The sequence below is a fragment of the Hemicordylus capensis genome, chromosome 8 (genome assembly GCF_027244095.1).
Source record: "Hemicordylus capensis ecotype Gifberg chromosome 8, rHemCap1.1.pri, whole genome shotgun sequence".
NCBI classification, from domain to species: domain Eukaryota; kingdom Metazoa; phylum Chordata; class Lepidosauria; order Squamata; family Cordylidae; genus Hemicordylus; species Hemicordylus capensis.
The window spans coordinates 17495366-17566477 of record NC_069664.1 but is presented as its reverse complement, the minus strand read 5'-3'; the positions used below and the strand labels follow the sequence as shown (position 1 = coordinate 17566477).

At 46.2% G+C, this 71112-nt stretch overlaps 3 protein-coding genes and 1 long non-coding RNA gene across 4 annotated transcripts in view; 1 reads left to right on the top strand and 3 right to left on the bottom strand.

The window, feature by feature from the left end:
• NUDCD3 (NudC domain containing 3) overlaps positions 1–33254 on the bottom strand; it is a 48405-nt gene extending 15151 nt beyond the window's left edge. Inside the window, exons 1-3 of the mRNA XM_053269936.1 lie at positions 32869–33254; positions 28419–28735; positions 6077–6209 (exon numbers count right to left, since the gene is read on the bottom strand). Coding sequence (XP_053125911.1) covers positions 6077–6209; positions 28419–28735; positions 32869–33066 — 648 coding nt within the window. The 5' untranslated portion in view covers positions 33067–33254. The remainder of the gene's footprint in view (positions 1–6076; positions 6210–28418; positions 28736–32868) is intronic.
• A 3957-nt stretch (positions 33255–37211) lies between these two features.
• LOC128333986 (melanin-concentrating hormone receptor 1-like) lies at positions 37212–49996 on the bottom strand. The gene is made up of 4 exons (XM_053270146.1): positions 49674–49996; positions 47853–48701; positions 40204–40746; positions 37212–37984 (listed from the first exon to the last, which is right to left on the bottom strand). Exons 2-4 carry the CDS (start codon positions 48386–48388, stop codon positions 37768–37770), a joined length of 1296 nt encoding a protein of 431 aa, XP_053126121.1. The 5' UTR covers positions 48389–48701; positions 49674–49996; the 3' UTR covers positions 37212–37767.
• Positions 49997–56105: 6109 nt separating this feature from the next.
• PGAM2 (phosphoglycerate mutase 2) lies at positions 56106–69720 on the bottom strand. The gene is made up of 4 exons (XM_053270147.1): positions 69586–69720; positions 66160–66664; positions 62560–62740; positions 56106–56316 (listed from the first exon to the last, which is right to left on the bottom strand). Exons 1-4 carry the CDS (start codon positions 69630–69632, stop codon positions 56147–56149), a joined length of 903 nt encoding a protein of 300 aa, XP_053126122.1. The 5' UTR covers positions 69633–69720; the 3' UTR covers positions 56106–56146.
• LOC128333988 (uncharacterized) lies at positions 57947–64663 on the top strand. The gene is made up of 4 exons (XR_008311146.1): positions 57947–58044; positions 58938–59027; positions 59837–60023; positions 64532–64663. It is a non-coding gene; the product is annotated as an uncharacterized LOC128333988 (long non-coding RNA).
• Positions 69721–71112: the final 1392 nt, after the last annotated feature.

Below are 71112 nucleotides of genomic sequence, written 5' to 3'. Positions count from 1 at the left end.
GTTTTTTTAAAAGGCTGATTTCCAGATCCAGAGGCTTGTGTAACAGCCATAATCAAGCCAAGGGATTAAGACAAAGGCATTTTCCTGAAGGTTTTGGCAGGTTGAAGGGGCTCCTTTATATGCCTTAGAGACATTATTTTATGTTTGACAACACACTCTCAAATCCGAGTATAATATTCTCTTTACCACGAAACAAACAATTGGTCCCAACGTTCTCTGATCAGTGCTACAAACCACAGAACTGTCATTCCAGTGGGCTGAATATCGATATTTGTGGAATGGGTCAGGCTGTATGGAGTATGCTTCATTTCACTGGGGGCAGATACAAACCTGCATGCCTGGACACCCATTTCTCGCATGTAAAGTCAAGCCCAGGTTTAGTTGAGCGGAAAATGAAAGCAAACAGCAGGGATCTCTTCTTTAATACAGCTCATTCTGGAAGAGGTGGTTGTTTTTTTAACTGCAAGCAACTCCTTCTGCAGGAAAGACAGCATCCTAGCACACAACAGCAGAGCCATATGACAGATCCAGTCATGTATACAGTACAGGTAAACCTGCTGCTTTCAAAGGAGACAGAGATGCATCTACAATGAAGCAGGCATTTAGTATCTGGCCAATGTCCCAATGAAGTGCCAATACTATGTGAGACATGCTGGTGAGTTCCTGACTAATGCAAAACCAGCACTCATGGGGGGGTGGGGACGACTGAATTTTGATGACCTCCCTTCCCTCAGAAAAGGGCTTTCAACAGAGATGAGATTAATTTCTAATTGCTTGCAAGAGCTCGGTTTGGCTTTGCAGTCTTCAGTCGAATCATTCTTGTATCATCCATTACTTCGGTGACTTTTAGGGGCTCATACTTTCAGCTTAGGAAGTAAACAGAAGGGGAAACCACTTTAAGGAAATGTGCCATAGCTGCATTTGGTATGCCAAATAACAAAAAATGAAACCTTTCTGAGAGGAAGCTGCCTACACTCCGGGTCAAGAACGGGTGAGTACCTTTATGAAAGGACAGGTGGCCAAGCAGGGAATGGAAAACAAGGCCACAAAAACCAGAACATACATTAAACATGCAACTGAAAGATGTGCAATACAACTGACACGAGTATGAAGAACAAAAAGAGAAGCTGCTTCTCAGTTTATTCTAGGGCTGCAATACATATTCAGTTACCTAACAGATTAATCACGTAACAGATTTTTAAAACTGTTAATGCAAATATACAAAGGTTATTTACAAGGATAATCTTAGAATGAAGAATGCCTCTTCTTTCTCTCATGCAAAGGAATGCCTCTCCTAAGAGGATACCTGCTATCACATCTGCACATCCAAAAATAATGCTTACTTCAGAATGACTGTTTGGTTCAAATCAGTGGGTTGTTTTTTGTTTGCATATTTAATCAATTAAAACTAACATGATTAATTTAGTCTGCTTACGTGACGTAGGTTTCCAAAGAAATTCCACAAAGTTCTGGGAGAATGGACAGGAACACTATATAGAAATTGTACATAAATGGGCTGTAGACATGATGTTCATCACTTCATTGCATTATATGTACCCTATTTTGTTTTTATTGTGTGCTGTCATGGGCAAAGTTATTTTTAGGAAGACAGTTGATAAAGTTTAACCAAAAAAAGGGTTGGGGGGGGTTGCAGTCTAGTGGCTATGGCAAATGGACAATGAAGCCCCACTCCAACTAGGGGCATTATGAGGTTTCCAGTGGCCTGGGAACAAGCCACGGAGTACATTGGCCATGCCCCTTCCTCTAACATCATCATGCTGACACAGACGGCATGGCTGGTATGCCTCCATCATTTCCAGCCACAATGGGATGATGGAAGCTCTAGCCCAATGATGTCTAGGGATCCAAGGTCTGCGCTATCTCAATTCTGTAGACCCGGTTTTCATCATCAAAGGACAGTTTCTTGGTTTATTTATGAATGCTCATATAGCAAAGGTGGGCATGCAAAGAATATGAACAGACACACTGGTGAAATTCTACGAGGGCTCATAACTCTTTCATATGCTACTGAGATAACGAATAAAGACTTGGATAAAGAGTCAAAGGGCTCCAACAATTTAACTTGCAGAGAGGAAAAACACATGACCTTGATACACACTGAGTTCACAACCTAGAAAAGCACTTCTCAACTGAATAATTAACTGCTGAGCCATCACAGAGGGTAAAGCAGAACACAGTTACAGCCCCTTCAAGCCCCCTCATAAATTAACGCCATTCATGACGCATGACTGGGTGGAAGCAAATGCTGCTGCATTTCCACACACACACAAATGTTTTAAATTCTGGTTATGTAGAAATTGCAGCTACCGCCAACAATATCACAAGGTGCACTTCAGGTGTGCATGAGACAGCGTCTTTAAAACCAGGCCTTGAGGTCAGAGGCCAGAGCTTCAAACGAGAGTTACTATGGGTCTTGCAGGACTCAAAATTAAGGCCCAAACTCAGCTTCATGATTTGATTTTCAGCCTCTTTTTCTACATTTGGGCCATCAAAAAAACCCTGGATATTAAGACAATTACAAGGAAACCCCCATTGCCTTTTGCTGTTCTAAAGCACTTTCTATAAGCCTAAACCAGGCCTTGACAAATTTTCTTTGGATCTAGGAGCCAGCCCAAAAGTTTACGAGCCAGACAATGGTCACTTGACAAAGTTATCAGAGTCAGTGATTGACATTGTGGAGGGGGATATGGTCTTCTCTTTATCCTCTTTACAATAAACATACTTGAACAGCAACAGGGCTGCCTGGGACAAATAAAGATTTTATCAAATGCCTCTACATATGCTCGTCTAGGTCCCACAGCCTTCCTGATGCCTGCAATTTGTCAAATCCTGGCTTAAACCAGGTCTCTGAAAGCATTAAACCAAAAGACGAATAATGGGTGAAATGAGATCACCAATGTCAATTAAGCCAGTTTAAACACTGGTAGCAAATATTAGTGAAGAGAATAGCACGTGCTAGTTCTGTTTTCAGATTGCAAAGATTTGCTTTTCTTCCGTGAAACTGGGTTGTTGTCTGGCAGATAGATTCAGGGGGAAAGTACAATGACACAGAACACCACCACACCAAGTGACTTATGTCAGGCATCAAACTGCGGCTTTTGGGGACAGTAGGCATACCTGCTGCTCATTCTGAGTTGTTCATTAAAAAAGCACTGAGGGTGAAATATAAGCACAAACTACCCGCTCCCCCCAGTTTTTAGAAACTGAACTCCAACTTTGTCCTTTCCTGGTTCCTTCTGGGCTTTAAAGAAGTTAAATGAAGTCCATTCTTCATGCAATGGAAGTTTCTTTCACAAGGTGAGGCCTTGGATGGCTTTAAAAGGAAACTGGACATCTTCATGGAGGAATGGTCATGCACCATGATACTTTAATGACGCCTCTATGGTAGTATAGAGGTAGTATATCACCGAGTATCAGTGGCAGGGGCTGCAACCACTCTGGCAGCTTTCAGAAAAACCCTTAAGACACATTCGTTCAGCCAGGCTTTAGGTTAAAATGTTTTAACTCGTTTCAAAATGTTGTGTATCGTTTGTCTGTTTTAATTGTTGTGGGTTTTGAATTCTTACCTATGCGTACATTATCCTGAGACACATGTTTTGGTGACACATCAAATTATAAAAACATACATACATTCCACCTGTGGCATAGGGAGCCAGCCCAGCAGCAGCAAAAAGCTGTTCCCTTAATATCTTCCTTGTGTGCTTTCTAGAAGGATCCAGTTGGCCACTATGGAAAACTGGATGTTGAAGTAGATCAGTCTAATACAGCAGAGGATAAGGCGTGTCGCCTGATCCAGTGGATTCAGCACAGCCTGACAATTTGGAAGTTGTGGTGGGGGTAGAGGAGTGCAGGTTGTTTTCTAGAAGGTCCCATGCAAGGGTACTATCACAGGAAAACACCACTGGCACGCTCCACCTCCTGGTCCACAGCATGGCATCAGAGTGCCACAGAATAGCCAAAACATTTCTGATCTTTCAATGCCTGCTCAGAATTTACCTCCTTCCAAAACTACAAAATACTAGGAAACATACAGAATAGCAGCAAGTTCATTTTTTGTTGCACCTCTTAAGGTATGCAACAATATTCTACTATGAATATTTATATACCACTCTTCAACCAAAGTTCCCAAAGGGGTTTTACATAGAAAAATAAATAATACACAATTAAGATGGCCCCCTGTCCCCAAAGGGTCCCCAATCTAAAAAGAAACACAAGATAGCCACTGGAGGGATGCTGTGCTGGGGATGGATAGGGCCAGTTGCTCTTCCCCGGCTAAATTGAAGAGAATCGCCACTTTAAAAAGGTGTCTCTTTGCTCAAGACATTTCGTTTAGCAGGCAAGGTACCAAGACGTTTCCTGTTTTTAAAGGAGTGGGTATTGTGCTCCCTCTGCTGGCTCCAGTGTGACTCTTAACTGTGCTAACAACTCCCACCGCTGCTCCTGCACTATCGCTACTACTTAGGGTTCCTAACAGAGCTATTCTGACAGGACACAGAACTGTGAGTTGAAGCTAATGTACAAAGCTAGGAGTATGTAGTTCAGCTGCCCTGAATACAGTGGTGGGGAAGTAAAACAAGCCATTCCCCAGATGGAAAACACATATACAGAATCACTGCATCCCCGCTTCTTTAACAGCTCCTCCGATAGCAGAAAATAAAAATAAGCCTCCATTCTAACCACTTCTGTCAGCATGCCCATGCTGCGTAGGTCTCTGCAGACTCCCCCTCACTAGTAGGACTACAGTAGAGAACTGCCTACCACAGATAGGCAATTCTTTTTAAAAAGCATCATTCTTCTGTCCAGAAAAAGAAATATTTCAAGTAAACGGAGAGAACGGAGAAAAAGGAAGGTGGGTGGAGAGCTACAACCACCTGAAAAATTTAAACATGGAGGAGAAATTCACAACTCTATTAGGAAAAGAATGTTTCCTGCAAAGCAACTATCAGCCTAAGTACAAGAAACTCTGGTTTTCCCATAGCGGGATGATCACATAAGCGTTGTTGACACCCCCAGAGCAGCAGCTCGGGGCAAAGGTAACACCAGCAGGAAATCAGACAGGAAAGCAGGCTTGACTCATGGATTTACCCAACTCAAGCTTCTCTCTCTTTGTGACTCACAGACAGAGTAAAGCCACACTGAGTGAAATGGATACCCATTCCTGCTACATGCTGTAGTAGCAGACACTATTCTGGCTTAAATCCATCTCGCCCATACACAGCCTTTGCTTGCAAAAGGAGTTTCTCCAGCAGGCAACAATTAAAATGCTTCACACTCCACAAGGCAGAGTCCCAGGGCACTTAGCAGAAAATAAATCCTGGTAAATAACATCTCCCAGGAAAATCTGGTTCCAAATCAGTGAGGCAGCTTACACAATAAAGGGTTCAGAGTTTTTAAATCTCAGAACCATAATGGTGAGATTATAATTTCCGCAAAAGGAACATTTTATTTGTTTGTTTGTTTGTTTGTTACATTTTAATATCCCGCTCTTCCTCCAAGGAGCTCAGAGCGGTGTACTACATACTTCGGTTTCTCTTCACAACAACCCTGTGAAGTAGGTTAGGCTGAGAGAGAAGTGACTGGCCCAGAGTCACCCAGCTAGTTTCATGGCTGAATGGGGATTTGAACTCGGGTTTCCCTGGTCCTATTCCGATGCTCTAGCCATTACACCATGCCGATTATGATGGGCCACTCACAAGCCACTGTGTTTTTGTATGGAACAGACCTCCACCCAAAAGAGGAGATGATCCTGGTAGTGCTTGCACAGACCCTAAAAAGCATTACGCTTGCAAAATATCCAAAGAGCCCCTGGTGGTGCAGTGGTAAAACTGCCGCCCTGTAACCAGAAGGTTACAAGTTCGATCCTGACCAGGGGCTCAAGGTTGACTCAGCCTTCCATCCTTCCGAGGTCGGTAAAATGAGTACCCAGAATGTTGGGGGCAATATGCTAAATCATTGTAAACCGCTTAGAGAGCTCCGGCTATAAAGCGGTATATAAATGCAAGTGCTATTGCTATTGCTATTATAATCCATGACAAACAACTCAGGTGCTCATTACCTGCCTGCCTTTCCGAATGTCTTTGGGCACGGGCACTTTAATCTCCAGGTCACTGTAGTCTTGGGACCAGGTGTAGTTCTCTCGCACAGCTCCATTGTAACTGTCAGGATTTGCCTGGAACTGCTCTTGTTTCCTGAGGGAAGAGAAGAGGAGACCAAGTATCAAATGGAGGAATGTGAGAAGAGCAGGAAACAAACAGGAAAAGCTGCATGATGAAGCCAGAGACTTCACCCACTTGAAGCATCTGTGGGCCACTTCACCCCCATTTAGAATCACCTTCAGCAGACATCTCTCTCCCCTGTTGAGTAACAGATGCTGGCATGAAACCGCTTAAGTCCACCCACTCCCATATACCTCCAATGAGTTGGAGATATATAAAATATCTGACAGAGTTTCTATTGCAGTATTCCATAAGGCTGACAGATCTACCAGACGAAACCGAGGGATGCCAGTTGCTACGACATGACTGCATGCCATTAATCTGTGAAGCCCAGGCAGGCCTTTTTAAATACAGAAGCCGTCGCCCTTTCTTTGACTGAAGCAACAAGAGACACTGCTCTGCCAGTGCCTGAAAAGGACCACGGTTGCAGGTCTGGAGGCTGAGTCTCATCATGGCCCCTCAATCACATCGAGCCCCCACTCCATCCTGTGTCGTTTTTGGCAGCCTCCAGACCAGTTTAAAAAAAACAGACAAAGCAAAGTGTAGCTGTGGTCAGTCTCAGTAATGTGGGAAACAACCAGAGATGCAAGCTTAATCGGGGATAGGACAAGACCTCATGAAATGGGTGAAGAGAGGCGAACGGTCTGCTCTAGGTATTTTCTAATGGCATCTGGATTTACTTCTACTATTTAAATTTGCTGAACTGGGTGACATATGACCACAGCGACTAAAGACGGGAATGGAATGGCACGCACTTGGTGCTGCCCTTTCGAAGTCACTAGAAATTAGACTCATTCGCCTTGGCCTGCTGCCCTCAGTGGCAAGATACAGAAGCAGTTTTCCACAAGCCCCCCACCCTCCCAGGCAGGCAAGGTGGTTTGCCAGCAAGAGCTCTATGTAAGGGAGCACAAAATTCAGATGGACACAGACAGCAGAAGAACAGCAAAAAAGGGAAGAAGAGTGGAATGTCCCTCTTGGGCTGCTTCAGACCCCTGCTACAACGTCCAGTCTCAAAGAAGACCGAATATAAATCCCACCCGCATCCTTGCAGGACGCTTGCAACAGAACAGTTTGCAAGAGCACCAGCACAGTGTGTTGAGAAGAAAGACTCTTCAGGAGCAAAGAGAAAAAGCTAGCAAATCCCTCACCAACCAGTAGGGTTCTGTTCTGGCAAAACCTTGCCGTTGGCAAATTCGCAGTTATTATTAGTATTATTACATTTATATCCTGCTATTCCTCCAAGGAGCCCGGAGCGGTGTACTACGTACTTCGGTTTCTCTTCACAACAACCCTGTGAAGTAGGTTAGGCTGAGAGAGAAGTGACTGGCCCAGAGTCACCCAGCTAGTTTCATGGCTGAATGGGGATTTGAACTCGGGTCTCCCCGGTCCTAGTCTAGCACTCTAACCACTACACCACGCTTGCAGTTGGCAAGGCATTAAAGTCTATGGGAAACAGGGGGTTGGGGGAACCGCAGCAACAGCAACAGCAAAAAGCCCTAAAAATAAAAGGGGGTGGGACACCAAAAAAATGCTTTAAAAAAAAAATCACAAAAAATCCTATAATATCACCAAGAGTCACCAAGAAGAATGAGCAGATGGAACCTCTGGAAATTGTATGAACCCCATAAAATCATTCAAAGGCATTATAAATTGGCAAGGGACAGCAAGGAGAGGACAGCAGGTCTTGTGGTAGCAAGCATGACTTGTCCCCATAGCTAAGCAGGGTCTGCCCTGGTTGCATATGAATGGGAGACTTAATGTGTGAGCACTGCAAGATATTCCCCTTAGGGGATGAAGCCGCTCTGGGAAGAGCAGAAGGTTTCAAGTTCCCTCCCTGGCAGCCTCTCCAAGAGAGAGCTGAGAGAGATTCCTGCCTGCAACCTTGGAGAAGCCGCTGCCAGTCTGTGAAGACAATACTGAGCTAGATAGACCAATGGTCTGACTCAGTATATGGCAGTTTCCTATGTTCCTAAGGATCACCAAGCAGAATGAGCAGATTGAACCTCTGAACCCAGACCCAACTGCTGAAGCCCACCCACCCCATCACTAAAAACCCTTGCCAACTGCCGGTACTCTGGTCACGGTTGGCAAGACCTGTCGCAGTTTCCGACTCTCATACACTCAAAACCACAGTGGCAAAACCGTGGTTGGCAAGGGATGACTGTAGCCACACCATTTCTCATACACAAGTGTTCCAGTTAACCAGAGCAACCCAGAGAGGAAGCCACTTTTTAAGAGGAAATTAGCCCAGTTAACTCAGAACTGTGGATGTTCTTTTGAGGCCACTTGTGCAGAAGATGGGTTTCAGGTGTTAATGTTAAAAGGCAAAACATAAGAACTCCCAGAAGTCACTGGAGAGAAGAGGTTTAATGAGTAGAGCTGAGAATCTAGTGCTAAGACTCCACAATCCAAATGCGATCAGCAGCACAGAGATCGTTCGCTTTGCCTGGTGTGGACATCACACATCATCCAGAGAGGCTGTTAGAATGCTGGGAAGGGGTCAGATGCATGAGTGTACCTGGGAAATGTAACTGGGGTTGGTGGCCTTAGAAGCCAAATAGGGATTGTTAAGTTAAGAGGTTCTGGGCAACCAAGGTAGCACTGCAAGCAGACCTTCAGGATGCCCATGTGTGGATAAGATAAAAATGTCTAGAGGACAGTTTTCAATTGGTTAAGCATGGAGGACATTTTGAGGCACAGGGTACTAACCAAAGAAACAAACTCCATGCAAGTATGATGGAATCAGATGACTGGCTGCAGAAATTCTTTAACTGGCTTCTGGAGGAAAGCCCACAGTACCAGGGAACATCCAGAATGGAAGTCAGTCAGTATTCTAAATGATCTCTTCTCAAAATGAAGATGGATAATCATCATCAACAAGCACAGATAAATAAAATCCCATCAAAAAGACTAATCCATGTTAATGGGAAAACAGGGCCAAGCTGGCAGGTATGAGAGTTAATAGAGTTATATACTCTTTGGACAATTCTCTCTCATGTCAGTATAACTAGAGACCATTCACGTGAGTTTGGGGCAGTATAGAAATTTGTTAAATAAAATACATACATACATCCAACCGATGGGAAATGGTTTCAGGGGCAGACAGAACACCTTCACTTCATATATAAGCTAACTAATGGAATTTATTGTAAGATGTGGTGACAGCCACTATAAAGTAAAAAGTTGTGCTGTCAAGTCAGTGTCGACCCCTGGCGACCACAGAGCCCTGTGGTTGTCGTTGGTAGAATACAGGAGGGCTTTACCATTGCCATCTCCCATGCAGTATGAGATGATGACTTTCAGCATCTTCCTATATCGCTGCTGCCCGATGTAGGTGTTTCCCATAGTCTGGGAAACATACCAGCAGGGATTCGAATCAGCAACCCCTTGCTCCCTAGGCAAGTTACTTCCCTACTGCACCATTAGGTGGCTGACAGCCACCATAGCTGACTTTTAAAAAGCAAATAGACGAAGTCATCGAGAATAGGTCTAGTCATTACAGTTAAAGGAATCTAAAGGTTCAGAAACAGCACCCCTCTGATAGCTATTCCGTATTATCCCCAGGGTCTGGCTATCACCTGTTCATGAGTTCCCCAGAGATCCATTATTGGAGACAGAATGCTGGACTACATAGACTATGGTCTGGACCAGCAGGGCAATTATTTTGTACTTTGGAAGTCAACCACACTCTTAAAGATATTGAGAAGTATTTCAATATCTTGAAATACCTTGAAAGCCTTGCAGTATTTACATGCCTACTTAAAATAATCCAGAATGCTTCACTCGGCAGCTATCAACATTATTGGAAAGGGAAGAAACGTTTACAAATAAATAGACCTTGGTGATGCAGAGCAAGAAAAGATATTATGCATCAGATTCTGAACTGAACATAATAGTTACTTACCATAAACCTTTTTAAAAAAACAAACTTCCTTTAGCAGTTATGGATTGGGACAAATATTTACTGTCTTGACCTAGATAGGCTTTCAACACAGATGATGACACAAGTTCTCAGGCAGGATGTTTAGAGCCTTCACGCTTGATCCAACAGCCATGTTTCACATTTAAACATTTTAACCGAATGATCCTAACAAATGTGGGACATATTTCAGGATTACATAAGGAAAAGTGTCACTATTCACTTTGAAAATTCTTGTTAATACAAAGTTTCTATTCAAGTTTCTAATAATTCAGAATTACAGCCTGCATTAGATGGACCATTTAGCAAGTTTTAATCAACACCAGGACGCAGTATTTATACTTAAAAAAAAATTAGGACACATCTCATTTTGCAGAATTAGAGGTGTTTTGATGTCTGAGAGACAAATTGAACAGATTAATTCTGCTAATGAGGTTGCCAACTGTGGGGATTTCATATATCATAGGATGAGAGGCTCTGTCACGTACAAGATGGCTCTCTGCTCCACCCCCACCCAACTCAGATTATCAAAGAGTCTGGTGCAGCAAGCCACAAGTATCCAAATGCCAGAAAATCACCTTAATGGAGATTTTAAATATATCATCATTTTGGCTGCTTGGCTGTTCCGAGTCGTGGTGTAACTCATTTTCCTAAGTATTTTTATACAGAGTTGTGAGTGATATAGTGTGTCTTAAAGTATCAGTTTCATGATTCTTCCTCAGCCCATATATCCTGCAGGGAACTGTGCAAAGTATCCACAACAGCGACAGTGGAAGCAAACTGAGAGTGTGAGAAACTCTGAGCATCTGCTCAGCTACTTGACCTTCTTGCCTGTGTGCATCTTTGTTCATTGCACTGGCACAACATTAGTCGGGATGTCAGCCATCGTCTTTTCCATTCTAATCTTCCAAAGCAGGGTAGTATCCCTCAGCAGCCAAACCGGATATAGAATTCATACATTCAAAATGGGAGTCAATCATTGCTCTATACTTCTCCTACCATTGGGTCAGATTCAGTCATGATAGAACTAACTGCCCCGCGCCAAAACAAAAAACAGAAAAGTGCAGCTTTCTTCTATCAGCTTATCACATAACATTAGGACCAGATAAGAAGAGAACCAGCCATGCTAATGATTTACCATAAGGGCTTACACAAAGAAGAAATCTTTGAGTAGATATAGTTTATTGCATAGATGTGGCACAGATCTTTATCATGTAGCACAGGACAAAGAATTGTCTTGTTAACCAACTGTGGAAAACATACCGCAGTTTGTTCTGAAAACTGCATCCGCTATTCCCTCCCCCTAATCCTAGCCAGTTTGCCCAGATCTCTTTAATCACGATCATCCAGCCTCTTCATCTATCTACTACGATTATGTAGCTCTGCAAATATTGAAGGACCGCAGCTTTATCCTGCTACTGTGCAGTCAAAATGGAGTTATATATTTATGAATGACTCAGACAGACAAGAAAGGCTGTTTATGTAGGTTTCCACAGCCTGTCAAAATATGTCCCAAACTCACTCAAAGAAAAACTCAAACGCATTTCTAAAACTGAAGTATAAGGGATACTTCCAGCAACAGTCCGTAGGGGAATTAAAAGATAAAGGGTGTTTTAAGGCATCCAGACCAAAGCATCTAATTTCCAATACCAAGGCATGTGCTTTGACAGCTGTGCAAGGGGTTACAAGCAAGCTGTCAGAAGACAAGAGGCGGACTGCCCATTCACCTGCCAAGGAGCCCTGCTCCCTGTTTGCCACATTATGCGGTGAGGATCGGAACAAATCAAGTACTGCAGGCTGATCAAGGCATCAGTTTGAGCAAGTAATTTGGGAACATTTGAGAGGCTAATGATTCTTTCAGCAGCAAGGGGAGGAGGGGCTTTCCTTTTCCACCAGAAAGGGACACAGGTGTGGGGTGGTAAAGGTCTGGATTGCAAGGAGATGGATCCTCTTCCTTCTCCTCTCCTCTCCTCAGATGCTTTCATCAGCCAAGATGGAAGAATCTGGGCCGCAGTGGGGGGGGATGCACCCTTGGAGACTAATTCCCCTCAGGACCCTTTCAGCGGTGGAGGGACACCAGCTGCTGTCAAAAAGAAATCCTGCCACCCAATGGCTCCAGGGAACCAATAAGCAAGAGGACCCGGTGTAGGCCAGCACGGTATCCTGAGGGCTCAGGGGACACAGGAAGAGCCACCTTAGAGTCACTGTACCCAAGGCCTGTGGAGATCACCACAATTATTCAGTTATTCCTCCTTACTGCATGTGGGGGTGCCTGACATGCTGCTTTCTGTTGCCAAGGATATTTCCACAGTGGCATGAAGGCTGTGTTATCTCAGTTCTAATTAGTGGCACTTTTGGGGAGTTTGGAGTGGGAGAGCCAAGCGATTATTACGATCCCTTATTTTTCTGCAACCCCACAGAACCTGCCAACTTCACAGCAACCCTGGTTTGCCACTCTCGGTATCCTTATACTGAGAGTTATAACACAACAAGGATGCTGTGTTTTTTAGACTGTTAACCGCCCAGGGACTCACATATGGGGTGGTATAAAAATGTGCTAAATAAATAAATCCATCCATAAAGCTCTATAGTAAATATGGCAGCACACGGTGTTTTAATAAGGCGACATTCACATAATGGCAAAAAAAGTAACAAAACAGGGCATAAAATTGAGCTCTAGTTAACAAGTACTACATTCCACAGCAATTCCACGTGAAAAGCAGAAAACAGGAGGAGACCTTTGGGGTGGACGCTCCGCTGCTCACTGCCAACATTTTTTAAAAGGGTTCTGAAACCAAGCAAGGATAAGGAGGGTGCTGGAACTGACTTTACCAAAAGTTCGCTCACTGAATTGCCATTTCCATGGAGACAGTTGTTATGGTAGCACAGAACAAACCTTTTCACTGGCTGCTTCTAGCTTTCTAAAATGCCTGGAGACTTCAGAAGCCAAGAGGGCTTAAGGACAAATAGAACAGGCAAGCTGGGGGGCGGGGGAGAGGCAGGTAGGTGCCGCTCCAATATCCTTCTAAAACCATTATACATCAAGGGAAACTGGCTAATACCTTGATGATTTTGAGATGCTTCAGTTAGCATAGATCAGAGAAGCCCTTGCCTGAGAGGCCATCAGGAGCTCATCGCCCGACATCAGGCAAGCAGCAGACAGGAGTGGCTTATTAAATTCCAGCTCTCAATCTGGAAAAGATGAGTGGAATCTAAACTCCTCTGTGAAGAGCTCTCTGGTCCCCTGGCTATGAGGAGCCACATGCAAGTGACAACTCTTCTGTACAAAGAAGTAGAACTGAAGACTTAAGTACTTGTTTGCATTACCTGGAGCTACCTGTACTGCAGGCACCTCTTAGGTCAAGGCTTGACAAATCCCAGATGCCAGGGAGTCTTGGCACCTAGAAACTTAACCATGGTGCCTAAACAAGGATATGCAGAGGTCATTTAATAAAATCTTTATTTGTCCCAGGTCGCCCTAAGCATGCAACTTGTAAAGGAGATAAAGAGAAGCCAATTCACTCTCCCCCTCCACAATGCCAATCACTAAGTCCGGTAATTTCACCAAGTGTCCATTGTCTGGCTCCTAAATCCTGAGAAAATGTATCAAGAGCTGTCTTATGTGGTGCACTTCATTTCTACTACTAGGGACAATCCCTAATCTTTTATGCCTTGTTAATAAGTCTGAACTAGTTCCTAGGATTGCAGTCTTAGCCCTTGCCAGACTAGCTGACCAATCAAAACAGAGAACCAGAGCAGTGGCCACAAACCAGCAGTGTTGGAGCTGTGGGAGGAGAGCGTGGGAAAAGCATCAGTTTTAAATAAAGGGTTCGGCATTGCTCATACTTAGCTGATGGTAGTGGGGAAGATGGGTGGATCTGTGTTGTCTGTCTTGTTCTATTTTTGCCTCAATGTGTCATGGGGGGAGGTGAAACCTTGAAAACCATGAAAAGCAGCAAATCTGATTTTTATTCCTATGAAGAGGGAAACATGTTGTTGTTACCAAAAGCTACAGCTCAAGGCTACTGGACCATCATGATTTCGTTAGTGCACTATCTGGTAGGTGGAACTGATTCGCAAGGCTCTTCATTTGCTTTGTCTCCCCCTATATCAGCACAACAATTTAAGTTCTAATTTGAGAAACACGTATGAAAATCTGCAATTGTTTGCCAGTGACTCCAGAATTCTGGGGCAAGGGTGTCCTGCACAACTTGGCCCTGCTTCTAGTCATGATGCTTTACGGTTACCTCACCAGCACAATGTCTCCTCCTGCCATCATGCTGTTCACTGCAGAAAATCTGGAATTTTTGGGCAGAACCTCAGATAGTCTGTTCAGAACATACAGACTGAGCAGGTTCAAGCCCCGCCCCCCAAAAGCTGCCGCACATACATTCTATCAATTTCTAAAAATTAGCACATAGCCATTTGTCCAAAAAAGATCCTGAAACTACTGATCATCCTGGATCAATAGGAACTCTGCTGCTTTCAAAAAGGTTCTCATTTACAGTATTTTCAGTCCCTCTGCTCTCTCACATACAAAATTGTCAAATCCTAAATTATTTCAGACGTGTTCTAAAAGGTACCCGTTACAGTGGCTTAAAAACAGTATCAGACATACAGGACATTTTATATACATTTGCACAGAACAGCAGAACACTTAAAGTCATATAGCACAACATATGGCAGGCCAATAAAATGATCCTATTTGCACCTAAGGCTAGCAATAGTTGTTCAGAACTCCAGTGCTGTTGAGGGGGGGGGCAGTGAAGATGGAGCCATGCTAATCATACACATCCCCCCCCCCCCGAAAAAAAGAAAAAAAAGGTTCACTCTTCCAGCAACGTGCCACAGTTTTGTAAGACCCTCAACAAGCCTGGGACAGAGGCAATGGGAAAAGCCTTGGGCTGTTTCTAGTTAATTACCAAGAAAATCAACCTGGTGATGTTCTTCACCATCACCAGATTAAATCCTAGTCAGCCACAAAAGCAACAGAACTCCAACATTCTAGTATCCTTTAAGAAAGGAAAGAGTCCCAGACAGTGTTCTCCCTAATTTTTTTCAATGTGTGCGCAGAATGAGTTTTGTTCTGGGTGGCAATATCAAGTCAGTGTGTACACACATGCATTAAGAGTGGGACCTTCCAGATTCAACCTGAGCAGGCTCTAAAATTGACTGAGCAGACAAACAAAAACCATGTGAGCACATTCGCACGCCTTAAAGGGAACATTGGTCCCAGATCCTCTCCTTACTCAGGGTCCCTTAAGACATGGTGGAAAGAGCCACATGTCCACTTCAGTAGATTTCACTAACAACCAAGTCTCAAGCTATTTTCAAACATGCTAGGAGATGCATCTATGGCCCTTTCACAGGCCTTCAGCAAACCAACTCACAGCAAGCACAGCCTTTCACAGAAATGCAACCTGCACGGGAAAACAGACTGGCATTTATTTAGATGGACAGACATTCAAACCATCTTTTTGACAGCAGCCTGCAGCCAGAAGAGTCTATCGTACTAATTAACTGCAAGGTCAGAAATTCTGGACTATGATAAGGGAGTGAATGGAGGATAACACAGAAGATCTTGTAAGAGATATTTCTATTGACAGGCAAGCCATAGCCTCCAAATATTTTCTCTTATACTTCCCTTTCCTTTTTCAAAGCCACCTATCCTTAAGAGACTTTCCTATAGCAACCTAGCAGAAAACTCCGTTTTGTCAGTTAAGTGTTCTTCAATGGCTCCTCTTGTCTGGCAAACTCAGCCTCTCCCCCTTACTTGCAGAAAACCAGTTTCCCTGACCTGCGGCTCATATCCATTTTCAGGTTTTTCTTGTTATTTTCCAGCAATTTCATTTTGGAATAAAATACTCCATATGGCTATTTAAAAAAAATATATTCCACATACTTTGAAGTCTGGGCTGTTTTGTTTTTTTAAGGGAGAATGTCCTGTAATACCTTAAAGACTTGTATTGTGGCATAAGGATATTGTAGCATAAAGTAAAAAATAATATATTAAGACATAAGTTTTCAGGGACCCAGAGCTCACTTTGTCAGATGCATGAAATGGGTGAGTGGGTGAGAGAGGGAAGTGCATGTGTGCGTGTGTGTGTATACACACACAGCAACAAAATGCTTCATCTACTGGCTTACCTTTGCAAACCACTTTTCCCCTTCTCTGTGTACTCAAGGAACATGTGTGCACCCATGTCTACATACACATATACATACCCACTAAGGCAATCAATTCTTGCACCTGATGAAGGGGGCTCTGGCCTCAAAAAGGATGTGTCACAATTAGTATGTTAGCTTCCTAAGGTAACACAATCCTGTCTGCTGCCATCTCTCTAAAGTCTGAAAAGTTGCTTAAAAGAGCAGTAGGTTGCAAATTAAATAAGTTCTTATATAAACACATATATATATACACACATACACACACTATCTATATCTATATAGATATATACACACACTATATATCTATCTATACACACATATGTATGTGTCAGAGAATTCTTCCTCCAACTATACACTGGCAACATCTAGTGGTTATCACAAGAAGCAGCAGGCTAAGGAATCTCATTTGACTGCGCCAATGAGCAACAGCGGCCAAGCCCCACCTGATGCTTAATCCTGAGCATAAGAGGCCCTCTCTCAGATGGAGCGCTGGGAGCACCTTCTATTACTTGAGAGACACAAGATGTAACCATAGAGGCCCCAAAACAAGCTGAAAACCTCAAAAGCATCCCAGCCACCTCCGTTTTCCAGGACAATAGGAATAAGAATTTACACATAAAAGGCATCTCTTGTTAAGACTTAAGTTCAAGTGCATCATTACCTAAAGTGTACCTTTCTGAACACCGTAAGATACTCCAGGCCACATACATACTACAGTGTAAGATACACCATAAGATACTCCATTTAACATAATTTTGGGATCTCCCTCCCCCACTTTCTGGTAGTGAGAATAGGTGACTGGTGCAGTGAGAGACTAACACTTCCGCATTTCGGTACATCTGTTCATACAGAATCTGCACATCTGTCCTCAACACTGCCAACCACCAAAAAAAAAAAAAAAAAAAAAACTGTATAGAACTCCGGAAGTGTAAATACTACAACTCGCACCTGGCCCTCCAAATTCTACACTGCTAAAAACAAACTGGCACCCCAGCGTAATTCATGCCAAATTACCCCTTCCCCACATATACTGTGGAAAAATCAAGCTCAAAAGGTAAGTCCAGGCAAAGTGAAGAAGAGGAAACAGAAGTACAGATAAAAGAAGCACAATCACTCAGAAGGTCACTAGCAGTAACGCAGGGAAACACCTTCACCCAAGTGTCCACCACCCACTCATTCATTCACTCCCGACACAACACAGAGCATACAGGCAGGGAAAGTAGAACCTGCAGAACATTGTTGGGCTGTGGATGAGAGCACAGCACTAGGAAGACTTTCCAGAGTTTAACAGCTATCAACAGTGTCATTTATTGATTTATTTTATTAAGAGATTTAATATACCGCCCAATCCACAGACTCAGGGTGGTGTACACAAGAACAGTATCCAAGATTTGGGGGGGTGGGATAAATAACAAAAATTAAAGGGCAAACGCCTGGCGGAAAAGAAATGTCTTCAATAAGGTTTTGAAGGCTGAAAGGGAGGAGGCAGGCCGAATCTGGTGGGGGTGTGTGTGTGTGAGAAATCCAAAGAGAAGGGGCAGCAACAGAGAAAGCCCTTCCACAGAACTCTCTGAGACCAGGGACTGAAAGAAGGGCTACCTGAGAAGATCTCACAGGACGGGAGAGGACTGGCTGGGAGAGGAGGTCCTGCAGTTAAACAGGTGCTAAGCCCTGAAGAGTTTTAAAGGTGAGAACCAGCACTTTGAATTGGACCCGGAAGCAAATAGGTAACCAGTGCAGCAACTACAGGAGAGGTGTAACACTATCATATCTCCTAGCACCCATAAGCAGGCGTGCCGCCACATTCTGGACCAAATGAAGCTTCTGGGTCGTCTTCAAAGGCAACCCCAGGTACAGCGCATTACAGTAATCCAGACGAAAGATGACGACGGCATGAGTTACGGTTGCCAGGGCCTGCTGGTCAAGATAGGGACGCAACTGGTGGACCAGCCGAAGCTGGGCAAAGGCACCTCTGACCACGGCCCCCACCTGCTGCTCAAGCAGGAGCCACGAGTGTCATAGCCTGCCTCATGCAGTGGCTACCCTGGGAAGAGTATCTGCATGCTTGCATGCAGAAAGCTTGAAGTTCCCTCTCTGGCTTCTCCAAGCCAGGGTTGAGAGAGACTCCTGCCTGTCACCTTGGAGAAGCCACTGCCAGTCTGGGCAGACAATACTGAGCTAGAAGGACCAAGGGATTGTCTCAGTAGAAGGTGGCTTCCTATGTTCCTAGCCTTTGCTGGAGGTTTTCAAACAGGGGCTGAATGCTCTGTCAAGGATGCGATAGTAGTTTCTTGCACGGAGGATGGGACTAGACTAGAAGAACTCCAAGGTCTTCTAGTCCAGACGGGACTACTCTAAAGCGATATGAATAGCTGGGACTAGCATTCATAAGACAGTCTAGATCTATAAAGAACAGAAATTCTCACTACCAGAAGGCCTTCCTAGATTCTCTTCTTTTAGCAATTTTGTAAATCAGCTTGTCTCTAGATTACTGTATGCTGAAAGAAAGGGTCTAGGGAGGGATCTCCCAGAAGCTGAAGTGTGAAGTTTTCACACTCCTGACAGCTCCACGCCACCTTATGGATCCTAGTGTCCACCACTACACTTGGTGCTCCCTGCTACCACCTAACAATATCCCACAGGCCTACTCTTCTCATCCTCCATACTGCACTAATACCAGGAGAGAACACGTAACCTAGTATGGGAACTTTTGCAGAACTGCCACAGCAAGCCCTTCAACACCACACCACTGGCTGGCCCTTCAGATATCCCAGTGCTCACCTGCTCGTCCCAAGATCAGCCAACCTAGGTGTCCACAATAAAAGCCTGGCACATCATCCCAGAGATTCTCCGTCTCTCTCATCCCAGAGATTCTCCTCTCTCTCTCTTTCAGCAGCCATTGCATTTAGCAGCATGCTTGCATTTCAACACTTTGCCTCAGATGGTACCTCCTTTTGAGGTTCTGGACTGCATCAGCTTAAACAAATTCCTATTGCACAATCGGACTAAAAAGATGAGTAATTTAGCTGAAAATTACTTTCCAGCTTCATCTCAATCTAACACAGGTTGGTGAGTAAATTGAAGGCCAGATGGATCAATGGCAGACCAATCTTGTAAGAAGCTGGAGCCATTCTCAAAGCTACCACTGCTACAGATGCTACAGCAAGGAAAAGATTCAGTAGACTGGGAGCCACTGGGAGCCTTTGAAAGCTTCTTTGAAAGCACTCCAAGCCTTTGGGCATCCCTTCCCTTCCAACCTATACCACAAATCTGATCGACTGTCTGAGTGGAGGGCAGGACCACATTTTCAATCTCAGGGCTATGTTTACTTTCTCTCTTCATTCTCCTCCCTCCTGCAGCAAAATCCTCCTGGAATTTAGTCATCTTCCCTCCTTCCCTCAGGAAGGCATGCCTTTCCAACACTTTCCAGTCAAGGAAGGCTTGGTTCTCCCCATCTCTAAAATGGCCTATGATTAAGAATGCTTACACAACTTGGTGCACCTTTAAAAACTGCAGAACAAATGTTTGCAGCACGAGACAAGACTTTACTGAGGCTGGAGCAATGAAAAAGCGGCTTCTGGCAGGCAGACCACTACCACCATGAGGCCATTTTGCTGAGAAATTTGGGCCAAGGGCAACACCTGGGAAAATCACTGTCCACACAATCTGTTGTTGAGAGGATAAAATAGAACTGTGTGTGCCACCCTGATATCCTTGGAGGGGGGATCGGATTTAAAAAAGAAGTGCATCATGATGTATGTTTACCCAAAAGCAATAATCATAATAGCTTCCCAGAGAATGTCTCCAGTATAATTTTAATATTAAAAAATCCTGTTGTGTGGACTGGGCTTATAGTTACTGGAGCACCAAGGACATCTCTGGAATCCACCCTGATAAGCCCCTGCATAAGCATCTAGGCAGATGTGTGGGACATCTGAAGAGTACATTAAACTGATCCAGCTCTGGCTAGAGAGGGCTCTTCTGAAGCAGACACACGCCTAGCTATAAAGCTTCAGTAAAAGCAGTACATTTTGTTCTTTATTCTTTGTACTAACAGCTTGCAAGTTGTCAAACTCGTGCCACCAAACTGTCTGTACTGGCTACAAAACTCAGAAGTTGACGGCGCAGTGATATGGCATGGCCATTTTGCCCACCTGGCCTTTTCCCTTCTAAAGCTTGCAGCTCCAATTCTGGGTCATGGAAAGTTTCCAGGAAGGCAACACTTTTGGAAAAGAGAGCAAGCCACAAATGGGTCACACAGGTGTGACAATTCTCCTATTGCAGTCTAATCTAATTTTGTCCAATACAGCAGCTCCTGCTATTCTTTCCAGCCACAAGAGAAGACAGCAGCTGAGCTTTGCTAGCAAGCAATCCCTTGTGGCTTCTGTTATGAGCACCTTCCAGGTCATCCCAGATGCCACTGCACTGGAACACTAATGACTCTGGAACTGGGGCCATTGCTTTTTCACCATCCTACAAGCTTCTGCACCAGCAAAGTGGTTCTACAAAGAACAGCCTCCCATCTTTCCTTTTTCCTAAGGCATAAGAGCACAAGAGACTTGCCCTCTAGTTGGGTCTTGTTCATCCCTTTCTCACATAGAGACTACAATTTGCCCAGATTCTTTTTCTCGGTTGAATTACAAGCGTTCTACTCTTGGGTATGGGCAAGCAAGCCACAAGCAGAGTTCTGCAAGCCGCCTGGTGAGACAACATGGGTACAGAACTTATGTACAAGTTCACCTCATCATCATTTGTCTGCTCCTCAGCTTCAGGCTGCAAGTGAAGAGCAAAATAGCAATACAGTACAGCAGCACTGTTATTACATCCCATCATTCCTACAAGCAGTTGAGGGTAGTTTACATGGTTCCTCCAACCCACATTTTATCCTCACAACCATGTAAAGTTGGTTAGGCCAAGAGAGAGCAATTGGCCCAAGGCCACCAAGGAAGCATCATGGCCAAGTATGAATCTGAACCCAGTCTCCCTAGTTCTATCCAACGCTCTGAACACTACACCACACTGGCTGTCACAGAGCATTCACACAAGGTGTCTTGGGTTCTATTTACTAACAGGTGATAGAAAAGAGGTTCAGCTATAACTCATCCTATATGTTCACCTCCACTCCAGCCACATTTGGATGTCTCCAGCACACAGTGATTTCATTATCATGGTTCAGTTATTGAGACATCCGACTGTTAGGTAGATAAGGGAAGCAACAAAACTGATCTGATCAAAAAGAATCCTCAAGAGAGAGAAAGGGATAGATGGAAGCAGCCCCGGAACCCAAGATTGAGGTTCATTTGCAAAGACTGGTATCTGCTTCGCACATGCACTGTGGCATAGGCAACAATTCTATTGTATTTGTCCAAATATTGTCACCCGAATCGAAGTTCATTAGTTAGCTTTAGGGGAAAATACCAACATCGTTTATGTCAACAGAAGAGCGAGGAACCTAAGATCAGCTTTCTAAAAAAAAAAGAGAGAGAGAGAGAGAGAGAGATGAAGGAATTGAGAACACCACATAAGCAATGTAAATAGAACTCGGAAAGCAGACTGCTCTGTGGCACATGTGACACTATTTTAGATGCTGCGAGGCAAATGTATGCACAGGAAAATCTAAAAGAAGGCCAAGTGAGAAGGCAGGCACTCAAAATAAAGGAGATGAGCTTAAGCATCAAACATGATGAGGAGACTTGCTTGTCAAGGCAGATGGGAATGTCTAGGCACAAAAAGGAGTGCAATTCACAACCCGGTGCTAACCAGATGGCAGCGAAATATGTATTCTTTCCCCTGCTCAGAGCCTTCAGAAGTTGGGAGAAATGAGGATCAAATGGTGGCACATCCTGCCAAGAACCTTTCATAGATGCAAGCTGAACGAACTGGCCTTGGCAAGATCACCTGGGAAACAGAAACGGAGAAGAGCTGGTCTTGTGGTAGCATGAACTGCCCCCTTCACTAAGCCAGGTCTGCCCGAGTTTACATTTGAATGGGAGACTACATGTGAGCACTGTAGGGAATGGGGCCGCTCTGGGAAGAGCATGCAGAAGGTTCCAAGTTCCCTCCCTGGCATCTCCAGATAGGGCTGTGAGAGACTCCTGCCTGCCACCGAGGAGAAGCCACTGCCAGTCTGTGTAGGCAATCCAGAGCTAGACGGACCAAGGGTCAGACACGGTATAAGTCCGCTTCCTATGTTCCACCATCTCTTTACATTCACTCAACATGGGCATCTTTTCCATACCTGCACAAGAGGGTGATGTGCCACATGTAAGAGCCAGACCAAAAGGAGAAGAAAAGGTAGCATAATATTGATCCAAAGTTTAATAAGAGACTATTAGGCAGCTGCCAAGTTATATTTACACTGCTGGCACAGCAAGTACTAAGTGTATCTGCTCTTTGGAATTAATCAAGATAAACACACTGGTGTGAGTCTTACCGAGAACACCACAAGCACGCATAAAAAGGCTTTATAAAGGGTCACGTGATACAGCACACATCTATCACCATTTCAGTGTTCCAGAGAAGTACAGAAAGTTTCTCTGACATGGTGGAGGCCATGTGCGTGCCGGCATCTGCGTGGGGGCAGCTAGGAGGCGCCCCACTGGCACACGAGCATAACTAGGGGGAGCGCCATGATTATGGAAGTGGAGGCAAGCAGAGGAGGAGCAGGTATGGAGCTGCTCTTCTCTGTGTTAAAGGGGATATGTAATCCCTGCATTTTAAAGGATGTGCCACAATTCTGTTACAGGAAGCTGTGTACTGAATAATGCCTTCCCTTCCACCCCACCACCACTTGTTTTACTCCACCTCCTAACTACTACTGCTAGTACGATGATGAATATTTATATACCACTCTTTAACCAAAGTTCTCAAAGTGGTTTACATAGAAAAATAATACATAAATAAGGGGACAGGCAACCTAAAATAAAAATAAAAATCTAAACAAAAACTTGGCAGATACCAGCAACAGCCACTGGAGGGATGCCTTGCTGGGGCTGGATAGGGCCAGTTGCTCTCCCCCTGCTAACTATAAGAGAATTACCACTTGAAAAAGTGTCTTTTTGCTCAGTTATCAGGGGTCTGATTTAACTGTTCTGCTTTGGCCCCACCACAAAACAGCCACCAGGTTATCCAGTCTGGGCCTTTGCACATGAAAAACAGGCTTAGAAACAGAAAGCCCAGAAATTTCCAAAAGCAAACGTTGCTAGACACTGCTGGGCAGGCTAGAGCCATTTTCTTGAGGTGAAACTGAACTGAATGCCCATGTTTGTTTGGTAGGTAACTGAATGTGTGGGAGAGTCAGTAGTTCATTTTTTAGGAAACTAAGTGTGGTGCAGAATGCTGATTTATTTATTTAACATTAGAATTGGACATTTAGTATTCTGTATACATTTTTACCATTTACATCAAAACATCCATTTTTTAAAGAACAGGGTTTTATCCACCCTGTTTAAAAAGAACAATTCAGTCTGCAAGCAGAATATCCATTCAATTAATAAATGACCTTGAAAAAAATGAGAAGTTTCTGCCAACGACTTAAAAAAATAAGAATGAAGGGGGTGCAAAGTTTCTTCTGTCCAGCCAGGACATCTGTACTTTCTTATGACCTCCAGCCCAAGTGACTGACTTCTACTTACACACACATTGTATATTAAAATGTAAGCATTAGCCCTATGCAGCTGAAATCTGTCGGAAGCTCTGACACATACTACCCCATCTTCCGTGGCACCGAGAGGCAGATGCTCCCAAAGCAATTACCATCAGGCAGGAGTTGCTATTTCTGGCACAGGGGCATAGCTTTATACTGGAACTGTCAGCTGCACAGGGGAGGCTGGTAAAGCACACTCTAAAAGGTACAAAAAACCAACCAACCAACCAACCAATCAATCATCAATCAAATAAAATAAAGGCCTAGGAACTGGAGGTCCCTTCCCAGTGCTTTCCCCGTAGGGCAGGGGTCCCCAACCCATAGTCCTCCAGATGTTGCTGACTCCCACCATCCCCAGCCACAATAAATTATAGTTGGGGATGCTGGGAGTTGTAGTTCAGCAACATCTGGAGGAACCCTGGTTGGGGACCCCTGCCCTACGGGGAAAGCGCTGGAAAGAACTACAGATCCCAGGTGTCCCTGAACACATTTCCAGCCTACACTGTGCGGCTGTCAGTTCCAATAGAAAGGCGCGCGCACGCACGCATGCACACACAGAGGAAACAAGTACTGTCTGATGCTGGTCACACTGGAAGCACTCACCTCCACACCCTGCAAGGGAAGGGGGAGCCATGTTGGAACTTCTGATCGATTCGGACTGCACAGGCCTAGTCAATACACACACACAGCCCGCCAAAAGACACAGTTCATGAACTATGACTTCTCTTGTTACTTTCCACCATCTTAAAATATCCCAGATATGAACAATATGCCATACAACTGCAGTCAGAAGAAAAGCAAGCATACAGAGCTTATTCAAAATGGGCTGCCAAAACAGAAATGCACCACAAAAAAGGCAGATCATCATGTGGATAAAAAGTGTGCAAAATGACAGGGCTCAGAAGAGAACACCGAAATGCACATCTGAGGAGACTTGGATGAACAAGAAGGCCAAACGACCAAGACTGAAGTCGGCTAAGGCAACTAGCTTTTTTGTTTTCAGGTAAAGAGAGACAAAAATAGCATTATATAGTCTCCATTTGTTGCTAGAAATGCACATTATTCATACGATCTTGTCAACTAGGTTCATAGCACTGAATTCTGTCTGAATAAATATCACGGAATTCACCAGTTCTTCAATACATATTTAAGTCCACTTGATCTATGCAGCGAGTACCACCACCACCCAGTAGCAAACAGAGATGAAGTACAGCAAGTCCGACTGAAAGGTCTAAAAACCAACCATGCACATAGTAGTGTTCCCTCTAGTAGGGATTCCCAGATGATGCTGACTACAACTCCCAGAATCCCCAGCCAAAGGCCACTGCAGCTGGGGATGAGGAGAGCTGGTCTTGCGGCAGCAAGCATTACCTGTCCCCTTAGCTAAGCAGGGTCCACCCTGGTTGCATATGAAAGGGAGACTAGAAATGTGAGCACTATAAGATATTCCCCTCAGGGGATGGAGCTGCTCTGGGAAGAGTAAAAGGTTTCAAGTTCCCTCCCTGGCTTATCCAAGAGAGGGCTGAGAGAGATTCCTGCCTGCAACCTTGGAGAAGCTGCTGCCAGTCTGTGAAGACAATACTGAGCTAGATAGACCAATAGTCTGACTCAGTATATGGTAGCTCCCAATGTTCCTATGATGCTGGAAGTTGTAGTGAACAACATCAGGGAATCCCTGTTAGAGGGAACAGTGGCACACAGTACCTCAAAGCAACAGGAGTATCCCAGAGCATACAACCTGACACAGTTAAAGGAGTGTGCATACCCTGCCATGACTCAATATGACTTATTTTCAATTCTCTGAAGCCACTGACATGCCCTGGTTGAGCACACACCTCTGCTACAGATTCTGAAGAGTCTATAGAGGCACTCCAATGAGTGGAGTGGACAAAGCCATCCAGAGCTAGCAACAGCCAGTGGGAGAAAACTAGATGGTTAGTGCTCCAAGGGGAAAAGAAGCTCGCATGTTCCCAAAAAGGTGACCCTTATATCCAGCAAGGCCTACACCATAAAACATTCTAAGAGGCTAACTTCAGGCAGCGAAGTGCAGAAAAGGCAGCTAAGTGATTCAGTCATCTTCACGCTTTTATAATTCTAAAGTGATTCTGGGACCTGTGAATGTTTATCACAACTAGAACAAAACTGGCCTTATGGAATATTTACACCAGAGTCATAAAGAGGTTTACTCAGAAGTTACTCCAACCTACCAACAGGACTGAATTTCCTTTAAAGTGTGCTCAGGAGTCAGGACAGCATCCTTAAGCAGTTACCAGCTGATCAGTACACGACATCCTCAGACTTATGACACAATTGCTTCCTGAAAACTGTGTCTTAAGTCAAAACATTGTAACTCGGATTTTCCTATAGGAGTATTATAAATGGGTGCTTGGTTCCTGAACCAAGGCTGGACACTCTGATTTTTTTCTGCAGCTGTCAAAGCTGGTGGTGGGTCAGTCACAGGCATGCAGTAGAGAAGTTGACAGTAGAAAATCAGTTGCTCCCCTCTGCCACCCACTCCCTTCCCAGCTCTCTCACACTTTTCTGTGGAAAGAAGGGAGGCAACTGAGTAACTCATCTCCATCTCCTCCTCCTGGGCAACAGTTTGGCAGGGAAGGAAGCATCCTGTGGCCTGGGAAAAGGCAGGGCTGCCTCCCTCTCACCATCACAGCACAACAGCTGAGCCTGGAGGAGGAGGGGAAGCAGCAGCAGTGGGGGGAGCATTTTGGATAGGCAAGTCAGCCAATCCCTCCACAGCCTCAGATGCAAAGCAACTGCCACCAGGACCGATAGGCTTATTGATAATGCGAGCTTGAGCCACCTGCTCCTCCTCTACCCGACACACCAGGTGTCTAGCACAGCCTCCCACCCATGGCAAGTGTTGTAAAGTTGAAAACAAGGTGGCAATTTACACACGTCTATGTCATTTGTTGTAACTTGGAGCACCTTATAACGACTGCCTGTACTCATATTTTCAGTTCTGCATGATAAGCCAGTCTAGCCTCTACCTAAGCTCACTAACCTCCTCCATCAGACTTCACTGTTCGTTCAAAAAGCTTTGATGGCCAGCATCTGGGGGTGGGGGGGTTGATGTATTTGTATTGGAAGCATGCTTCCCATACAGTTTCTCTCTAATGCACATGCCCCCAAAATCAAGATTACTTTAACAAGAGCTATACAGTATCCTGTCAAGCCACCTTATTTGAACTTTGGAGCCCTATTCCTCCAGTTTGTTTTTCAATGTTGAAATAATCATCATCACTATGTATTAGAAGCAGCTCATAAACACAATACAATAGGTTAGGAACTAGGCGGTGTAAGCAGAGAGATTTTTAAGATTAGCAAATTAGCTAAAGCAAACATTTAGCTGATCCTTTAAAAAGTCAGTGGAGGAAACTAAAATTGAATTTAATAATAATAATGATGATGATGATGATGATGATGATGATGAAAAAAATACAGTTCTTGTTTAGTGTAGTGATAACCAAAAATGAAACGGTCAGCTTTGAAGTCCCTTAGCCTCAGCACATCAAGTGCACAGCAGTCAGCAGGTGCACAGACACCTACCAATTAGGCAGGGTTTCTCCCTAAACCCAATGCAAGTCAATAGACTTGTTATGCCGATGTAACCAGTTTGGCAAGTATACCAAGACATGCCAGAGAGTGTCCTCTCCCACATCTAGGTGCCTTTCACGTAGGTCTGGTCTACATACGCCTTGGAGTGAGATGGAAATGAGGTAGCAGAATAGGCTGTGCCATTTTAGACTCCAAGTGAGGGGTTCCACTTTTGAATGCTCCTTCTCTAAAAGACTCCCTGCATATAGAAAGCTAGTGCTTCAGGGGTTCTCCAACGTGGGTCCACAGATGTTGGTGAACTACAACTCCCATCATCCCCAGCCTCAAAAAGCCTTTGGCTATTGTGGCTAGGAATGATGGGAGTTTCAGTTCAAACAACATCTGGGGACCCACATTGGAGAACCCCTAAAGTGCATCAAGGAGAAATGTCCCAGCCCAAGCCTTAGTCAGCAGTGCTGGTTTTCCATCTGCAGGATTTTTATTTAATTTTCAGCAATGCCTGAAGAAGTGGTACTATCCACTCTACCACCTCCACATTTAACCCCCTCATTCCACCACATCAGTAATCCAGACCACAGCTCCTTCCAGACAAACACCTCGCTAGACTCACTGCTTAAGTCACCCTATGACACACAAGCTCCTGCCGGCTGGCATATTTGCACATTCTTTGTCTATATCCAGAAAACTCCTGTATGGTCTGGAGTAGGACTGCCCCATGCTCAAAAGCAGACCTTCTCCTAGTGGTCCAATCTCTTTAGCAAAGATATACCCCTCCGGAGCTTACAAAACAGCAAACTAAGACGTGGTGGCTGAACCTTGCCACCTTATTGGCTTGGCAAACACTCAACCTGGCCAAAGCACTGTGACATCCACTTACTCGGATGGTTCTGCTGGCTGAGTTTGGATGGCGACAGCAGCGGTAGCTCCTGCTGGCTCCACTGCTGCATTAGTGGCTTCTGCTTCTGCTTTCTCCTCTGCTGCCACAGGCTCCTGCAATTCAGCAGGTTTCCCACCCTCCAACACAGAGTCATGCTCCACTGCCGAGTTGATCTCGACCTCCTCTGCTACAGCGGGCACCTTCGCCCTCTCTGTTGCAGCTGCCATGTCCTCCTCTCTTTTCTTCAGCTTCTCTTCAAGTTCTTGCTGTCTTCTCTGGTCATCCTGACGAGCCAGATGTTCAAAGTTCTTGAATGCCTGAAAGTATTTAAGCAAGAGTCAAGCCATTAACTTATAGATAAGCAGAGGACTAGTGGACTGGGTCCAGTCATTACAGAGGGGCAATCACGAAAGATCTTCAAGGACTGCATCATCAGGGGCCTTCAAAGCCAAAGCTTTTAAAGTAGTGACAGTCTGCAATACTAATCTCTGAAGGATGGGAAACTACAAGAAAGGAGAAACTCCCAAATAAAGAAATAAGCCAGACTGAGCCACCACTGAAACTCAAGCTCCCAGTGAGACATTGCATTAAACAGGCTCTTTGGAGCCAGGGAAATTGAAAGGACTACCTGCTCCCACACAAGAAACAGCCCAACCGTCAAGATCTTCAGGTTTCCCTCGTTTCTGAAATCAAGAGGATAGTTACTGGAGAATGGGACTTTTCTGCGGTCATGCCCAAATTATGGTACTTTCTTTCCAAACGTGTTCATCTGGCACCAACTCTATTATCCTTTAGGTGCCAAGCAAAGCAGATCTATCAGGCTTTTCACAGTATAAATGACCTTTCATCTGCTGATTTTGTTACTTTGGAATTGTATTTATTGCATTTTGTTGCATTTTATTCCCATAAGCCAGAGGCAAAAATAAGATGCACACACTATGACTTAATGCCGATTATCACAGAGCAGACTGAACTGTGCCTTAAGTTGCACCATAACTTGGAACATTTTACATGAAAACACAGTCCCTTGAAATGTCTCTGTCTGTATGGAGCATTCAATGCAACTATTTAAGAGGATAATGAGGGCCACCAGTAGTGCAAAGGGTGTGGGAATAAAGCCGCAGCCTCACCGGCCTCTCTAATTGCAATGTGTTCACTTCCATCCCCCCAATGAGACCTACAGCTAACACACCCTCAACTTTCTCATTACCATACACATGCAGAGCCAGCTATTTTAGAAGCATACTTGAATCTAAGTTGCTAATCCATTTATGCTGTCGATGCCCAGCTTTTATGGAGCAGCTGACAAAAATAACACAGTAGCTATTCTAGAGGGGCCAACTGTTCCAAGAATAGACTTGAGGAAGAGAGAGGGCAGGCTGCAGTAGATGTCAGCCTAAAGGCCAAATATCCATCCAGAACAGTGCTATCCAAGGCATACAGAATAGGTCCATGGCGTGGGACGTACCAACATTTAGTCCAGTATCAAATGGCAGTCTGCAGTGTCCAATGAAAAAAGACCAAGCCCTCTGCAAATTTTCCGGATGACACAGAAGGAAAGCTGCAATTCTGTGCAGCAAGAGAATCCTAGGAAACACCTGCAAAGCTACACCAAAGTTCTGGAGAAGGACCAATGAGGATGAAGCCAGGGTGAATGTAGCACAAATATAGCCAGTCATCTACACCCATCTCTTGCACTGTTCACTAATGTAAGCCCTTCTTCCCTTTTAAAAGTAAGTTGCTCTTTGGGTGTCACTTCTCCATTCAGGATTAGCTACAAGACAAAAATAGCTGAGGTCTACCATATGCATGCTCAATCCTTGCCCTTCATGGTTGGTGAAGGCTGCTTTGGAGGGACTGGTTTCATGGGTGGCAGGGGTGGTGAACATATCTCTGAAGCAGGAGGTGGTGCCTCCTCAGCTAGAGGAGGCAGTCAGACCCCTCCTTTAAAAGCTCTCATTGGACCCAGATGATTTAATTAACTTTCGACCAGTTTCTAACCTCCCTTCTTGGGCAAATTAAGAACAGCAGAACAGCCCTGCTGGATCAGGCACAAGGCCCATCTAGTCCAGCATCCTGTTTCACACAGTGGCCCACCAGTTGCCTCTGGGGAGCCCACAGGCAAGAGGTATGTGCATGCCCTCTCTCCTGCTGTTGCTCCCCTGGTGTTGGAGAGTGTGATTGCATCTCAGCTCCAGGAAGTCCTGGATTCATCCGATTACTTAGATCCTTTCCGACCTGGATAGGGGTTGGAAACTGCCTTGGGTGGATGACCTACGCTGGGAGATAAGACCGAGGGAATGTGACTCTGTTGATTCTCCTGGACCTCTCAGTGGCTTTCAATACCATCAACCATGGTATCCTTCTGGGTAGTGTCTCCGGGGGCACAGTTATTTATTCATTACATTTTTTTAATACCACCTTGTCCAAATGCTCTGGGCGGTGCACAATAAGTAAAACACAAAAACAAACAACATTTAAAATAAACTGCTTAAAACAAATAAAGACAAATGTAAAACAGTCCAAAGCCATTTAAAACCAATTAAAAATACTTAAGAACCATTTAAAAACCTTGGAAGGCCAGGCCAAACAATTAAGTTTTTAGGGCTCTCTTGAAGGCCAGCAATGAGCCCAAACTATGGATATCTGCCAGGAGAGCATTCCACAGACCAGAAGCAGCGAAAAGAAGGCCTGTTTCTGAGTCAGAACTTGCCACCACGTGTACCGGTGTGGTAACTGGAGACGGACTTCTCCAGATGACCTCAAGGTGCAATGGGGATCATACAGAAGAAGGCACTCTCTAAGGTAACCTGGACCTAAGCTGTTCAGGTGGCTCCACTGATACCTGGAAGATCATACTCAGGTGGTGGTACTGGGGGATACCTGCTCTTGGCCTCTGGGGTGCCACAGTGATCTGTTTGGTCCCTATGCTGTTTAACATCTATACGAAACCTCTAAGAGAGGTCATCCATGGGTGTGGGCTGAGGTGCCATCAATATGCCGATGACACCCAGCTCTGCCTATCTTTTAAATCAGCAGACACTGAACCGGGTCTTGGAGGCTATACTGGATTGGATGGGGGCAAACAAGCTGAAACTTAATACAGATAAGACGGAAGTGTTCTGGGTTGATAAAACTGATCATCTGAGTAGTGTGGTAAGTCTAGTCTTGGACAGAGTCACACTCCCTATTAAAGACAAAGTACACAGCTTGGGGCTGTTTCTAGACCTAATGCTGTCCTTGGAAGCACAGGTGGCAGTGGCGTGCAGAGGTGCTTTCTACCAGCTATGGATGGTACACTAAACAGTTCTCAGTGTTTAGCTTTTTATTAATTTTAATTTGAAACTTTAAAAAAATGTAATTGTAAATGTGGTGTAAGCCTGGTCTTTTAACTTGTTTCACTTTATTAATCTATTTTATTAATGATGTGAGCTACTGGGGGAGGGTGTGTGTGAGTAGCGTACTAGAGAGGCGGCGTATAACTATTTTAAATAAAACAGAAAAATAAATAATAAGACTTAATGGAGCACTGGGTTTTTGCAGGGAGCAACGGCCACCATAGAGCAACACCAATGCCAGAAAGGATGGAAGCAATATGCCCTCTAACAGGGATTCCCAGATGTTGTTTACAACTCCCAGAATCCTCAAGCAAAGGCTATTGCAGCTGGGGATACTGGGAATTGTAGTTGACAGCATCTGGGAATCCCTGTTAGAAGGAGCACCAAATGGAAGTTGTACTCCGGAATTTATGCAAGCTGCCTTGGGGGGATCCTGCGGGATTAGAGGGCAGCGCTGAACTTTATCACAAGTACAAACTTAAGACCACCTTAAGTGGCGCAGTGGGGAAATACTTGACTAATGCCCTATCCACCCCCAGCACAGTACCACTCCAGTGACTGTTGCTAGCATCTATCTCATGTTCCTTTTTAGATTGTGAGCCCTTTAGGAACATCTTCTTATTTATTTATTTATTTCTCTGTGTAAATCGCCCTGAGTCATTTTCGGATGGGCGGTATAGAAATCTAATGAATAAATAAATAAAACAACAAGCAGAAGGTTGCCTGTTCGAATCTCTGATGATATGTTTCCCAGACTATAGGAAACACCTATATCAGGCAGCAGCGATCTAGGAAAATGCCGAAAGGCATCTTCTCACACTGCATGGGAGGAGGCAATGGTAAACTCCTCCTGTATTCTACCAAAGAAAACCACAGGACTCTGTGGGCGCCAGGAGTTGACACCGACTCGACAGCACAATTTACCTTTAAACTTAAGAAGGGGAAAAACACACACACACACACACACACCCGACGAGGCCCTGGAAAACACACACACACACGACGAGGCGCAGCTCGTCGTGGTCGATGGAGCCACAAAGCCCCCTTTTTGGGCTGGGCGGCATAGAGGCCTGGGTGCGCCGGGCCAGAGGCCACCCCCAGCTTAGACTCACCGCGAGGGTCATGCTCTTCGCCACGCCGGGCGGGAAGCCGAGCCGGTCCCCCGGCTGCTGCAGGAGGCGGTAGAAGTCGGTCTTGCGGTAGAGGAAGCCGAAGAGGATGCGGAGGAACTCCTGGACGTTGCCCACATGCTGCAGGATACCCAGCAGCGCCTGGTCGTACATGTCCGTCATGGCGGCGGCGCGCTCCATCCCTCGGGCGGCGGGCGTCGCCTTCCAGGCAGGGACGGTGGGGGCGCCGAGGCGAGGCCTAGGTCGGAAAGCAGCTCCCAGTCAGCAACGGACACCCGGAGCCTGGAGCTTTCCGCTGTCACGGCAACCCCACTTCCGTGGGCAGCCCGAGTCACGTGTCCGCCGGGCGCTTCCGGTCCGTGCAATGGGAATCCCGCCGGGCACCTTCCGGCGCGACCGCGCTCGGTAGTTCCTGCAGGGGCTGCGGATGCATCTATGGCGAGAGGGGGTTGTGTTTTTCGACCGCAGCGAGCAGAAGCAAGAGCACACTAAAGACTAACCCATGCATTACACATGCATATGTAGAAGCCATAAAGGCTAACCCGCGTTTTGCATGGACAGTAGGCAGCTTCCTTCATTAGATGAGCTGCTGGCCGCATTCGGGCTCAGCACAGCGTTCCTCCAATGGTGGCATATTGGGACAAAAAGACCCAACTTCACATATACTCTGATAGGGCCTGAGGTGCCTGTGACTGACCAGGAGGTGTGAGATCTTGGGGTCACGCTGGACAGCTCGTTGGAAGTGTCCACCCGAGGTGCCCTAGCTGTGAAAAAGGCCAATTCCATGCTAGGGATCATTAGGAAGGGGATTGAAAATAAAACTGCTAGTATCATAAAGGTCGAGGAGCAAGAGACATCATTGCTGAAACATGCTGGATAACTGAGAAAGCCAAAGAATACCAGAAAGAAGTCAATATGTGCTTTATTGACTACAATAAAGTCAATACAAAGTCCAGCTTTCGCCTTGATTGTGTCAGCCATGTCAAGTTGTGTAATATCCTTAGGAAAACGGGTGTCCCAGAATACCTCATTGTTCTCATGAGAAACCTATACACAGGACAAGAAGCCACAGTCCAGATGGAACATGGTGAAACAGACTAGGAGGAGCGGGGTTGGAAGAAGATGAGTGAGGTTTTAAAGTTGGAGGAGGAAACTCCAATAACCTGCGCTACGCCGATGATACCGCTCTGATAGCTGAAAATGCAGATGATCTGCAAGCTCTAGTAATGAAAGTCAAGGGGCACAATGGAAAAATGGGACTAATAAAATGGGACTGAATGTAAAGAAGACTAAACTAATGACGACAAGTACAGCAACCAGCTTCAGAACTGATAATGAAGACCTGAGAGTGGTAGATAGCTTCTGCCTTTTAGGATCAACCATCAACAGTAAAGGATCTAGCAGTCAAGAAATATGCCACAGACTAGCACTTGGTAGGGTTGCAATGAAGGCCTTGGAAAGAATATTTAGATTCCATGATGTGTCTATACCTTCAAAGATTAGAATCGTTCGGACAATGTTTTTTTCCGTGACACTATATGGATGCGAAAGCTGGACTTTGAAGAAGCAAGATAGAAAAAGTATTGACACTTTTGAATTTTGGTGCTGGAGAAGACTTTTGGGGATACTATGGACAGCCAGGAAAACAAACCAATGGATCATAGAATAAATCAATCTAGAATTTTCACTCGAGGCACAAATGACCAGGCTCAAACTATCATACTTTGGACACATTATGTGAAAACCTAGCTTCCTTGAGAATTCCATAATGCTGGGAAAGGTTGAAGGAAAGAGAAAAAGAGAATGACTTGCAGCAAGGTGAATGAACTTGATTACGACAGCAATGAATGCACCACTGAGAGACCTTAAAGGCCAGGTTGAAGACAGATCATCCTGGAGAGAATCTATCTATGTGGTCGCTAAGGTCTGGGGCCTAGAGTGACTGTTGCTGGTGTCTATCTTATGTTTCTTTTTAGATTGTGAGCCCTCTTGGGACAGGGATCCATCTTACTTATTTATTTTTTATTTCTCTGTGTAAACTGCCCTGAGCCATTTCTGGAAGAGCGGTATAGAAATCAAATCAAATAAATAAATAAATAAATAAAATAAAGCACCTTCCTTATGAGGTAAGTCTACAACACCTGGAGCTTTTTAGTTTAGAAAAAGGAGTAAAAGTGCACACGATAAAGTTCTATAAAATGATGCATGGTGTGGAGAGAGAGAAATTTGTCTCCTTCTCGCATAACACTAGAACCAGGGGTCATCCCATGAAACTGATTGCCAAGAAATTTAGGACCAATAAAAGTAAGAACATTTTCACACAATGCATAATGAACTATGAAAGACAGCCACCAACCTGGATGGCTTTAAGAAGGGCTGAGATAAATTCATGGAGAACGTGTCTATCAATGGCTACTAGTCTGATGACTGTTTATAGGCCACCTCCAGCCTCAGAGGCAAGATGCCTCTAAATACCAGTTGCAGGGGAGCCATTGTAAATTATCTTACAATATGTTATCAACAAATTTATATATATTGCATGTCCGTAGTGTGAGAAATGTCAGGCTATGCATGACTTAGTGTGCCTTTGTGTGCATGCACTTACTTTAATGTGTGACTCACACAAACATGTTCACAAGGCATTCCTCAAAATTCAAAAATAGGGTCAGTCATTCTCCCAGGGACAGGTACCAGAAATAAGGGACTGTCATTCCCTGTCTCCAGACAATTATTCTAGTGATTTCTTAACTCGATGGCAGCTATACTATCAATGATTTTCTAGAGGCATAGCTGTGTTTAAGGTTGCCATCTCTAACAAACTATTTCTGGAGACATTTCCCTCACCCTCAGTCTTTTTCACAATACCAAAAGCCATTAACATTTCCAGGATTACTTTTCAATAGTCACCTGGAAGCTGAAACAGATTCCTGGCGACAACAGGCCGGTCCTGGAAGGCAATCCTAGCTGTGTTAGTCCATTGTAGCAAGAACAATGTAGTGTCTCATAGCACCATTGAAAATTAACACATTTACTTCAGCATAGGTTTGTGCACTTCATCAGATGCATAGTTCTCTAGAACTTCCAGCACTTAAAATTCCCCCATGTGCAAGACACAGTGCTGTCCACTGTGTGGCAGTGCTGTAGAGAAAATTGTGCTACATAGATTGATGAATAATCAAATTCAGAAAGATCCCAGTTACAGAGACTTTGTGACACTGGGGAGGCAGAAACCACAGAACATGTACTCCTTTTTTGCCCCTTTTACAGAGACATGGGAACATAGGGAGCTGCCATATCAAGTCAGACCCTTGGTCCATCTAGCTCAGTATTGTCTACCAAACTGGCAGCGGCTTCTCCAAGGTTGCAAGCAGGAGTCTCTCTCATCCCTATCTTGGAGATGCCAGGGAGGGAACTTGGTACATGCTCTTCCCAGAGTGATTCCATCCCCTAAGGGGAATTTCGTACATTGCTCCCATGTAGTCTCCCATTCAAATGCAACCAGGGTGGACCCTGCTTAGCAAAGGGAACAATTCGTGCTTGCTACCACAAGACCAGCTCTCCTGGCCTTCAGGCCAAGTTTATAGTTACATTCTGGCCAAATTTATAATTCCGCTATTTCACAAGTCCCCTGGCCACCCAAACTATGTCTATACCCAGTTGTTGCTCTCGGATGAAGATCACACCTTTATGTATAACACCGCCAAGTTCTGCATGGCAGCATGTAGGACCCACTGGGTCGTGGCTGCTATGCCATTTCCTTGCATCAGCTCTGCATAGTTTTAAACAGCTGATTATACTTCTCTTTTAAAGTGTTCCGATTTAGATATTTTTATATACTCTTTTTTAGCCACCGCTTCTTGGTATTTTGTACATTCCACATTTTATAGCTACCCTCTTTTTTTAAGGGTAGCAGCCTTTTAGTATTATGTTATAGCATTAGAGTAGAAATTTAAAACAACATAGTTTTATGGTTTCATAATTTGTTTTAATGATGCTCTACTGCTTTATCTTATGCTGTTCTTGGACCGTAATAAAGATGATTGATTGATTGATGAATGAATAATAAGAAAAAACATGAATGTATGCCTGGTCTCTACTCCTCTCTGGCTGCTTTAAAGAAAAACATCAGGAGATCCAGTCACAGACTTTCCATGTTTAATCTGTTCCTGAATCCTGCTAGGGGGTTGTGATGATGTAATGTGTGGGCCATCTTTTCCTTGTTTACCACTTTGCTTTCTATTCTTTCTATTTTGCCACTTTGCTTTCTATTCTATTCATTCACCGCAAGCAGAATTGTAAGCCTCTGCTCCAACGTAAATTCAACCAAGCTCTAGCTAAGGATTTCACACACACAAAACCAAGTGCCCAATACAGACTCACCATTTATTTTAGATTCGGTATGATCACACTTGTGGTTTTTCTCCATAAACCTATAAACATGAGCACTCTTTTCCCATTAAAACATCCTTCAAGTTTTCCTTCAGGCTTCTCCTCCCTGACCAGGAAGAACTCAGAAATCTCTCACATTTTTCCCTCCTTTTAGCATTTTGAACATAGAGTCTGGGCAAGCCCAAGGTTACTACATTTTCTCCTCTGCAGGAAACAGAAATGAATGTTCACAATGTTTTTATTCCATGCAGTGCAGAATGCTGTTCTCTGCCATAAGCCACCGTACCCACAACATATAAAGCCCTTCTCTCATTTTCTCCCACAAGAAACTGAAGGCCCTTGGCGGAAAAATTGCTCCATTTTGTCCTGGGGAGAGATGCAATGAACCTTCACAACATCTCTCCTTCAACAAAAGGCTTCTGGTATGATGTTCTCCATCACCATCTGAATCTTTCCAGAATTGCAGGGGGACATAACAGTATACAACAATCACTAAATCCCGTTGTGCTCCTCATACCCATTGACAGCAACACTGAAAGTGGTGGTCTCAGTCACAGAGTACAAAGGTATTTCTGTCCCATTTGGACGGCGCTGGCATGGGGACGTGGCATGGCTCACTTGTGGGCTGTATATTGTGGCTGTGATTTCTGGGGTGGAAAAGGAAGCACTTGCCCGTATTGTTCTCCACCTGGTGAAAAATCTGCAATACCTGTGAAGAGACAGTTGTACAAATGACATTCATGTACTTTTATTTACAACAGTCCCTCCCTCAAATATGTCCTTGGGGGCTTCACAGCCCTCAAGGACATATTCCCAAAGTTGTAACAGTGGCTGATATGATGCACATTGTTATGGAGCTGCAATGCTGTGTCCCAGGGCTGCTGCAGACTTCTAAGGCAGCCCCAATGCTGTTAAGAATGGGAGGTAGGGCAAGCAGGGCTTCCAGAGTTTCCCCCACTGTCAGAGATGGAACAACTGCGGAAGTGTTGCTTGCACTGGATTCCCTTAAGGGTTTGGGCCTGGGATACCTGACAGACCGCCTACTCCCAAGGATTGCTGCCCGCTTGATGAGGTCATCTGAGAGGGCTCTGCTCTAGGTGCCAACCATGTAGGAGGCTCGGTTGTCGTGCACGCAGGACAGGGCCTTCTCTGTTGCTGCCCCCAGACTCTGAAATTCTCTCCTGGTGGCTATTCGCTCCTCAGTTTCCATCATGGCTTTTAGAAAGCATGTTAAATCATGACTTTTTACCCAGGCTTTTATATGATTGTCTCTGCTGCTGCTCTTTGTACTTTGTATTGCTTTTATGCTTGTGTTTTAAATTTTTAATCAAATTTGTTTTAAATTTTTAACTTAATATTTTAATTGTGTCTTTTTTACAATCTTGTTTTTAAATTTTGCTGTAAACCGCCTTGGGATTGTTTTAATGAAAGGCGGTATAAAAATTTAACAATCAATCCATCCATCCATACATACATACATAAAATGTCAATGTCCTTCCCTATGTCTCCTGTATGTCAATTTCCTTCCCTATGTCTCCTGTATGTCAATTTCCTTCCCTATGTCTCCTGTATGTCAATTTCCTTCCCTATGTCTCCTGCATGTCAATGACCAATGTCAACTTGGTCCTGTTATATACAAACTGACATCTAAAACTATACCCCTAACCCTGTCAACGGTGTATTTGCCAGATTTTCTTTTAATTAGAACCAGACCTCTCTGAAGTGGGCTTCCGCACTTCCTGTGTTGTGACACCACAGTCCCTATGCTGACAGCAGGGTGCTGTTCAGATTTCCAATGCCTTGTTTCGAATTTAATCACTGTGATTTAGTGCTATAAGGTTTCATATCCATGGTTTAAAAAAAGTTACTGTTTTTTCGGCTTGTTAGTTTTCTTGAGACTGCTCCCCATGATGGGCGCTTTGCTATTTACCTTTTGAATGCGATTTGCCTGAGCGGAAGCATTTTGCTGCTGTGGGGCGGCCAATCTGGAAAGCAGCCAGGTCTTGAACCACAGCTATTCTGGACCCAAAGATTTTCGGATTATTTCCCCTTTGCCTTGCCCTGTGGCGGTTTCCACCACTCCCTCATCACCCAGTCCTCTGCTCTATAACCTGTGCACCTCCCCACTCATCAACAGTTTCTCCCAGTTTGTGAAACGTGACCTATTGTTTGCTGGGCAATTAGGTGCAGCAAGATAAGAACAGAGGAAGCTGCCTTATACTGAGTCAGAGCATTGGTCCATCTAGCTCAGGTTAATTCAGGGCTGCTCAGTTTCGGCCCTCCTGCAGATGTTGGCCTACAACTCCCATAATCCCTGGCTATTGGCCACTATGGCTGGGCATTGTGGGAGTTGTAGTCCAAACACATCTCGGGGGGAGCCTAAGTTGAGCAGGCCTGGTACACAGACTGGCAGCAGCTTCTCCAATGTTACAGGCAGGAGTCTCTCTGAGCCCTATCTGGAGATGCCAGGGAGCATCTGCAAGCATGCAGATGCTCTTCCCAGAGTGGCCACATCCCCTAAGGCCTTACATGTAGTCTCCCATCCAAAAGCAAAGGAGGGCAGACCCTGCTCAACAAAGAGGACATATTCGTGCTTGCTACCACAAGACCAGCTCTCCTGGACTGTGGCTGTGCCCAGGCTCCGGGAAGATCTAAACCAGGGTTTCTCAACGTGTGGGTCCCCAGATGTTATTGGACTTCAACTCCCATAATCCCTAGCCCCAGTGACCTTTGGTTGGGAATTATGGGAGTTGAAGTCCAATTACATCTGGGAACCCAAACGTTGAGAATCCCTGATCTAAACCCAGTTGCCATTTTGGGTTTGTCCATATCTGAAAACATTGGGTGATAAGTTTACCAACAGCCGTCTCATCACAGGAGTCTCCCACCACTGAGCCCACCATATCCCCTCCTGTCCTTCCCTCTTACCTGGATTGAGCCATCCTCTCATGGAAGAACTCAGTGCAGAAAATAACCAGGATGGGGCTGACGCAGCTGTGGGCATAGCTGAGGCAGATAGTGGCCTGGTACAGGTAGAAGAAGGTAGCGGAAGGCGTGGCTGTGAGGTTGACCAACTGCAACACATGGTAGGGTGTCCAACAGACAAAAAAGGCAGCAATGATGGTCAGCGCCATGCGGGTCACCTTCCGACTGCGGGCAGATGCCTTCCTATGCACGCGGCGCATGGCGCGGAAGAGGTGGTGCAGAGTCAACGAATACAGCACGGTGATCACCAGCAAGGGCAGCAGGAAAGCCACCAGCGATTGGTAAAGAGTGTACCAGTACATGCTACGAGGACCTGGTAAGTCAATGAGGCAGATCGCAGTCCTGTTGTCCCAGTGCACGCGGGCATAGAGCATAGCAGGCGTGGCCAGAGCTAGGCTCCCGGCCCACACGCCGGCATTGATCAGAGCTGTACAGCGCAATGTCCGTTTCTGGCCAATGGTGGATGAGTATACAACCGCCACGTATCTGGAGTCGACAGACAGATGAAACACAGTCACTGGTCAGTACATTCCACATAGGAAAGAGAACATCCATATACTCAACAGAAACATACATACCGGCCATGATAATTCATCCTTCTCAGAACAGAACTGATGTCGTTTCTGTTGGGAATTCTCTCTGGTAGGAGAAACCCTTTTTCATTATAGCAGAGTGCACAGAGGCACAACACAGCGGGAATTTAGTTAGGCATGCATGTATGCTGAGAGTAAAGTAACTTGGAGCCAGTTCATAGTTTCAAATCAATATAAGTGGTATTTATTAGAGAACTCCATTCTAGATAGGAAAGTGAGGAGTTAGGATCTCTAATCTAACTAGCTAGCTGGATGCAGATGGATTCTGCATCTCCGCACACATGGTGCAGGGGAGAGGAACTTGCGTGTTGCAAGGTAGAAGGAACAGGAAGAGAAGGGGGGGAGTGCAAAGCAGGAAGGAAGGAAGTTAGTCCCTGAGAGTAGCAATCTACATTCCAAAGGGATAGTGTCAGAGCAGTAGAGAAGGGATGACCAATGTCTTGACCCTCTAGCCCTCTGACTCACTAGACAGCGCAAAGTCCTTCACTTCCAACAGTTTCATGATCGCTTGGGAGAACCTTTCTTTGTTTAACACACAGCAATCACTATGACTATAATTCAAAATGGAAGACAAGTGTAGGTGGAGAGAAGCTTCTGTTGCCATTTCCCCTTCAGACGAACCCCTACCCTCCAAGGGGATTTTTCTCTCTTTTTAAAGCTGAACCTTATGAATACGACAGATTTTGATATACTGCTTTTCAACACAGGTTCCCAAAGGGGTTTACATAGATATAAATAAATAATGGCTCTCTGTCCCCAAAGGGCTCAAAATCTAAAAAAAAGAAACGTAAGACAGACACAGCAACAGCCACTGGAGGGATGCTGTGCTGGGGATGGATAGGGCCAGTTGCTCTCCCCCTGCTAAATAAAGAGGATTACAACTTTAGAAAGGGGCCTCTTTGCTCATTTAGCAGGGGAACCTTGGCTTTCCACTATAAAACAGGTAGCTTACGAGAAATATTTTAAAAATCATAACGATAAAAACAACCGACAAACAACCCATCCGAAAACATTTATCTTTTTTTTTTTATTATTATTTTTTGTGGGGAGAGGGGAATATGGGAAGGATTTTTGTGGGAGGTACATGCTAATGGCACAGCGAGGAAGTAACTTGACTAGCAAGCCAGAGGTTGCCGGTTCAAATCCCCGCTGGGATGTTTCCCAAACTACGGAAAACACCTATATCGGGCAGCAGCGATATAGGAAGACGCTGAAAGGCATCATCTCACACTGCGTGGGAGATGGCAATGGTAAACCCCTCCTGTATTCTACCAAAGAAAAACCACAGGGCTCTGTGGTCGCTAGGAGTCGACACCGACTCGACGGCACAACTTACTTACATGCTTTTTGGAAATTGTGCATTAATAATCAGTAATGTTGTTTCTTTCTATTTTGCTGTTATATAGCAACATCTTAATAAAAAATTAATAAAAAACAAAACAGCTGTGCAGTTTTATAAAACTAGCAAAGCCAAAGAAAAACCACTGGACACAAACCAGTAAAACAACTGATTCTCATGAAACACTCAGCTAGACATGACGGCCTTTCCCTGGCACCTAAATGAAAACAATAAGTGTGCCAGGCAAACTTCTCTGGAGAAAGAATTCTCAGGTCAGAGAGCCACCACAGGGGAGGCCCTTTCTCCCAGTAGACACCCACTTCGCTTCCGAATGTGGGGATATCCAGAGAAGAGGCTCAGAAAAGAAGACTGTTCTTCAGGTATCTAGTCCCAGACCATTTACTTTAACCTCTTCCCTTGTTGCGGGGTCAAAGCAGTAAAATCTTTAAACACTTGCCTGTTTGTACTGCCAAACTGGAATTTATAGAATCATAGAATTTGAGGGCTGGCAGGCACCCTAGAGGTCTTCTAGACCAGGGTTTCTTAACCTTGGGCCCCCAGATGTTGCTGGACTACAACTCCCAGAATACTCAGCTGCAACGGCTTTTGCTTGGGGGTTATGGGAGTTGTAGTCCAACCACATCTGGGGGCCCAAAGTTAAGAAACCCTGTTCTAGACAAGCCCTTTGCTCTCTGCTGGAAACTGCTGCAGCATCTCAGACAAATAATCCAGTCTCTATTTGAAAAACGTCTGGCTAAGTGGTGTTATTGAGAGTTATTTCTTTTCTTTACTCTTTGTCATCATGCTTCTATGGGCAGCAGTGGCTTCAGCAGCACTTGAACCACTGATAGTGTTCCCATGGCCAGCTTATGGCAGTCACCATATTTTTCCTCTAGAATACGCCAGAAATTGACTCTACAATATAACATAGGCGTGATAACTGCAATGGGAAGAAAAGGTGACTGGCACAAGCTGGCCACCAGGAATATTATGAGCATTTCAAGCACTGCTGAAACTGCCACTGCCTGCATAGTGTGTGGTGGGGGGGAAAGTTTCAAAAATAATTAAACCCCTCAAATGCCTCTGAAGCAGGAGAGCAGAATATGGTGAGGGTTGGTACATTTTGGGGACTTAATTACAAGGTAAAAGCAGCTTGGGAGGAACAATTTGCAGCAGGAAAATGGCATAACAGGGAGGGGTTCACAAACTTGGGACCTGACTCCCCAGATGTTGCTGGACTACAACTCCCATCATCTCTCTGGCCACTGTGTCTGGGGATGATGGGAGTTGTAGTCCAGCAATATCTGGGGCCGTACGCTTGAGAAGCTCTGGCATAAGGGGAAAGGTTTCAGCAACCCCATCGGTTTTCCTCTTGAAATTGCATCCTTGGAAGCTGCATTGTGTAAAACAAAAAAGTTATCCCTAAAACCACAGAATTACACACACCATGTCATTCCGCCCCCAAATGCTCATGTCTCTAGCTCCACAATCTTGTGAGGCCCAACACTTAATCATATGTTACATATATTTTTAAAATGTCACCGTTCTCCAAGATGCATTTCCATGGCAGCAGGAATGTCTCTTACCTCCTACTTCCCACTTTGTGCCAATCAAAGAGTGGAAGGGTCTACAACCTGCCACCCTCTGCAGCCTGGACCATTTATTCCAGCAGGAACTTACCCCGCAGGTAGCCAGAGCAACAAGATCCCCCCCAGCACAGCCAGCACCCTCTGGCTATACTGCTGCTGTCTGCTATGGCTAGACTTCAGCTCCAGACTGGAGAAAACGCCTGCTTTGGCTGGGCATGAAGTGGTGGCGGTCCACGACTGTGGTGCGTCAGGATGCCAAATGCTGCCCCCGCCTCCAGTACACACCCTTTCCCCCCACCAAATTTCGCCCCCCACCCTTGCACACTATACTAACCTCCATCACCTCCTTTGCAGTAGGGATGTGCACGAACCAGTTCGGCAGTCCTTTCTGGACCACCGAACCGGTTTGGAAGTCCGGAGTTCCGGCCAGTTTGGCGGTGGGGTGGTGGTTTTACCTTTAAGGAGCAGGGAGGACGCTCATCCCCACCACCACCACTGTGTTTCCCCACCACCAGCGCTGTCTCCAAAACCACTGGTGAAGGGTGGCGGCGTACCTCCTTGATGCCCCGGTCAGCATCGGACCGGAAGTGTAACACACACCGGTTCGTGCCAGTTCGTGCACATCCCTACTTTGCAGTGGCAACAGCTGCTGCTGTGTGGTGTGCACACCCTCCTCTGCCTCATACCTTGCACACTGCTGGACTGGAATGAAAAGAGATGCAGAATAGGAAATGAGCCAGCCCACTGGTCCATCTAGCTCAGTACTGTTTACACTGACTGGCAGCAGCAGCTCTCCACGGTTTTAGGCAGGGGTCTTTCTCAGCCCTACCTGGAGAGACGCCAGAGATTGAACCTGGGATCATCTGCATGCAAAGCAGATGCTCAGACAACTGAGCTACAATTCTTCCCGAGAGGTTAAACAGGAAGTTTCCTTATAGGGAGTCAGAACTTTGGCCCATGTAGCTCAGGATTGTCTACTCCTGCAGAGGAGAGCTGGTCTTGTGGTAGCAAGCATGACTTGTCCCCTGAGCTAAGCAGGGTCTGCCCTGGTTGCATATGGATGGGAGACTTGATGTGTGAGCACTGTAAGATATTCCCCTCAGGAGATGGAGCCGCTCTGCGAAGAGCATCTAGGTTCCAAGTTCCCTCCCTGGCAGCATCTCCAAGATAGGGCTGAGAGAGATGCCTGCCTGCAACCTTGGAGAATCCACTGCCAGTCTCTGTGTAGACAATATCAGGGCGCGAGACTAGACAAAAGAATATTACTGTTTCTTAACAGTCAAAGGGATGTCTCTCAAACGAGAGTTAAAAATTTTTAACATTGATTTAAATTATTGTAATGTTTTTAACCTTTTTATTTTTGTTTTGTTTGTATTATTTATTATTACTCTTATTATTTATTTACACAGTCAGACAGGTGTTATTGACTGGTTTGTTTTATCCAGACATCGAGTCCTTCCCAAGGACCTGGGATGGCTGAATTTTATTGTCATTGTTGTTGCTGTTGTTATAGATATTGTTGCAGATCATAGGCTGATCCCAGTAAAGCTGCTTTTTGTAATTGGCTGATGGTGATTTCTGTGGCCCCGATGGTGTTGAGGTGCTCTTCAAGGTCTTTTGGAACTGCACCCAGGGCGCCAGTTACCACTGGGATGATGATGATTTATTGTAAATCACCCAGAGACATACGTTTTGGGCCATATACAAATATGTCAAATAAATAAATGTTAGGAGATGGTTTCTGATACAGAAATCTCTCTGGGTTATGTTTGGAATGGGGAAAGTTTGGGGAAGGTGACATATCAAGCTCTCCTCCAACTAAAGGTAGGGGGCTGGTGTGTGTGTGTGTAGATAGATAGATAGAAAACAGAAGTTTGCAGTATGGAACTGAGAAGCAGAGAGAGGGACAGAAAGCTAACTGAAGGCCCCCTGAGGTGCAGGAATCGCTCTCTGGGGATTTCAAGTGAGGTAGCAGATGCTGCCTTGTAAGAGGAAGGCCCAGGCTGCTAGTCTCTGCCAATGCGCTGTTGTAAACAAAGCACACATTGCTAGAATGCTACGTGCTACCAGCTCTTTCCTCCAAAGGAAACCGAGACCTGACTAATGCCACCTCAAAACTTCTCACCCCTCAGGGAAGCGGGAAGCACACAAGCAAGTTAAAAAGGGCCACTTTCTCTAGAAAGTAAAAGTAAAGTGTGCCATCTAATTGGCGTCAACTCCTGGGGACCACAGAGCCATGTGGTTGTCTTGGGAAGGATACAGGAGGAGTTAACCATTGCCTCCTCCCATGCAGTATGAGATGATGCCTTTCAGCATCTTCCTATATCGCTGCTGCCCGATATAGGTGTTTCCCATAGTCTGGGAAACATACCAGCGGGGATTCGAACCAACAACCTCTGGCTTGCTAGTCAAGTCATTTCCTCACTGCACCACTCGATTGATTGATTGATTGATTGATTAAGTGCCATCAAGTCGGTGTCGACTCTTAGCAATGACATAGATTCTCTCCAGGATGATCTGTCTTCAGCGTGGCCTTTAAGGTCTCCCAGTGGTGCATTCACTGCTGTTGTAATCAAGTCCATCCATCTTGCTGCTGGTCATCCTCTTCTCTTTCCTTCCACTTTTCTCAGCATTATGGACTTTTCAAGGGAGCTGGATTTCACATAATGTGTCTGAAGTACGATAGTTTGAGCCTGGTCCTTTGTGCCTCAAGTGAAAATTCTGGATCGATTTGTTCTATGATCCTTTGGTTTGTTTCCCTGGCTGTCCACAGTATCCTCAAAAGTCGTCTTTTGAGGATACCACTCTATCCCTGTCCTGAAATTCACTTCCATGAGGAAGGGGCCATGGGGCCCACCTTTTTCTGGGTGAGCACTCTGGGCTTCCCCTGCCACTAAGAGAGGTCTCCTTGATGGTTTGGGGGAGGCTTCCTTTGGCAACAGAGTGCTTTTCAGCAGCCACACTGTGGCACTCACCACCACCTCCATTTTCCTATATTGTCCCTGCTGTTGTGTCACCAGCACGGACAATGGCATTACATGGTGAATGGCATTACATGGAAACAAAGATGGTGGGTGCTAGCAATGTGGCTTTTGGAGAGCATTCTGGGCCATCACTGTCACTAAGGTCAGCACCACAAGGCATTGGAGGAGATCTGCTGTGGTGGTGGTGATAGCTCACTGTGAGAGCATCTGCTCTGCATGCAAAAGGTCCCAGGTTTCCTGGCAGCAGCATCTCCAGGTAGAGCTAAGAAAGACTCCTGCCTGAAACCCTGAAGCACCACTGCCAGTCAGTGTAGACAATACTGAGCTAGATAGACCAAAGGCCTGACTCGGTATAAGGCATAAGAACATAAGAACAGCCCTGCTGGATCAGGCCCAAGGCCCATCTAATCCAGCATCCTATTTCACACAGTGGCCCACCACATGCCTTTGAGGAGCCCACAGGCAGGAGTTGAGGGCATGCCCTCCCTCCTGCTGTTACTCGCCTGCAGCTGGTACTCAGAGGCATCCTGCCTTTGAGGCTGGAGGTGGCCCACAGCCCTCCAACTAGCAGCCGTTGATAGACCTCTCCTCCATGAAGTTATCCAAGCCCCTCTTAAAGCCATTGAGGTTGTTGGCTGTCACCACATCTTGTGGCAGAGAATTCCATAAGCTGATTATGCGTTGTGTGAAAAAAATACTTCCGTTTGCTGGTCCTAAATTTCCCGGCAGCTTCCTATGTGACTAGCTTTCTCAAAAGCTGCCCTGGCAGCCACCCTCACTTTGCAGCATGGCCTCATGGGTCCGTCATGGGCCCTTTGATGGTTCCAGGCTCTTGACCAATGCCCCAGTTGGCCGGCCCCTGATGGAGGCATAAACTCACCAACAACCTTTCCACCCTGCACTGTGCCTAGAGGAGGCAAAGCCAAGTTACAACCAGAGACACCACACCTGGAATGATGACATCCTTTCTCCTCTGCAAGTCTACAGAGAGACAGAGGGTAACAGCAACCCATGCCCCACACACCTAGCTTTCTCCTCCTTGGGAGGAGAACTTCACTCCCCTCTCCTCCACTGTCCGGGTCAATACCTGTCTACGCAGAGCAGAGTAACAATGGCCACGCTGCTGAACTGGTTGTTAAGGTCCATGGTGGTAGCCGCCCAGCACAGAAAGTCCCCAAACACCCAGCCTTGCTCCTGAAGAAGTTGATGGATGATGAATGGCATGCCAAGTAGGAAGAGCAAGTCAGCGACGGCCAGGTTCAGGATGTAGATGTCCGACACAATCTTCTGCTTGCAGCCCAGCACCACGGAGATCACAAGCCCGTTGGCTAGGACGCCACAGGCACAGATGAGGGCATAGACGATGGGCAGCACCAGTGAGATGGCCAGCCCCAGAAAGCGGCCACTGCCGTCAGCCTGCGTGGCAGCCTCAGAACACCGCCACTCCAGCTCACAGTCCCTTAGAGATTGATTGAGGAGGTGTGGACGAGGGGTACCAAGTGAAACATTGAACCCAAGAGACAAGTCACTGATTCTGTCCTGCAAAAGAGCCATGATGGAACCTGGATGGGAGGCGTTGGGGTGCAGCTGCCCTGGTGGCCAAGGAAATGCCAACATGGCCATCCAAAAGAGCGTGTGACAGTCAACGGACCTCTCAGCTCAAGTTCTGGACCTTCAAAGATCTGCATTCAAAATCCTAAACATAGGCAGTACCATTCTTCCTCAGCCGAAGTTGGTCCCTGGGAAGCATGTTGTCCAGCTTCTGGCAGGAGAGGAGGACATGTTCCAAAACCAGATGTACTCAGCAACTGAGCTTCATGACAGAGGATCCCTCCGCCATAATGCACTGCGCTGTCCATCCTACACATTTGTGCTGAAGTTCTTCATAGAGGGAATATTCCAGTTGCCTCCTGGATTCCTTCTCACATGCTGTGTCCTGGGAGAGAAAGCAAGGACTCTGTTACCGTCCAGCTTTTACATATACTGAGTCCGACCATTGGGCTAGCTAGCTCAGTATTGCCTTTACAGACTGGCAGTGGCTTCTCGAAGGTTGCAAGCAGGAATCTCTCTCAGCCCTATCATGGAGATGCTGCCAGGGAGGGAACTTGAAACCTTCTGCATGCAAGAATGTAGGTGCTCTTCCCAGAGCAGCTCCATCCCCTGAGGGAAAGATCTTACAGTGCTCACACTTCTAGTCTCCCTAGAAGTGTGAGCAACCAGGGCAGACCCTGCTTGAGGCTACATGTGAGCACTGTAACATGCAACCTTGGAGAAGCCGCTGCCAGTCAATACTGAGCTAGATGGACCAAGGGTTTGAGTCAGTGGAAGGCAGCTTCCTATGTTCCTAAGATATTCCCCCCAGCGGATGGAGCCACTCTGGGAAGAGCAGAAGGTTCCAAGTTCCCTCCCTGGCAGCATCTCCAAGAGAGGGCTGAGAGAGATTCCTGCCTGCAACCTTGGAGAAGCCGCTGCCAGTCTGTGAAGACAATACTGAGCTAAATAGACCAGTGGTCGGGCTCAGCATATGGCAGCTTCCTATGTGCCTGTGTTGAATCCCAACGCCGTGCCGCAGGGGAGAAGCGAGTCCACCCACCCCCCGAAACATCACTGCCCCCTCTACTCCGAGTCCCCACAGACGCCAGTAGTTAGATCTTGCACAGTAGTGCCCGGCACTCGTTTCTAGTCTCCGCTTGCAGGGAGATGGGGAAGGACCTGACAATGGGAGCGCGCCGCGGTGCTTCAAAGAGGGTCAGGTGAGGAGAGGAGAGGAGGGAGAGGAGAGGAGCGGGGGCAGAGCAAAAGCAAAGGATCGGCGCGGCCAAGGTGCAATCGGTTCGGGAGGAGTAAGGAAGAAGACCATGTGCAGTGCAGTGCCCCCCCTCGCCCCGCCCCGCCCCGCGCTTCACACCTGCTGGGGTTGTCTACACGGCGCCGCTCCGGCTTCGTTTGCAAGAAGAGGTGATTATTTTCTCTCCAGCTTCCCTGGCGGCCGGGGGAAGAAGGGAGGAGGAAGACCCCACGCAGAAGCAGCAACGACCGCCTCCTCCCCTCCCTCTTGCCCGTAAGCGCGGTTTGCTGCCCTCTGCCCCCCAGCTTGGGCCGGCGCCGCTTCCTCCTGCAGCCGCTCCAGCTTCTGCGTGTTCGTGTGAACGCGCGAGCTCTGCTGGGGCGCGTCAGCTCTGGCGTGCGGACGCCCGGCGGGTCGCTGCCACCCGTTCGTTTGTTCGAGCATGCGGTGTGAATGGTGTGTGGCGTCGTGAGCCGCCCAGAGAACAACCGCTGGTTATGGGGCGGCTAACAAATAAAGTTGATTATTTATTAATAAGTAACAAATCATCATCATCATCATCATTTTATTCTCGTTATCAACATCAGTGCCTTTCATTCAATTTGCTGTGTCTGGGGATGGGGGCAGGATTGCAGCAGCAACCTTGCGCCCAAAGTACGTCCTCCCTTCCCTCCTCCTTCTCCCCCCCCCGCCCCACGTTTTCCCCTCTAGTGACTCCTTCCAAAACTTAGAGTTGCTGCGAGTCAAGCTTATTATCAGACCGGGAAGACTTGCAATTATAGTGGTAGTGAAATGGGGTAGCACTCTGCACACGCTCAGAACAATCTCGCCGGTTTACTACCCGCGTATATTTGTTAGCATGTGTCTCTTACTCTTCTTCCAAGGATCTCCCCGCATACACAATCCACTCCTTTTCTCTCTCACACAGCCCTGTGAGGTAGGCTCAACTCATAACAGTGCATTTCACATTAATGCTCTCACTCTAAATATAGGCAGAACTCACTTGAGCCCACGGGCATCACAGCCACTGCTAAATGCCTGCCCAAATGAAACAGCCCCTGCATTTCTCCCAAAATGTGATCTCTCAGGGATCTGGGATTCTGCCCTCCTAACTGAGCAAAGAAAAAGGCATCTTTTTAAAGTGGCGATTGTCTTTATTCAGCCGGGTGAGAGCAACTGGCCCTATCCATCCCCAGCACAGCATCCCTCCAGTGGCTGTTGCTGGTACATAGGAAACTACCATATACTGAGTCAGACCATTGGTCTATCTAGGTCAATATTGTCTTCACAGACTGGCAGCGGCTTCTCCAAGGTTGCAGGCAGGAATCTCTCTCAGCCCTATCTTGGAGAAGCCAGGGAGGGAGCTTGAAACCTTCTGCTCTTCCCAGAGCGGCTTCATCCCCTGAGGGGAATATCTTGCAGTGCTCACACATCAAGTCTCCCATTCAGATGCAACCAGGGCAGACCCTGCTTAGCTATGGGGACAAGTCATGCTTGCTACCACAAGACCAGCTCTCCTTGGTGTCTGCCTTATGTTTATTTGTTTAGATTGTGAGGGACAGGGAGCCACTTTATTTATTTATGTATATCTATCAATCTGTTTATGTATATCTATCGACACATTTTCAAACATTTGTTGAAAAGTGGTATATAAATATTCACAGTACTAGTTGGTAGTCCACATCAGGGTAGGTTTGGATGACTTTTCTGCTGGAAGGGTTCACTCCCTGAGAACTGGAGGTTTCAAGGAACTGGGCTAGCAGCAGATTATGTGAGCCAATTTCCTTGCTGTGGGGTGGTGGGCTCTCCCTTGCTGAAGGTCTCCAAGCAGAGGCTGGACATTGGTGATGGCCAGCTGGGGATGCTTCTAGCTCTCAATTCCTTGCACCAAGCAGAGGGTTGGACTAGATGTCCTTCAGAGCTCCCTTCAATGGTCTGATCCTGTGATCACCTTTCCTGAACTGCAGAGTTCAAAGGAGGCCAAGTCTGGGAGGCATCATTCAGAACCGGAAGGAGGGAAATGCTTTCCTAAAAGAAGGTTGAGCAACAATTGAGAAGTCATAATATGAGGGGAATTAAGTGCTGCATTTTGTCATACCCTGTCAGCTATGACAGCAGAGGGTGCCCTGCGTCCACCGAACGGGCAGCCTCTCAGCAAGAGGTGCAGGAGGTTACTTGCTGTTGCAGAGATTAACATTCCCTCTGATTTAGTGGCAACGTGCGACTCTAATGATTCATGGAACTATCTGCTTCTTCTCACTTGGAGTAATCGCAGACAGAGCTCACCATGCTGGGTTACAGGACAGGAGCCTTTCCCTGCTCTGCTTCAAATTGCCACTTCCAGAGAGCGCTTTTGCCAGTAATTGGTGCTCGATGGAAAGCCCAAAAAGACATTCTGAGTCAGCAAGGACTGCCCCAGAATGCCACAGCAGAAATCCATCATGCAGGCCTCTTGCGATAATGAGGCTGCCAGCCCAACACCATTATCATTCAGTGCGACGGAAACATTTAAAAATAAAGACAATGCGGAGCTGTTAAGTTCCTTGTATGAATCGTCAAGTTCATACTGTAAAGTTCCTTGTATGAAACGACCGGTATGTAATGTAATGTAATGCAATTTTATTTACGGTCATTAGACCAAACAAAGAAACCACCGGTATGTAAATGTTCTGCATTGGAAGGCACAGGGCTCCCCGGTTTCTGAAACCAGAATCTGTTGGGGTTTGTAATTATTTAGCAAAGTGCTAGCAATGGAAGCTACCCACTCCAGTTGCAGAGTAGAGTGCAGCAGAGTTTAGTTGTTGCAGCTATCTGAAGAACATGCAGGGAGATTGTTGTACAACCTAGACTAAATAAGTTTATTGGTGAAGTACATTTTGGATAGGAAAGGCCTAGTCCTGTCTAATAGCTACATAATGGATAGGTAGGGAGAGAGAGAGAGGAATGTTTCCATCTCCTCTCCAAGAAGAAAGGAAGAGGACTGACTCACTGTTAAGAAGTACCTGAGGAGTCAAGGCAGGGGTCATAGAGTAGAGGCAAGCAGAGACAGGTAAGGAGACCCTCACTAACCACCTCTACTCCCAATGCCCCTAGTGGTCATTAGGATAGTTGGTGCAAAAGGTTTCGATGCACTGAAACTCCATCTCCGACAGAAATACCCCACTGGGTGGAAGCAATGCATTTTGGCAAACGGGAAAGTCGTATATAACCTTTAAAGCCCGAAATGGCTTGGGACTAGGTTACCTAGTCCCAACCCAAACTTTAAGATCTTCTTTAGAGCGAAGACTGCTCATTCTCTATCCACAGCGATTAATGTTTCTTGAAAGGAAATGCTTGTTGGGGGATTCCAAATGTTAAGTTAATTTTTACTTTGGCCTGTATACTATTTTTACTTGTATACAAGGTCAAAGTAAAAAATGTGGGGGTTTTTTGGGGGAGGGGGCTGTGTACTGGTAATTTTTGTGTACATTGTTTTCTTAGATTCCATCGTTTTGCTGTCGTCTGATGATGAAATGCAAGTAAAAATCTACTACAGACATGATTGACTTAATCTATTGTGTTGGTTTAAGATTAGGAAAGGATCTGCTTTATATTATTAAGGAAGCCTTTCATGCGTTTTCTAGTCTAGGGCAATTGTACTTCTCAAGATGATATATTTACATGGAAAGATTCTACAAGCAGAATTTATATACTTCTGAGAGTTTCACAGAAAATTTAAAAAATGTAAGGTTGAAGTTACTATGATGCAAGATAGAGATATAGATATAGATATGACTGAAAGAAGAGTTAAAATATCCTTGCCATTATGACTTCTTAATCTCATCATTTTGGATCCTTAAAAAAAATCCAACAATATATATTTAAAATTTCATCATATTGTCTGCTGATCTGACTCATGCTGCTTTTGTGATGGTGTCTGATAGTGCTATTATAGCTTATTACCTACTCTGGCAAATAATGTATGCTTTTGTGATGATGTCTGGTAGTGCTGTGACAGCCTATGACCTATTCTGGCAAATAATATTATTTTGGCAATGCATTCAAATGCAGTGTCATGAGATACATCTGATTTCTGCAAAGCCGGTGTTACCAAGAACCAAGTCAAAGCATCCTAGATAAAAAAGAACAGCAAAGTAGACCCATTGATGGAGAGTTAAGTTAGGAGGGATTCTTGGATATCAAGGATTCATCTAAACACCCATCTTAACTAAATATTTCCTTAATCAAGTGGAAGTGGTAGAGGGAAATTCTACATCATCCAATTATTTATTTGCAATTTATGCTTGTTTAGAAAGATTGCAATTTATCTTTACCTAGGTGCATTGCAAGGAAGCAATGATCTAAGAATATTTCAGCTAATACAGAAATAGGGGTATGAACAATACTCACAATAATTGGGGCCAGTGTTCTAATTTTTTTCCATCTGTGTGTGAAATTAGATTTGTTCTGGGTGGCAATATCAAGGCAGTGTGTGCGCACATGCATTCAGGGTGGGGCCTTCCCAATTCAACCTGAGCGGGATCTAAAATTAACTGAGCAGACATCAAAAAATGTGTGAGCATGCACACATCTTAGAGGGAACACTGCTTGGGGCTTTGTATTGGGGTGGAGGAAAGCATTAAAAGGAGTTGTTCCCCTCTCAGTTGTCTCAGGCCCTCCATGTTAATGGGTGAGATGCATGAAATAACTCCTTGCCAGCCTCCCAAATGTTTTCATCACAGTTGCATTCATGGAGACTAAACAGATGGGAAAGTTTTAATAAGTCATAGCAGGAAGTAAACAAAATCATAACAAGTGACAAAAGATAACAGGAGGTGGAAGAGATTAAAACACTGAGCACAACTGGATACACAGAGCAGCCGGAGGCTTCATGCCCGCCACCTACAGAGTTGTAAACTCCTGACAGGAGCACCAAGGATCATAATAATCATTAGATATGGCTCTAATTGCTGTGAAGCAAGGGAGAGCACTGCCAGGTCAAAAGATACTCATATGCTGCCAATGGGATGGGAAAGAACCATGCTGGGGAAATTGTGCCTGTTAAATTTCTTGCCATGATGCTGCTGTTAAAGAGGCACTGAATCCATCAGGGGAAAAGTTAGCAAACCTAAATATAGTCTGACTTCTCAGTCATGCAAAGTAGTGTAGACTGCAAAGTCAATTTTCCAGTGGAAAAGGAAACAAGATTGGACTGAGCTATGTCGACAAGCAGAAAAAGATTGTGGCTATGTCTCCCGAAAGAAGTCAGTTGAATAGACAAATATAGGGAGCTTCTATAGTAGCTACATCAGTTATAGATTTTGCCCAGTAGGGTGTGTGAAGGACCTTGATCCAAATGTACAATGGACCATTTGCTTCATGTCTGTGATCAAGGGAGGTTCTTGCCCAACTTAACCTCCTGCTTTGCCTATTTGTGCTCTAAAAGAATTAAGTAGGTTTTTAAAATGTGGATATAGATGGCTACCTGTGCTATGACTAGGGTTTACTGCATTTGTTTTCTTGAGCTACTGATGCAGGGCATGTTGGCGATCTTCACTATTTTTTCAAGCAGGGGCCACTGTGGCAAAACAAAAAACAAAACATCTTTCATTGGAGAGCCATTTCCCACAATGCTGATCTCCGCACAGAACTGCACTTTCCTCAGTGCTGGGAGGGCCATTTTAGAACATAAGAACCGACTTGCTGGATCAGGCCCAAGGCAGCCCATCTAGTCCAGCATCCTGTTTCCCTCAGAGGCCCGCCACATGCCTCTGGGAAGCCCACAAGCAAGAGATGAAGGCATGCCCTCTCTTCTGCTGTTGCTCCCTGCAACTGGTATTGAGAGGCATCTTGCCCGAGCTGGCCTATTTCCCTCAGACTAGTAGAGATGGGGCCTTTTAAAAAGAGCTCTATGGGGAAAGCACTGGGAAAGGCTACATTTCCCAGCACTCTATGTCACCTTCCAAGGTGGTGTGCAGGGACTCAAGAGGGCTCCATTCACCATAAAAGGGTGCCTTCTCTCACGCTGGGCAAAGTGCAGCACTGCACGGTGAGAACAGTCGTCTGCAGATGGTGCCAGGGGAACTATGCAGAGTAGCTTCACACAGGCCCAATCAACCATTAGTCAAGGAGTCCAACTGAAGGTTGATAGGGGCCACCCTTGGCCCCTGGACCTTACAATGAAGAACACCGGCATATGATATCATTGCACTTCCTATATTTCCTTTTCAACCATGTGGGCTGGTGTATTTGGTTTTCAACAAGGTGCTTCCAAATGTCCTAAACAGAGTTGATTAAGCCACTCAGGCTAGTAGGTCCATGCTTGCACTAAGTCCTTGTCAAGGATTTTGGGGAGAGCGCTCTTGCGTACGTAGGTTTTGGTCCCTCCAAAAATATCATGGATCGTGTTATTTTGACCTCATGCAAAGATTTTGCAAGGATCCTTTTCCACAATCCTTTCTGCAAGGATTTTGCAAGATGGCGTTATCAAAAGAGGACCCATCCCCAACCTGATCTTGGCCCCTGCTAGGACAAGGAGGCTCTCCTCTAATAAATCTCACACACTCACTCAAGTGGGGTTTTCAGATGTTTATTTCACCAGTGCCTCTTCCACTTCACTTTTGGACCTTGCCCTGGGCTGCCACAGCCTCCATGGCTTTCCGCACGGTCTCTTCGTCACCCAGGAACTGCATGGGCTTCGTAGGCTTCAGGTTGTCATCCAATTCATACACAATGGGAATCCCAGTTGGGAGGTTGAGCTCCATGATGGCCGCGTCGGACATCCCTGCATGGGGAAATGGAGTCAGTCAGAGAAGGCCCTGCGGTGACACCTTTTGCTCATTCTCAAAAGTACTGAGATGGTCAAAGGTAGCGCCTGGCTCAAACACATCTGTAGCCTGTCTCACTACACACAAAAGTGCCCCTCCAAAAGAGTACAGCTGTCTGGAAGCAAGAGTACTACTAGAGGTGGAGGGGATCAAAGAGTCAAAAGGACCTAAACTGAGCCAGGCTCAGCCACAGAACCTATTTGCAATTACATTGCCCAGCGGTCACACATGACAGAGTGCTTCTGGGCACATGCAGAGTGTCCTTCCCTCCGAACCACCATAACCAGTCTCCACAATTTGGTATGAGAGAAAGGCACTTCCAGGACCAGACACTGTGATATTGAGAAATATCCTGCCACAAACTGGATCATCCACACATCAGACATTACCGTTTTTACCTGAATAGAAGATGACACTGAATTTAAGACCCCTCCCTTAAAAAATACAGCTTAAATACACGTTACACCTGTATTTACCTGAAAGGAAGAAGACTCTGAATTTAAGATGACCCCCCAGTTTCTAACATCAAATAACTTACTTTGGTGGAACAAAGCCCACTTCATAAGATGCATGAAGCTGCTATGACAATATCATACCTATGTAATGGCAGCTGCAACTGGTTACCATTCTGTTCCTGGGCTTAAATCAAGGTGCTGGTTGCTACATTTAAAACAGTACACAGACTAATATAACTTATAACTTAAGGATCACCTGTGACCTTATGAACCTGCCTGAACTATGAGGTCATCATCACAGCTCCTGCTCTCTGGTCAGCCACCAACACAAATCCAATTGGCAGTGACCAAGGAAAGAACCGTTTTGCTTGTGGTGCTGCACCTATGGAATTCTTGACCTGAGGGTTTCTGAAAGGTCTCCAAAGGAGGGAGGGAGGGAGGGAGGGAGAGAGAGAGAGTGTGTGTGTTTGTGTTTAAAGCAGGTCCTTGAGAACTTTCCCTAAATCAGTTAACGTCTTATTCAATGTTAATCTCGATTTTATTTTGCTGCAACGGGAGAAGTCCTATTGCTTTTTAAAATTTCAGCTCACTAAGCTCCACAGCTGGCTCAGTGGTAGGGGCCAATTTCAGTGAATTGCCCAGGAAGCACTCTGTGCCACCCAAAAATATGTTCCTGAGGGCCATATAGCCCTCAGGGACATATTTAAGTGACACAGAGGGCTCCTGGGGGAAGAGGAGGTTGCTGAAATACATACACACACACACACACACTAGCACCAGTGCAGCCTTAGTCTGGAACTCTTCAGAAGCATGGCGCTATACTGGTTGCACTGGAGCTTTGCCAGACAGGATGTCAGCTAATGACTATACACAACAGCAGTCCCTGGCAAATTGCTGAAATTATCTTGGAACGGTCACTGTACTTGTGCTAATGGATCTGTTAAGCCTTCAACGGGCTGGAAAACACGTTTGAATTTCCCACAAAGCGATCACTTTCCGTGTGGTGAAAAAGGTTCAGGGTAACGTGTGAAATGCAGCGTGTGTGTGCTCTGCACCACAGGTGCACGGACTGAGCCGCGGCCTAGCGCAAGTCTCCATGGAAACGGCGCAGCCATGCAGCATGCCTGAGAGGGGAAGGCACAGCAGCTACCAGCAGAGGGCGAGGCGAAAGCTCCCTCCGAGGCAGTCTGCTTGCTTCTCATGCACGCTGCTCTGTCTTCCTCTTGAATTGTGAGAAGCCTCCTTGGAATGCCCGTGACCTTTTGCAACTGGGGGCTCATTCACAGAGGCCAGAGAAACAGAATCCTGGGGTGGAGACGGGTGGGGAGGCTACCGGCAGGGCCTGAGAGAGAGAGAGAGGGAGAGGGAGAGGGAGAGGGAGAGAGAGAGAGATACACGGGAGTAGCCCAGTCCGCTAATCTCCCAAGTCTTGTAATGCGACTCCAGACTTGAAATAGCAACACAACCTTCAGCGGCTGGCAAGTCACACTCACACAGCAACCAGCTCTTGTAGCGCCTGCTGAGGATGCCGGTTGGACCAGGAGCACTCCAGGTTCACCCTGGCTAAAGGTCTGGTTCCAGGCGGAAGTCCAGCACTTCCCAGGCACCAAAACTGGGCCGACAGTACTGGTTTTGCAGGCAGGAAGAGTAAGATTGATGTGTTTTAGAAAACCAAAGTAACTCCATTTTACTTAGAATACCAAAGCATCTCCAAATTTGCTTAATTCTAACTCAATTCAAATCTCAGTTCAAATCTCCAAATTTGCTTAATTCTAACTTAAAATCAAGATGAGAGAGAATAAGCATGTCCCGAACAGCCTTAATGTTCTAACTGAGCAAAGAGACACTTTTAAAAGTGGTGATTCTCTTATATTGAGCAGGGGGAGAGCAACTGGTCCTATGCAACCCCAGCACAGCATCCCTCCAGGGGCTGGCTGTTGCTGGTGTTTCTTATGCTTTTTTTTTTTTTTAGATTGTGAGCCCTTTGGGGACAGGCAACCATCTTATTTATGTATTTTCCTATGTAAACCAATTCTGCAGAAGTACTTGGTTTCTACAAAGATAAAGTAACTCTTGCTAACTTGCTAATCACCCTTTTAAAGTGGCGATTCTCATCTATTTAGCAGGGGGAGAGCAACTGGCCCTATCCATCCCCAGCACAGCATCTCTCCAGTGACTGCTGGTGGTATCTACCTTATGTTTCTTTTTAAAAGGTAAGTCCTTTGGGAACAGGGCTTCCCTTCAGGGGATGGAGCCGCTCTGGGAAGAGCAGAAGGTTAGGAACGTAGGAACATAGTTAACTGCCATATACTGAGTCAGACCATTGGTCTATCTAGCTCAGTATTGTCTTCACAGACTGGCAGCAGCTCCTCCAAGGTTGCCGGCAGGAATCTCTCTCAGCCCTATCTTGGAGATGCTGCCAGGGAGTGAACTTGGAACCTTCTGCTCTTCCCAGAGCAGCTTCATCCCCTGAGGGGAATATCTTGCAGTGCTCAAACATCTAGTCTCCCTTTCATATGCAACCAGGGCAGACCCTGCTTAGCTATGGGGACAAGTCATGCTTGCTCCCACAAGACCAGCTCTCTTCTCCAAGTTCCAAGTTCCTTCCCTGGCAGCATCTCCAAGATAGGGTTAAGAGAGATTCCTGCCGGCAACCTTGGAGGAGCTGCTGCCAGTCTGTGAAGACAATACTGACCTAGATAGACCAATGGTCTGAATCACTATATGGCAGCTTCCTATGTAACAGGGATCCATCTTATTACTTTATGATTCTTTTCTCTATGTAAACCGCTTTGGGAACTTTTGTCAAAAAGCGGTATATAAATATTTGTTCTGTTCTGTTCTCTTGGAGCTGCAATGTTGCAGAGTTGAGTACCTCTCCCTTCAGTCAAGGTCTGCCTAAAGGTGTCCAAACAGACTGGGACAGGGTCACACTTCCGGCAGAATTAAGGATGCTCCAGGGATCCAGGGATGTCCCTCAATGCGAGATGGTGGCTGCAAGCAGAGGTGGTTTTTTTTACAGCTTGGCTGAAGTTTACCCACTGCAGCCTCATCTAGATCCAGCAAGACTGCTCTCGGTTATCCGTGCTCTAGTCCTGGGGTGACCAACCAGAGGCTGCTGGTCTACAACTTCCCATGAAAATGGAAGCTGCAGCCCAACCACCGCTGGAGAGCCTCAGGATGGCGACCCCGACTCTGCCTGCATTCAGGTTAGATTACTGCAGTGTGCTTTATGTGGAGCTGCCTTTGCAGAGAGTTTAGAAGCTACTATGGGTGCAGACTGCAGTGACAGACTGTTGTCAGTCTGGCTCAGCCAATATTACACCAACTGGGTCTGGTTACCATTCACTTCCCCACTCAAAGTGCGGGTTAAAAAAACACACTTTAAAGCCTAAATCAGGGTTTCTTAACCTTGGGCCCCCAGACGTTGTTGGACTACAACTCCCAGAATCTCCCCAGACATAGCCTTTGTGGCTGGAGATTCTGGGAGTTGTAGTCCAACAACATCTGGGAGCCCAAGGTTAAGAAACCCTGGCCTAAATAGTATAGAGCCAGGTTATCTTAAGGATTTCCTGCTCCCATGTAAACCTGCCGCAACCCTGAGATCACCATCTAAGGCTCTGCTCTCTGGTCTACTTTTAACCGACATTTGTCCAATGGGTACCAGTTTTGGTGCATAGGAACATAGGATCAGATCGACTCAGACCTTTGGTCCATCTAGCTAAGGATTGTCTACAATGACTGGCAGCAGCCCTCCAAGGTTTCAGGCTGGAGTCTTTCCCAGCCCAAAAACTGGAGATGCTGCCAGGGATTGAACCTGGGACCTTCTGCATGCAAAGCAGATGCTCTTCCACTGAGTTATGGTGCTTCTTTCCAGGGAAATAGGACAGGTTCCCTTTCCACTATCTTCAGGATGCAGTTGACAATCTTTTCATTCCAAAAAGTCTTTTATGGGTTGTTTTAAATTAGTTATAAACTATGGTCAGTTTATGTGGCTATTTTTGCATTGTCTTCTGATTAAATGGCAGACTTTTAAAAGGCACGATGGGGAGTGAGGGGAAAATGGCCAGATTATTATTATTCATATTCCTAAGCCCACTTTTCCTCCAAGGTGCTCAGGGAAGCATTTTTTTAATTCTCACAACCCTGTGAGGTAGGCTGGCCTCAGAGAGTGTGATGGGCCCAAGATCACCCAGTGAGTTTCATCACTGAGTGATGATCTGAACCTGGTTTTCATGGATCCTAGTCCAACACTCTAACCACTAAACTACAGCGGATTTCTCGTGCAACCCGGTGAGTTGCCCGAGGAGAACAGCTTCAATCACCAAGTCTGTAACTGAGAAATCTGAAGGTTTTTAATACACTTCCCCTGCTGATCATAACATCCTACAATGATGTCCCTCATTCTTCAGCAAGTTGTCTTCAGGAAAAGCTGCAGAAAGTTTAGAGTGGTTCAAGAGGCAGACAGAAGCTGTCAAGGTTCAAGAGGGAAGGAGACGGGGTACATAGTTGGGAAGCCATCTGGCGGGCACTCTGCCCGGATAAAAAGGTCACCTGTAAGTGATCTAGTTCTTCACCATGGCCAGAGCTCAGCTCTTTGCTCTGGTACCTTGGCCTCACAGACACTCCACAAGCATCCCTGCAAGGTCAGTGTCTGGAACTAAAAGAACAAAATGCTGTGCACAGGTGGCGAGACCTGAGCTGTACTTCTGCCCTAGAACACCTTAGCAGAAGAGCCTGCTTCCCAGATTGAAGTAGTGAATGAACTTTGATCATCATCCTCAAAGGACAGTGCGTACTCAACAATAAATAATACCCCCCTCCCCCCCCCCTCACACGCTCTCTCACTGACACACTCTCTCACACACATACACTGCACCAAGCCAATGCAAATTCCGTGCAAGGAAAAGCGGAATTCCATGAAATATAAATCTGTGTATTTATGTAGAGTACAGTATGCATATTTACTAAATCTGCATATATCTGCTGATTTTGCATAGAATATATTATGTTTGGTTAATCATGGGATGTGATGAAGTGTGTGGCAGAGCACTGAAGGCCATAATGGCTGGAGATTCTGCCCAGAACCTCTCTCTAGCTTCTGAGATTTCACTGAGTATTCTTTGTAGTGTTAAGGACTAGAAACCTAGGGTGGTGGTGAAAGGAAAGGTGGTGGCTTTAAATGAGATCCCAGTCAATGCTGCTTCAAGCTTACGGGACCCACACAGTCCTGCCTTCAGAGAAAACCCAAATGGAAAATGTTGCCTGAGGCCTTTCCCACCTGTCCTGGGCAATGTGAACTGTGCAGCTTATGAGTCAGGGAGGCCGGTGGGGTGGGAGTGTACACAAGAACACCAAAAGCCCCGTTCAGATATGATGATGTGTGCGCATACAGGTGTCTGTACATGTACATGTTCTTGTGCAACTGACTCTACAAGTGGGGAACAGAATGTGGGACTAACTGTGTGTGCATACAGACCTGTTCATGTGCACACAACACACAGCCTGGATATGTGTTGAACTTGTCAATAGGGCTAATGCAGGAGGTCTCAAAGTGGGGCCTCCAGATGTTGTTGGACTTCAACTCCCATCATCCTCCCCTGCCACAGTAGCCTTCAGCCACTGCGGCTGGGCATGATGGAAGATGGAGTACAACAACATCTGGAGACCCCACTTTGAGAAACACACACACACACACTCCACGCAGTTGGCAGGCAATGCAAAGCAAAGCAAAGCAGCCCTGACCTTCCAGATGCTTGACAATCCCTCGGAGGCTGTTGCCATGGGCAGCAATGAGGACCCTTTTGCCAGCCTTGATTTGGGGTGCGATCTCGTCATTCCAGAAGGGCAGAGCACGGGCAATGGTGTCCTTGAGGCTCTCGCAGGAGGGGAGGTCCCCTGGCTTCAAACAAGCATAGCGGCGTTCCTGCAGGATGTGAAAAAGAGCCCAGGGTTAGACCAGGTCAGGAGAGGAGCCAAACACCACAGTTGCCCCATGCGCACGTTGTGCTCAACACTCGACCGGCAAGTGTACAAATTACACAGGCAGAGTAGTTCACACGTGATGTCGATCCTTCCTATCTGTACCATGCATTCGAGGGGCCTGTACCCAGGTTCGCATTTCACATAAACGCAGGGACAGTCATTCACACAAACGCATGTACCTGTGTACAGACATCTGCACACTCGTGCAACATAATAGGCTCATTCACATGATGGGTAGGAGGAGTGTCGGGCAGGGTAGGAGAGCTGGGTACATTCCTAATCAGCGGTTGTGAGAACTCCAAAATCAAGGGAGGAGGCAGGAGCTGGGTCGGACAGCTTTTTGTCCACCTTTGGTAAAATGCTGGGGAAAGAATCTAGGTAGGGTGCGCACATATGAACCAGCTCCCGCCACCCACACGGTCCATCCTCCTACCTTGATTTTGGAGTTCTCACAACTGCCCATCGGGAGTGCCCCTGGCTCTCCAACCCTGGCTGGGTGATCCTCCTATCCTGATGAAGAGTGTGTGAATGAGCTTATTGTCTGAACAGGGCTCAGTATGAAGAACTAATTAAGAACTGCTGCCAATCAGAGACAAGATGGAGCGAGATAGACCAATGGCTGCACTCAGTATAAGAGCAGCTTCGCATGTTTACATGTGAAGCAGATTGTAACTTTGGAGCGGAAGCAGCAAACTATGGGAGGAGAGCTGGTCTTGTGGTAGCAAGCATGAATTGTCCCCTTTGCTAAGCAGAGTTTGCCCTGGTTTGTATTTGGGAGACTACATGTGTGAGCACTGTAAGATATTTCCCTCAAGGGATGGGGCTGCTCTGGGAAAGCACCTGCATGATTGCATATAGAAGGTACCAAGTTCCCTTGGATCTCCAGACAGGGCTGCTCCTGCCTGCAGCCTTGGAGAAGCTGCTGCCAATCTTTGTAGACAACACTGAGCTAGATGGACCAATGGTCTGACTAGGTATATGGCAGCTTTCTCTGTTCCTAGTGAGTTGTGTGGCGATCCTCAAAAAGAAATGCAAAGCAAAGGGCCATTCAGAGCTTGAATCAAATGTTGGCTCTGATGTGCTGATGTGAGGGAGCAGGACAGACAGAGGGAAGCAACGCAGCACATGTGGGGAGAGAGAGAGACTTCTTCTCATTCACCGAACAAGCTTTCAGGGACCCCAGACCAAACGCAAGGAGATCCATAATCTCTTCAGCATTTGTTCTAGACACTTCCAGGTTGGGCTATAGGAACATAGGAAGCTGCCATATACTGAGTCAGACCATTGGTCCATCTAGCTCAGTATTGTCTTCACAAACTGGCAGCGGCTTCTCCAAGGTTGCATGTTACAGTGCTCACATGTAGCCTCCCATTCAAATGCAACCAGGGTGAACCCTGCTTAGCAAAGGGGACCATTTCTGCTTGTGGCCACAAGACCAGCTCTCCCAAGACCTCCTCTTCCAAAGGCCAAGGCCTCTAAGGTAGAGCGCTTTAGCTCAAGACACCACCTGGTGGCAGGAGGCTGCATCACTACAGAAGGTGTGTCCCACCACCCAGAGGTCTGACTGCTTTGCTAAGAGGTTCAGCAGCCCAGCCCTTCACACCCATTGGTCACCAGCCGCAAGCAGTTAAGATCCATTTCCCATTTCAAGGCCGCTTCCTTCAGCTGCCACTAGCGAGTCAAGAAACTGGTCTAAAACCAAGGATTTAAAACCAAACTTTCTTTATTTCAGGATTAACGGGGCTGATTTGGACTTTTTGACATCACCTTTTGAAAGACTGTATTGTGCGGATCTGTGGGATTGTAGCTGCTGTTCAATTATTTTTGTAATACCGATATTGGGTTAAATATATAATTAATAAGATTTTGCATATTAAGTTTGATTCTAAATATTTCATTAATATATTTGTGAAATTATAAGAGAGAGTAATTTAAATTTGGTTGGGAATTGAAGTTTCAGGTGCGAATCCATATATTTGGTGCTTTGTGACTCTCTAAAACCAATGTATCCATTTTACATTATCATCATCTTGTCATTCTTCCATGGAGTTAGGTTGGTCTGAGAAACAGTGCCTGGCCCAAGATCATCCAATAAGCTTAATGGCTGAGTGGGGATTTGAACCTGGAAATTCCCAGTCCTAGTACAACACACCACACTGACTCCCATTTGCTCCTATGACCACTGCTGCTTATATACCACTTTTTCCAATCACAAAGCAGTTTGCAAGACAAACGAACAACCAAAAACAACAACATGATTTCCTGCCTCCAAAAGGCTCACAGTTTAAAAAGAAACAAAAAGGCAGACAAAAAGCCCCTAGAGGGATGCTATGTTGGGGTTGGAGAGGGCCAGTTGCTCCTCCCCGCTTAACATAAAGGGAATCACCACTCAGAAAGATGCCTCTTTGTCCAGCTAGGTGGGGTAACACACACTCGGCTCCAATATGAGTCTTCTTGTCACTACAGTTTCTATTGTTCTTAGGGTCCTGCACAATACAAGATCTCCATGTTCTCCACTAACTGGGGAAAGAGGCACCTTTTAAAGTAGCAGCCTTCCTACATTTAAACAGGGGAGGAGTAGCTGTCCCTATTCAGCCTAATGCAGCATTCTTCCAGAGGCTGTTGCTGGTGTTTCTTTTCAGACTAGGAGCCCTTTTGGGACAAGGAGCCATCTGCTGTGTAAACACCACTTTGAGATCTTTTGTTGAAAAGCAGTATATAAACATTCTAAGCAACAACACTGAACTGACATTCTCCACAGGGCTGCAAAAACACCAGTAGCCCTGTGGAGATGCAAACAAACCAGAGTTTAGTGGTGCAGCCTTCAGGGAGTAAAAACTCCATCTGGAGGGAGGGGAGGGCAGTTAAAAATCGCTCCCCCCTCCCCTCTGCTACTGCTGGGCTGCAGGGAAAGCATTTGAATGGAATGCATTTGAACTTCAGTCTGTCCGCATCTCTGCAGGGCAACTTCTGTTTTTTCATAGCCCTGCAGAGAAAGCCAGCCATTATCATTACGTAGAAGTTGTAATTTGGATCAGAGGTCACTCTAGCTTTTAAGCTGGTCAGCAGGGTCCTCCACACCTCGAAATCCTTCTTGGCAACACCTGGCATCTCTTAGTGTGTTTTGGAGCACGGCTGCACAACTTCGGCCTTCCTGCAGATGTTGGACTACCAGTCCCATCACCCCTATTGGCCACCGTGGCAGAGGATTATGGGAGTTGTAGTTCAAGAACATCTCGCGGGGGGGCAAAGTTTTGCAGCCGTGTGTCCACTGAGCAGCCACGTTCTCCAGCAGTGACGTTCCCCTTCCAAGCTCCACACCAGGAACCCTTCCCCACCCAGACGTGTGCTGGCACCAACCTTGCTGATGACCTTGTAGTAAGGGTGCTGCTCGTCCATGGGGGGTGGTGGGATGTCAAAGGAGCGCCTCCAGATCTTGACCTGCTCCTCCCCATGCTTGGCTGCTGTCTCAGCCTTGTTGAGGCCGGTCAGGCCCCCGTAGTGACGCTCGTTCAGGCGCCAGGTCCGCACCACGGGCAGCCACATCTGGTCGATGCCATCCAGAATGAACCAGAGCGTGCGGATAGCCCTCTTCAGCACCGAAGTGTAGCAGATGTCAAACTCGTAGCCGGCGTCCTTGACAGCCTGGGCCCCACGCTGCGCTTCCTCTTTCCCCTTCTCACTCAGCTCGGCATCGAACCAGCCGCAGAAGCGGTTCTCCTGGTTCCAGGTGCTCTCGCCGTGCCGCACGATGACCAGCCGGTGGGTTGGCATTCCGGAACCAAGACCGTGCCCCAGTAGAGACCCAGCAGCACCCCGATACAGCAGGAAGGACCAACGCAAGCCCTGGTCTGAGCACCAACACCTAGGAGGGATATGGCCACACGCTTTATACCGCAACAGTCCGGCCCTTCTGGCCAATCGGGGCCTGCTTCAGAGCAGAGGGGCAACGGCAGCTAGCCAGTCAGGAGGACGGAGAGAGGGCCCTTCTTCCCTTCTCGCCCAGGCCGGCCGACAAAAATAGCAACAAGGAGCTTCCCCGCCTGGCTCGGCCCAAAATAGCTGGGCAGGACTGTGACCTTTTTATCAGGGGCCGTTGCTAGGGGAGGGTCAGGGAATGGGACCGAGTCTTGGCTTTACAGACGCATATCCCGTAGCAGATGACAGCAGGGCGCCATTTCGAATGGCCATATATCCCCTGGGCCTAACAGTGCTGGATGGCAGAAGAACGCGTCTCTAGCTGCTGGATTCCTGTGCTATGGCTTTCTGTTAGAGAGAGATGAGTGAGGGGGCCTGGGGAGAGAAAACTGGCAGCAACAAGGCAGTGTGTGTGTGTGTGTGCATGCGCGCGCGCATGCACATAGGAAGCTGCCATATACGGAGTCAGACCATTGGTCTATCTAGCTCATCAGTATTGTCTGCACAGACTAGCAGCAGCTTCTCCAAGGTTGCAGGCAGGAATCTCTCTCAGCCCTGTCTCAGAGATGCCAGAGAGGGAACTTGGAACCGTCTGCTCTTCCCAGAGCGGCTCCATCCCCTGAGGGGAAGATCTTGCAGTGCTCACACATCTCCTGTTCAAATGCAACCAGGGTGGATGGCCCTGCTTAGCAAAGGGGACAATGCATGCTTGCTACCACAAGACCAGCGCGCCTGTGTGTGTTTGTGTGTGTGGCATGGGGAGAGAAAAGACAACACTTGGGGTCACTTGCTAGCTATCCAGCTCCCTGCCCATACTAAGCAATCCTTCAAACAGCCAAGAAATGTTAGCAGGGAAGCAGGGAACAGAAATCGGGGGGGGGGGGATTTAGATAAATGGATGAGTTATGCTAACTGAGCAGAGGCACGTTTTAAAAGTGACGATTCTCTTTACCTTTAGCAGGGGAAGAGCAGCTGGCTCTATCCAGCCCCAGCACAGCAGTGGCTGCTGTGTTTCTTTTTAGACTGTCAGCCCCTTTGGGGACAGAGATCCTTCTGATTAATTTATTATTGTGTTCTCTGTGTAAACTGCTTTGGGAACTTCTGTCAAAAATATTTGTTTGTTGTGGTTTGTGTCAAGAGTGCCTGCTTAGGCAGACGGTAGTACCTGAAGGGTCATATGCACCTACCCTCCCTACCCTCCCAGGATATAAATGTAAAAAAAACATAAAAAATAAATTCCACACACTGGTGAGGCTGATTTCCAACCACCTTGGAAATAGTCATACTGAAGGGCTAAACTGGTTCAATAAATATAGGCCTGTGGACTGAGGGCCTTTCCAGAGGGCACAAAAAAGCTCTCTGAAAAGAGTTTGCGGATAAGTCGAAGGCAAGAGCTTACTTGGCATCTTGCACACCCTTGCAGACAAACGTCGGCTTTCCCAGTGCAATCTCACCCTCAGGGCACATAGCCAGCAGTGACCTTGTGCAATTTCCGCAGCGCCACCTGCTGGCCAGCTCTTGTTTTCGGTGATTAGCCCACCCTTTCCCCTATCTGTCAGAAAAGTACAGTAGTGTGCAAATTGGTGGGTCCTGAGAGCAGGACTAGAACCAAAGGGCTGAAATGACAAAGAAGCAGATTTAGGCTAAACATCAGGCAGTGTTTCCTAACTGTAAGAGCTGTTTTGACAGTGGAACAGTCTGCCTCATGCAGTGACGGGCTCTCCCGTGTTGGAGGTTTTCAAACAGAGGCAGAAGAACCATCTGTCAGGGATGCTGGAGCAGTTTTCTGCACTGAGGAGAGCGTTGGACTAAAAGGCCTCCAAGGTCCCTTCCAGCTCTAACATCCTATAATTTTATGACCTCACCTCATCAGCGAGGTGCCCCAATTATAAAACAGTAAACTGTGTATGGAACATTACTACGTCTTCACCATGATATTTATTGAACCTACCTTTTTGATAAGCGATAACTCAGTGATAACGCAATTGTAAGTTGACATATTAACTAATGAATAGTTTGAAAGGAATAGAGCCTTCAGGAGAGCCTTAAAGCCCCATCCTTTTAGCCTGGCTTTTAATGATATTTAGGTTTCATTGCAATTTTAATCTGCTTTTAATTGCTTTTTGATTTTAATTGTTATGTATTTCTGATTTCAGGGGAAACTGCCCCAAGCCAATTTAGGAAGGGCAGTATATAAATCAAATCAAATAAATAATTAGCTCCTGATCTAAATCAGATCTAATGAGTACTGTAGGTAGTACTCCTTATACTTGTGTGTGCACCATTCTGCCTGAGTACCACCCCTTCCTGTTTCCCACTAGACCAGGGATAGGCAATATGTGGCACTCCAGATGTTGCAGAACTACAACTCCCATCATCTCCAGCTATAATAAATTGTGGCTGGTGGGGCTGGGAGTTGTAGTTCAGCAACATCCAAGGAGCTGCATGCTGCCTACCCCTGATCTAGACAACACAATTATTATCTATCGTTTTATATATGTTCATTTCTGCCCACCAAGTTAAGCGTGCATGGTCACAGTGATACATGTTGGATGGGGCCCCTTATTGCTTGGGGCCCTCGGTGGCTGCCTACTTCGCCTATCCCTAAAACCGGCACTGGAGATTCCTTTCCTTTACTGTCAGAATTTGTATTTGGTTTACGTGGATTGTGATGGGGTGGGGGCAGGGGAAAGAAGAAATTCAGAACTTCAGAATTCAGAACTTTCAGAACTTGCTGGTTCTGGTATACAACTACTACTACTACTAGACTGTGTCTCAGCTTCCAAAGGTTCAGGCTGGAGTTGACTTTGGGGTCCGAGCTCCCTTTTCATCCTAAAGGATCCCACCGCTAGAAAAAAATCCACATACGTTACAGCTAACTGCTTTTCCTCCTCTCCTCCTGGCTCTTCCTCCATCTTGACTGGGAGCTTTCTCCAAAGACGTGCACTTGATGGCAGAAGAAGTCGGCAGCGATGGACCGAGGGCAACCCTTCTGTGCTCTGGAGATGTAGGCTGGAAAACAGAGAGGATTGGAAGGAGGGCGTAGGGAAAGAGCTTGACTGGAGTCACCATAGGCAGCAGCCCCAAGTCAAGGTAAACTTGACAAGGTAAACAAGGAGAGGAGAGCTGGTCTTGTGGTGGCAAGCATGACTTGTCTGCCCTGGTTGCATAGGAATAGGATACTTGATGTGTGAGCACTGCAGGATATTCCCCTCAGGGGATGAAGCCGCTCTGGGAAGAGCAGAAGGTTTCAAGTTCCCTCCCTGGCGGCATCTCCAAGATAGGGCTGAGAGAGCTTCCTGCCTGCAACCTTGGAGAAGCCGCTGCCAGTCTGTGAAGACAATACTGAGCTAGATAGACCAATGGTCTGACTCAGTATATGGCAGTTTCCTATGTCCCTAAACCAGGGCCCACACCCATAAGGCACTTTGCCAGGGGCCCCATCAGACCAGGTTCCCTCCCAGTCCTCATCTAACAAGAGGAGATGGACCCACATCTCAGTGGCAGAGCATCTGCTTTGCTTGCAGGAGGTCACAGCTGCAATCCCTGTCAGCATCTCTAGACAAGGCTGGGGAAGACCCATGTCTGAAACCCTGGAGAGCTGCTGCCAGTCAGAGTAGATCATACTGGGCTAGATGGGCCAAGAGTCTGACTCAGCAGCAAGCAGTTTCATATATTCATATGACACTCTACTCACTACACCACACTGGCTGAAAAGATATTTCAGGATGCCTCTCCACGCACAAAAATCTAGCACCTCAGGTAAAGAGGCAGGGTAGAACCTTGCTTCCTGATCTGCTAGATGTCTACTGCCAGACAGCTTTTTAATGTGGATAAATGGAGTCTCTGTGCCCTTTCTGGCATGGGGAAGAACTGCTGCTCAAACAGGAGAGACAGAGAGAGCGGCTCTGCTGGAACTTAAGTTCTGGGCTTGGTCTACCCATGTAGCAAAATGAGTTTGTCAGTGATGTGTTGGTAGAACAGTCTGCATCACTTTAGACTGGGGAGGATCATATCTACTACTACTGCTACAAACAAAAAACAAAAAACAAAACAAAAACCAACCTGCATGAAGAAAACCAGCATGGGAGGCAAAGGGTTTGGCTAGAACCTTTCTTCCTAGTGTACTAGTTTTCTTCATGCAGGGAATTTATGACCTGTGGGGGGAAACATTCACAAAAGTGGCATTTCCCATCTGTACTCTTATGCAGTATCATCCATTGCGGGGCCATGCTGTTGCTGGCCCCGCAAATGGCATCGGCACATGCTCCGATGCCATTTCTGTGCCAGAGCCGTGTGATGGATGCTGGGGGACACATCCCATCGCTGTGGCGCAATGTTTTAAAGGGGCAAGCTGCACAAGTGCCGCTTGCAGGAGGTATTTCTGTGTGAACA

Bases quoted from the DNA above. Each gene is read 5' to 3' on its own strand.
- PGAM2 (XM_053270147.1), bottom strand. From the start codon at position 69,632: ATGGAGGAAGAGCCAGGAGGAGAGGAGGAAAAGCAGTTAGCTGTAAC. The intron at 62,741-66,159 runs GTTGGTGCCAGC...CACATCCTGCAG, and splicing joins ACTACAAGGTCATCAGCAAG to GAACGCCGCTATGCTTGTTT. The intron at 56,317-62,559 runs GTCAGGGCTGCT...TTCCCCATGCAG, and splicing joins GATTGTCAAGCATCTGGAAG to GGATGTCCGACGCGGCCATC.
- LOC128333986 (XM_053270146.1), bottom strand. From the start codon at position 48,388: ATGGCCATGTTGGCATTTCCTTGGCCACCAGGGCAGCTGCACCCCAAC. The intron at 40,747-47,852 runs GTATTGACCCGG...TGTCGACTCCAG, and splicing joins ACTCTGCTCTGCGTAGACAG to ATACGTGGCGGTTGTATACT. The intron at 37,985-40,203 runs GTAAGAGGGAAG...GTCTCTTCACAG, and splicing joins GAGAGGATGGCTCAATCCAG to GTATTGCAGATTTTTCACCA.